Source organism: Gossypium arboreum, chromosome 7 (assembly GCF_025698485.1).
Source record: "Gossypium arboreum isolate Shixiya-1 chromosome 7, ASM2569848v2, whole genome shotgun sequence".
Lineage (NCBI taxonomy): Eukaryota > Viridiplantae > Streptophyta > Magnoliopsida > Malvales > Malvaceae > Gossypium > Gossypium arboreum.
In genome coordinates, this window is record NC_069076.1 from 8513526 (window position 1) to 8580974 (window position 67449).

Consider the following 67449-nt stretch of genomic DNA (forward strand, 5'->3'; position numbering starts at 1 on the left):
GAAGTTTCTTTGCAAAAGTAACCCATAAAACAAGGAAAGTCCAACCAAATCTCTTAACCCTTTGGAACAAGAAAAAAACCCACAAGGAAAATGTACAACCATTTGTAGCTAAAATATTTGAAAACAATGAGTAGAGGAGATTCCGTGATGGATCACTTGAAGCTGAGAGAGTGGTTAGGGAAATATGTCATGTTGTATAGGGCATTTTGATTTAGAACCCCTTGCTGGATGTAATTTCATTGTTTGTTTTTTCCAGGTCCTCTTCTGTTTACCTTTCATCTCCTTGTTTGTTTTCTTTTACATTGTTTTCCATTGTTTAAATTTTCCTCTATGGATTCAATGCAATGATCCAACTTAACATATACTTGCTACTTAATATTTAAACCTATTGACCTTGCTTATTACTTTAAACAATTCAACATTTAATGGCATTAATGCAAAGGGGGGGCTTCCTGCAGAAACTACAGAAAGAACCTGGCCATGTAGATACCTTCAAACAAATAAATTTGGCTTGTTTTTTTTTTTTTTTAACTCTGCTTGAAAAGTTCTGATTTTTTTTTTCTTTTATGGGAATTGTTACCCAAACCAAACCCAACGCCAAAGTTGAAAACAATATATGCAAGTTACAAAAGTAATTAAAGAAAAAGGGCACAGCATCGGTTCCAGTTCTTTTTGCCTTGGCTCTTTTCTCTTGGCATCTTCCTTCCCTTTCGATTCTCTCTCCCTCTCTCTCTCTCTCTCTCTCTCGCGTTAACCCCAAATCTTTACTCCCTCTAATTCATCCATGCTGTAAATAAAATTTTAATAAGATTTCATGTTTTCTCGTCGTTGATAATAAATTTATTATATCCATAACCATTACAAATACAGTAAAGGATTCTAATTTAAATATTTGTTCAACGTGCAACTCATATTCTAGTATAAATTCTACCAACTCTTACCAAATTCTTTATGTACAGAAATGAAAATTGAAAAAGAAAATCTTAAGTTGTGTCAAAAACCCAGAAAGAAAAAAGAAAAATCTCTTTTGTTTGTCTTTAAGTCTGTCTCTATGTCTCTTTCCCAAATACAAACACAATCTTTTTTCTTTTCCCTCTGAAGTCAAATCCCTTAAACTTTACGTTACACCTATAGCAGTGATAGCATTTCTCCTCCATATTAACCCATCATTGTTTTTCCTTTGCCTCTCAACTTCCCAACGCTATCTCTTTCTTTTCTTATCTTTTACAATGGTGCAAAACCACCACTGTGAAGACCACGAGACAGTCGGAGAGAACAAGGAAAAAAGACCCAAGTTCTTTATCAATGACCACGTAGACATCCTCATAGAAATCCTCAAACGCCTCGACGGCCGTTCCCTTTGCGTCGCCGCCAGCGTCTGCCGTCTCTGGTGCACGATTGCTCGCAATGACTCCCTCTGGGAAAACCTCTGCTTCCGCCACGTGTCTCCTCCACCTTCCAGCGTCCGTTCCGTGGTTCTTGCCCTGGGCGGCTACAAACGCCTCTACACGGGTTGCGTGAGACCGGTGCGGAGCCGACTTGGACGAATGAGGAAAGCCTCCTGGTCTCGCGACGAGGTCCAGCTCTCGTTGTCTTTGTTTTGCGTTGATTATTACGAAAGGCTTGGTGGAAGTAATAGCAGCGGGAGGCTCGTCGGGGAATCGTCACCATCCTCGCTAATGTTCCTTTGCAAGCCTGTTAACGTTTGATTTTTCATCGTCTTATCTTACTTTTGTTTTCAATTTATTATACCTTGAAAGTAAAAACTATCATAAAATTCTTTATAGTTTTTTTTTTTGTTATAATTAATTATCTATGAATTGTTACTAGATTTGTCACTAATGAAAATTCAATAGGTTCCTTTTTGCTTTTGGGTTTTGTTTTTCCTTTTTTTTCTTTTCTATTATGGTTATATTACCTAAAATGTAATTTTAATTTTATAAATCATTAAAATAAATATAATAATTATAGTTTAAGGGATAATATCACTTTAGCTACCTTTTATAAATGTTCAATGTAGTACATGTTCTTTGAAAATATCTAATGTGGTATCTGAACCATCAATTTGTATATTATTTAGTACATGTACTTCTATAAAATATTTAATGTAGTATTTATACTTTGAAAATGTTCAATGTAGTATATAAACTATAAATTTGTGTATTATTAAAGTATTCGATGTTAACATCCTCAATAGTTGCTAAACCAACCAATAAAAATTTGACACGTGATTTTTTCTTCAAATCATCAATTTCATATGAATAATAAACATTATGTGAAAAGTTAAATAAAACAAAAAATTTGAAATAGAATTAAAATAAAATTAATAACTAAATCTAAACAACATAAATTAAAAATCAATTTCATTGCTTGAGATTTTTCTCAAGAAGATTTGAAGAGCAAAGTGATAATAGGTTTGGGCATGCAATTTTTAAATCAAAATTTCTCTAATTTTTTTGAAAACTCTAAATTTCAAAAAAAAAATTAAAATATATACGAGCCAAAATTTCTCAAAAAACTACGTCTCTTGCTTGATTTATTGAACTTAAACTGGGTTGAATAACTTGATCTCATCTAGCATGACATTCTCAAAATTTTGCTTCTAAACTGTAATTTTAATTGGTTGAATTAGCATTCACTAATGATGTTAACTTTAGGTATCATAATAATACATAAATTAATAGTTTGGATGCCACATTGAACAATTTCAAAGTATAAATACCAAATGTGATATTATTTTTTAATAAATGATAGGTGCACTTATAATTTATGAATAAAATATAAACCCTTTATAGTATAATATGTCTATTTCTTTAACTAAATTGAAATAAATGACGCTCTTGATAAAAAAACATTTATACAATTAATATGGAAATCAAATATGATTTTGATTGAAATAGTAAAATTAATATAATAAAATATTCTATATTTTGATTTTAAATATCATGATTTTTATTATATGTATGTATTTTCTAAATTTATTAAAATATAAAAATACATAAATATTCTCAATTTAATATTTATTTTTATAAAAGAACTAAACTTTTAAAATAATTTTACAGTTAATTTAAGATAGGATTAATAAGTGAGATTAATTCAATCAAATAAATTATTATAATAATATATATAGATATAGATATTTGATATATATATTATTAGGAAAAATAATGCAAACTTATAAAATAAAATAATAATTTTAAGCATTTGGGTTTTATAGGGAAGGTTGAGAGGACGACATAAATGTAATTTGGAATTTTTTAGCTACATAAAAAGAATTTGTGTCTTTTTCTCGAGAAAAGATACAAGCCCCTTGCCTCAATTTGCTATCCCTTTTTCCTTACGATGAAGAGTTTAAAATAATTTAACTATAAAAACAAAGGTAATTTTTTCCTTAGTATAGAACTCGAATCTTGAACAAATATAAGGTTTCATCGACTCGTTATGTCATTTTGGGATAATGATAATTAGATAAACAAAAGTTGTACACATTTATGAAGAAGACCAAACAAGAATAAATATGGTCATGATTGTGACTGGCATTATGCTATTAATATAGATAGATTGTGACTACTCAAAACCTTCTCATTTCATTCAATCTTATTTCTTTTTCTAGGTAAAACTATATCTATAACACTATATAAAAGTTGTCCCTAGTGAATGAGATGCTTGGATTGAGGATAATTAAAAGGGTGATTTATTGACAACAAAGCAATAGTTCATTAAAAATTTAAAACTGTAAACGAACGTGGAATACGGTCTAAATAGGAATAAATAAATATATTTCAACTTAATTATGTTTTTCATGTATTTAAAGGATTAACTTATGTAGTTAGGATATTTGTTAAAATAATAAACACTTCACGTGATTTTTATTAGAGTAATTTTGTTTGAAATATGGTTTTTAAAGGATAATGAACAAGTTAATTTCATTGTATCTTTTGAGCCATTCTATCCAACCTATTATGAATTTCATTTGAGCCTATTTTATTAGAATAAATTCATGTGCTTGATTAGCTGAAAAGCTCTCCTTAAGGTTTTAAATTATAGTGGATATGATTCATATTTTGTAAGTTATTGAATATCTTTAGTAATAAAGCATGAGAAATTGTCATCTGTTTTTGCATCAAAAGGTTTGATGTTTCCTAATATGTTTCATTGATATAGATATGAGTAAAACGAAAGGCTATTTAAGTCTGATTAATCGAGTAATTCAAGGTAGGTGTTGGGTTGTCATCTACACACTATAGTAAGACTAGTTTTTAGCGGCCTTTTTTGGCTCCACTAAAATTTGCAGCGTTTATGTGGAAAAAAGTCGCAAGAGACTCGAGCATGTTGTGGCGTTTGTAGCTAGAAGCGTCACAAAAGATCATGTTATTTAGCGTATTTGTGGGAAAATGCCACTAACATTAACAGATTTTACCAAGCCATTTTATTTCATATAGAACCCGAATTTTCAATATATTTTCCTATAAACTTCAAATCCAACGACAAACTTCAAATCTAAATGATACTATCACGAAAGAAATATGTAAATGATCTAAATTAATAACTGAAATAACAAAATATATTCAAAAGTTATATTGTTAAGATATTATCACAATAGAAAAAAAAAACAAAAGTCTAAGTTGGCGGATTCTGCGATTGATTCCGCTAAAACATCTTCATCATATTTTGAAGTTGTAGCTGGAGTTCGTCATATTTTCTTGTTGCTTCTGTTTCCCTCGCTGCTACCTCCGCTTTAAGTTGTAGCTAAAGTTCATCATATTTTCTTTTAGCCTCTGTTTCTCTCGATGCTACATCCGCTTTAAGTTGTAGATGGAGTTCATCATATTTTCTTTTTAGCCTCTATTTCTTTCGATGCTACCTCCGCTTTAAGTTAAGCAATTTGTTCAATTGTGCTCGCTTGTATCCGAGCCATCTAGTTTTTTAACCTCTAAACTTCAGCTTGAGCCTGATTCACCGAAGGCATGTATTGCTATGAGCTGGACCTAAAATATTGGGTTGGGCTAACGAAATATCCTTGAAATCGAACCTGACCATACCTTTCAGGATCCAAAACTTCAGTAATAACTCAGTTATCAATGTCGTCTAGATTAACAGAACTATCACTTGAAGCCGTAGCTTCATACTTCGCCCTTTTATCCATTAGTTTCTCCTAGTAAATCAATTAAGGAGTTAGAAACAAAATATATAATCAAGCAAATGCAACATAACTTGGCATTATTTGCATTACAAACGACAAATTAAACCATTATAATTAAACATGATAAATATTTAAAATAATTCAAAATTTATTAAGTAAATATAACATTATTTCCGCAGCTTCAGTAGTCATAGGAGATCCATCTTCCTTTCAATGCTCATGATTTTAAATAGATTAAATCCATCAGATGCTAGCCCAAGCCTCACATTCTGAGGATCGCTTGCAAAGCTTGGAAATTTCTTATCAAATGATTTCCAAGCTAAAGTATCAGTAGGATGCCTTAATAACCCATCATCAGTTCGTTCATTATGGTGCCACCTCATAGACTCAGCTGTCTTTGACGACATGAAAAGCCTTTGAATCCTTGGTATTAGTGTAAAATATCGCAAAATCTTTATTAGCTTCTTTCTTAACTGTGTCTCACCTTCATACTCATTCACATCTTTTGCATTCCTATTCATCCAACGAGATTTACCGCAAACATGACAAGATTGTTGGTTTTTCGGATCACCCCAATACAACATGCAGTCATTTGGGCAACTATGAATTTTGTAGTACCCAAGGCCTAAATCCTTTATCAGTTTCTTCATATCTTTGCATGAATGAGGGATTTTTGCAAACAGGAACATATCTCTCAAAAACTTTAACAACAGCATAAAAGAGTTTCCGGTCCACCCTTCCAAACATTTTAAGTGAAAAAGACGAATGCAGAAGGATAGTTTTGAAATTTTTGATCCTTCATAAAGTTCTTCATTCATTTCATTAAATAACTTGTAGAACTTCACCGCTTCTCCATTTGGCTCTTGATCAAGTGCACTTCTTCCCGTTTTGGTAAAAGTATTTCCACTAATATTTCAATCATTAGATGCAATAATTTCAAATGGAAACGATTGCAAACCATGACTGTGCATATTAAATGCATCCCGCAACAAACCTTCCATTTCATCTTCTCTAACAGACTAATGGTGAGCATTATGAGGATAAGCCAGATTAATGGTTGAAGAGGTTCTACGAGGTGTACACTCTACATAGAAAATCCATTTTTTGTACCCCCGAATAAAGCTATCAACAATTAGATGTTCATAAACAACTTCATGAATATGCCAATTGATGTTGCCACACTTCTTACACGAGCAAAGAATTTGAAATGAAAAATTTAGAAAAGTTTGTACTCCATTTCGATAGTAGTTGCTTACCCTTGACAAATCCATCCAACTCTTATCCATTTTGTAGTTCATAAAGTCTAAAGTTGACAATAAATTACAGTTATTTAAGTGTTCTAAATAAATTTAAATCATGTCATTGCACTAAAATATATAATATATATCAAGTATCTAATTCGGTTGTTTTCTAATTCTCTATTTCTAATTAAAACATATAAGTAATAAATTTACCACAACCAAATCAAATAAACAAGCAATTTCAAATTTTAATTCAATTCAATTAAAACATTTAAGTAATAAAAGGCACTTACAAATGCAATTAAGGAGAGCTTAAAATGGAGTTGTTTGATTAGGCAGTTCAAATGAGCCTATCGAATACTTCTTTTGTAGGGATCCAATTCACTGTTTCAATAAGAAAACATAATAAATAAATGGAGTTGTCTTTAAGTCTCTGCCTCTGTGTCTCTTTCCCAAATACATTAAGTCTTTGCCTTTGTGTCTCTTTCCCAAATACAAACACAATATTTATATGAAATTAAGACAGACTAGAAACACTAATAAAGATCCTCATTATAAGTTGAAAATGCATGTTTAATCGAGGAGAATCTCACCCAAAATTAATGGAAGCTTTGCTAATCAAATAAAAACTCTCACAAAGGAAATGCTAATTATGATTAAATAACAAATAAAATAAAATCAGCAAATTACAGTCCAAATCTCAAACATAAATTATAAAGCAAATCACCACAAAAAATGCCAACGAACCAGGTTATGTTTGCGTTTAAAAGCTCTAACACTAATCAGTCATACAATAAAACAACGGTATACACCACCGCCAAAATAGCAAAGAAAACAACTACTAACAAACGCTAAAGCAACAACACAATCGACTCCAAACAACACTAAAACAATAACCCAAAAACATGAAAAACAGTTGCTAAACCGACGTCCAGCATAGCAGGAAACCAAAGATACATGGATATTGCTAATATTTTTCAATTAAATTATAGAGTTAAAATTTAAAGGTGTTAAAAGAACTGATCTGATTTGTTAAAACCCGAACGGATCGAGCAGCGATGGACGGAACAGAGGACTGACAAGCTTCGAAATAAGAGTTAGATGAGCAGAGGACTGTCGAGCAGCAATGGACGGAGCAGCGTCAATGAAGGAGACGAAGATTGATGGCAAATGCATTATCGACGGTGATACAGCAGACGGATGACCAGACAGATGACCAGCAGTAGACAGATGGGAAAGAAAAAACTAAGTTAGGGATTTGGGAAAAAAACTAAGTTAGGGATTTAGGGAAAAAAAACTAAGTTAGAGATTTGGGAAAAATGATTTGAGGGAATAAGGGTTGGAAGGGTCAACTATGAAAACGGTGTCGTTTCAATAAATATTAAAAAATATTCGCGGTGTTTATGGGCAAAACGCCGCTATTGCTTTACCTTTAGTGGCATTTATGAGAAAAACACCGCCATCATTTTTAACCTTTTACGGTGTTTAGGGAAAAATGCCTCTATTTCTTTACCTTTTGCGGCGTGTATAGGAAAAACTCCACTAACGCTGCTCCTATTCGGTGTACCTTTACTGCGCGTAGCATAAAACGCCGCTAAATATATACTATTTGCAGCACTATTTCTACAACCGCCATTATAGAAAGACTTGTTACGGTTTTTCAGTTAGCGCCAATAATGGTGTATATTTGTGGCATTTTTCAATACAAACGCCGTTAAAAGTTCAACCTTTTCGGCATATTCGATCCAAACGCCACTAAAAAGGCCGCTAAAAGTTTAATTTGCTATAGTGACACCAGTGTTCAAAGGTAATCATCCTAAATTCGAAGAAGTGAAAAAACATAAAGTGCCAAAAAAAAAGTTAAGTGCTTAATTGTGTTTTTTGCTAAATTTTTAGAAATGTGCTTCTCTAAAAAATGCATGCTTTGTTAAAAGGGTCTTTGTGAAATGGGTTATGGTAAAATTGCATTCAAACTTTGGGGAAGAAGGGAATTTGAGAGTTTAATGCTCAAGAAAATTCAAACGTGACTAGGTGCTTAGGGTTTGTGAGCCTAAATTTCTTATTATCATACTTGACCCATTTACCTTAAAGTCTTAAGTGACCATAAAAAAATTATTAAGATTTGATCACATACTCTTGATTTTTCTAACACTTCTTATGCATTACACATTGCTAGGAAGGATGATCATGCACGAGCACAAATATCTATTGTTTCTAATTAATCCTAATTGTATGTATTATTGTTGATGTGTTTTGCTTAGCATACAAGATTTTGATTGTGTTCATAAAAGCTTGTTTACTTGTTTCATTAGTACAAAATGATATTTTCAATTTCCGATTTGGGTTAAGTATTTATTTAGCTTACATTTACATTTGGATTTGCATATGCATTAATGTTTTGTTATACTTGAGGACAAGCACGGTTCAAGTGTGGTCGAATTTGATAAGTGCATAAATTCCAATTTATTTGTGATAATTTTTCTTTTGAATTGTGAAATTGAAGTTGTTAATTATTTTATTTGAACTCATATTTTATTTTTAATGGTTTGGGAGAAAGATTTGGAGAAAAATGAGCTTAAAGATTAACTTTGGCAAGTTTTTTTCATATTGAACTTTTAACTTACATTGCTTCAGAATTTTGGTTATGTCCTAAGCTACAAATCTCCTATTTAGGCTTATAATATATCGTTTCGAAGAGAGTTAAAATTCTAACTGAACTTATTTCATGACTTGAGGCCATAAAACATCATAAAGGTTCCCAAAAATGGCTTACAAGTTCGTGATTTGGCACAATTTTTTGTGGCAAATTAAGTTCTTTCCGACACTTAACAAACTTGTTTTCTAGTGTTTTTATATGTTTTTATTTCGTTTTTGGTTTTTTTTTTTTTTGCTTAGGTTTAATTTTGGTAAAATAAGCATTTTTATGTAGTTTTTAGTGTTTTGATGACCCATAAGGCCAACTCGAGCCTCGGGTATGACTAATGGGTTATTTGAGTGTGTAGGGCATCAATTGGGCTTAAGTATGCAAGGAACAACGACCGTGTCACATCATCAATATATGGCGTCACGACACTGAACTTCGAAGCATCAAGGGTTAAAAACATGGTTAACGTGCAACATGGGGATCTTAGTGTGGCGAAGCTGTGACATCATCATGCTAAATTACTGACGTCAACGGACTCGTGATCCAAATTTTAAAAATGCAATTTGTTTATTAAATCAGGGGCATTTTAAAAATATATTACCTTAATTTTGCCTTAGGTTTTGCCTATATTATACACCCTTATAACCTTATTGTGGTGGTAGTTGACAGCTAGATAATTAAATAGTTTTATTTTTTCGTGTAATTTATTTATGTTCACTTAGTCGGGATTATTTCTGTTTCGATGCGAAGATGATTGCAAACAGGGAATTGCTCAAGCATTGCACCTCAATTAATTATCAATGAGCAATTTCTCTATTTATATTTTATTCTTTTATTTATATTTCATTTCTCTGGCCAATTAACGTTTATAGAATATTAGAATAAATCTTGTGCTTATTTCATATCTAGCATGTTTCGGTTATAAAACTGTGTAATTGATTAAGTAGTTTAATAAGTGGATGTGTGCATAGTTAACAAATTCACAAGGATTTCTCTTACGAATGAGTTGGTATAAATTCATATGTGCATAAACCCTAGGATTGATGACCATAAGAAGTAACATAGGTAAACGGTTTGAGAGACAGGATTACCAAGTAAATCGTAGATTTATTTCAGTTAGGAAAGTAAGGTTGAGAGGTAAGCATGTACTAGTTGATTAGTTAGGCTAAGAGGTAATATTGTTTATTTAATAATTAATTTATAACAACCTATTTTTCAGTGGTGTCATAAATAGTGGTTCCGGGACCACAATTCTGACGTGTGAGCCCGTAAATATTATTTATTTAATATTTACAAGGTCATTATAGTATCATATTGAAACTTGGTCCAGTAATTTTGACGTTTAGATAGTTAATTAAGGAAAATGATTAAATCATAAAAGTTGCAAAAATCAATTATTATTAGGGATGTTGTGCAAATTGGTTATGAAGGTATAAGTGGATGGTTTTAAATAGCAATTAGGCCATTGTTAATATTAATGGACGGTTGAACATTAATTTTAGTATATTTTTATATGTTATATATTTCAATTTAATTATTAAAGCTATTATAATAATAAAACATAAAGAAAACCACTACCATCTTTTTCATTTCTTGTTTTGTTTAATCGAAAACTCCATTGTTGTTTAAGGGAAGTTTGGCCAAGCTATTTCTCCTTGCATGTAAGTGTATTTTCCAACCATTTTTCATGAATTTTGTGTTTTTAAGATAGTTGTTTTGAAATCTAGTTAGTTTAAGGACTATTTGTGAAGTTATCAAAGTTTAGAAAACTTGCCATTGATATTCTAGAAGTTTTCTTGATTTTTATTCTTGAACTTGAAGTTTGATGATGGTTTTGATTTAGATTGTAAAGTGATTTTGATTAGTTTTCATGTTTAGGGATTAAATTGGAAAAAAATTTAAATTAGACATGGTTTTCTTGGAAAATTTCAGCATGTAAGGACTGTTTTTGGGTGTTAATAAACTCGGCACATGGGTATAGGGATTAATTGTGAAAACAATTTTGTTTTGGTCTTAAGGACCATATTGATTAAAGTGTAAAGTTTAGGGCAATTGTGAAAAAATTGTAAATAGGAAGGCATTTGTATTAAATTGAATATTACATGAAGTTGAAGCAAATAAATTTAAATAAACTACTTTATAGGTCAAGAACCAATAGATAATCGTGGAAAAGGGAAAGTTGCTAAATAGTCCCTAAATTTTGTTATTTCTACAGTTTAGCCTGATAAGTTCATACAATTTTGTTTAATATAAATTGAAATGTTATATTGCTTTGTGAGTTGTGGTTGTTGGATACTTTAGGTATAGTTGGATTGTTATAAATTGTTATGAGGTGAGAAAGTAATTAACTTGAACAATGTTAATACAATGATATGTATTGAGCCCGAATGAACATAGGATAGGATACAATTGGCATGGCAATATGTTATTTTGCGTGCTTTACGGGATTGACTTGTGGTGTGATGATGATTCCTGACTTTTTGTTATTACACTGGGTATACTAGAATCCAGCATTTGTTGCAGATTACCAAGCTATATTTACAGTGATTTTGGCATGTTATTGGAGATAGATGTAAAGCCTATGGGCTTGGCACTTAGTGCCCAGACGTGTTTTCGGAGGGATGCTAGCCTACGGGCTAGGCACTTGGTGCCTAATCGTGTACTCAGTTGGTTTGGCTCATTTGAGCTTTCTAGAATGTCATGGGTGGATAACCGCGTATTCGTATCTGTTTATATCGTTCATTGGGCAAATTTTAAACGGTTAAATGACTTGTTATTAAATTATACAAATGTTTTCATGATTTTCCAATATTATATCGTGACTTAGTATCGAGTGGTTTTGAACGATTGAATAGATTATGCAACTCATATATATATAACTCACATGTTGAATAGTTGTGGTTGGCAGAAGTAATGTTTATTAACATTGTTATTATACAAATTTGCTATGTTTATTTGGTAAATTTTAACATTTCAACCTGTGAACTGACTAAGCTCTATTGAAGCTTACTCTTGTTGTTTAACTATTTTCCTGTAGATATCATTTTGTAGAATCGAGTGATCGGATCAACTCGAAGATCACACTATCTAGCTACCTTTCGGTAGATTTTGAAAACCTTTATTTTTTGCTGCACAATAAAACTGTTTTTAAACTAAATTTTTCCAATAACAGCTAACCCATTTTGATATGTGCGGTCCATAAGCAACTCCTTCGTTGAATTGCAGCAAATATTTCATTATCTTTATTGATGATTTTTCTAGAATGTGATGGATTTACTTCATGAAGCAAAAATTTGAGGTTGTTGAAGTGTTTTTAAAGTATAAGAGATAGGTTGAGAATCAAAAAAGTTGTAATATTCAGGTTGCTAGATATAATAACGGGACTGAATATACCTCACAAAGGTTTAGTATTTTCTGTGAGGAGGTTAGGATAGAGCATCAACTCATTGCTTCTTACTCTTTACAAAAAAAAATAGAGTTAGTGGGAGAAAAACAAGACCATTATGGAGATGACTAGGTGCACGCTGTATGAGAAGTCCCTAACTAAGGAGTTTTGGGCTGAAGCAACAACACAGTTGTATTTTTGCTGAATAGACTGTCTATGAGGATATTAGAGAAGAAAACACCTTATGAAGCTTGAATATGTTTGGTTGTTTATGATTTTGTCATGTTACACAGGTTAAGAAGGACAAGTTAGGAGAGAAATCTAAGCATGAAATATTTTTGAGATGAAACCAACTCTGAAAATTTTGAATATGTTTGGTTGTTTATGATTCTGTCATGTTACACAGGTTAAGAGGGACAAGTTAGGAGAGACATCTGAGCATGAAATATTTGTTAGTTATAACTTGGTGTTAAAAGCCTACAAAATCCATTAACCTCAGGCAAGGAAAATGATTGGAAGTAGAGATTTCTAGTTCCCAGAAGATGAGCAGTGGGATCGGATAAGTGACACTGAAGTAAAGAAGCAAGAGTTATCTCTCAGTACTAATAAATTGGTGGATGATACATCAACTAGAGGTACAAGATCATTGAATGAAGTTTATCAAAGGTGTAGTGTGGTTGTTCTTGAACTTGTTGGGTATGAGGAAGCCAAAGATGATCAAGAATGGATGGAGGCAATGAAGGAAGAGCTAGGTATGATAAAGAAAAATCAGATATGGGAGCTAGTTGGGTGACCTGTAAACAGAAAGGTGATTGGAGTGAAGTGTGTTTTTAAGACCAAACTTAATCCTGATGGTTGAGTTAACAAGTACAAGGCTAGGTTAGTAGTGAATGGAGAAGCACATATTTGGGAGTCGATTGTTCTTAAACTTTTGCTTCTATAGCAAGGATGGACACTATCAGAATGTTTCTAACTACGTTAGCTTAACAAAGTTGGAAGGTGTATCAGTTGGTTGTGAAGTAAGCATTCTTGAATGGAGTATTGGAGGAAGAAATCTATGTTGAGCAACCAGAAGGCTTCATCACACGAGGTCAAAAAGAAAAGGTTTATTTGTTAGATAAAGCTCTCTACGAGTTGAAACAAGCTCAAGAACATGGCATAACAAGATGGATGAGCATTTTCTGAAATTAGGCTTTATGAAAAGCTTGAGTGAATCCACTTTCTATGTGAAGAAGCCAAGAGTAAATCTAGTCATTGTTTCTCTTTATGTAGATGACATGTTGGTGACAAGAAGTGATGCAACTCAAATTGAAACATTCAAGAAATATATGATGGAGGTGTTTGAGATAGCTGATATTGGTGAGATGTATTACTTTCTGATAATGGAGATCAAGCAGGGTCAGAATAAGGTGTTTCTCTGCCATAAGAAGTATGTAAAGGAGATTATGAAGAGGTTCAATATGGAAGAGTGCAAAAGTGTGAGCACCCTAATAAATCAGAAAGAAAAACTTTAAAAATGGATGGGATAGATTCTGCAAATGAGAAGGTGTACAGGAGTCTTATTGGGTGTCTCATGTACCTCACATCCAGTAGGCCAAACATAATGTACACTGTAAGTCTTTTGTCCAGATTTATCTATTATGCAAGTGAAATTTATATGATTGCTGCGAAAAAGGTATTAAGATACTTAAAGCGGACACTTGCATATAGAATCAATTTTAGCAAAGTTAAGAAGTTCAAGTTGCAGGGCTATTCCAATAGTGTTTGGATTGGATCACTAGATGATATGAGAAGCACTCCAGGCTATTGCTTCACATCTGGGTCAGGTTGCTTCTCTTGGTGTTTAAGAAAGCAAGAGATGGTGGCTCAATCAACTGCAGAAGTTGAATTCATTGTAGCTACAACTGCTGTGCATCAAACCTTATGGTTGAAGCAGCTAAAGGATGATTTGTATTTGAAACAAGAGGGAAGTATAGAGGTGTTTGTGGATAATCAAACTATTCTAGCTATTTCACTTAATCTTGCATTTCATGAAAGAACAAAGTATTTTAAAGTCAAGTATTATGTGTCGAGGGAAGTGCAAAAGACAAGTGAAGTGAAGCTAGTTTATTGCAGATCATAGGACCAAATGGAAGATATTTTTACCAAGTATTTTCATGTTAGTCGATTTGAGTTTCTTAGAAACAAACTTGGTGTCTGCAATAGTTGAGTTAAGAGGAGAATGTTAGTGTCTCAAGGGCCGCAAAGTATTTTTCTATCATTAAGTTAGTCTTAGTTGAAGTTCTGGTTTGTAAGGAGTTTGTTTTTATATTTTTAGGTTCAGTTGCGGTAAAACAAGCTGTTATTTTTCTGTGTTAGTGAGATGTTTTAGTGGGAGTAGGAAGCTGAGCTTGTTAGTTTGTTTTAGACTCATGTATATAATCATTGCAGTTGGTTAATGAATTTTGATCTTTCCCCACTTTTACTTCCTGTGTATCTATTAGCTCTCTGCCAAAACAACACAATGACTAATAAATTGACTTTATTTGGTAACTTTAGTCATTTACATGATTTGATTTAAGCGAAAGGAAAAAAAATTACCTATTTTTAGTAGAATTTTACTATTTTTCTAATTTCAAACTTAAATGTATATTAATTATTCAATAAGTAACTAAACTCAACTTATTCGACATTTCCTATGCCACTAACAAGGATGCTTTGGACTCTTTCTGGGGGTCTTTGTAGTTAAGATAATCCTAGTGAATCATGAAAATCCAATGCTTCCAGCTAATTTGCTTCATATTTGCTTATATGTAAACATGTCAAAAATGGATGCTCCATTTTCATACACCGAATCATAGCAAAGGTACTTTCCCTTGCATTCTCTTCTTGTAACAAGCTAATTATATCTTTGCAGTCACTTTTACTATCAATCTTTGACACCTCATATAGCAAGAGGTTGTAACTAATAGCCCATATCTCAACCTATATAGCTGAGCCAGCACCAATATTCCTGTAATAACCCATCCACCAACTAACTTTTTCATCCCTTAAGATACCACCAACTGGCATTTTGAACTCCCCCAATACACGAGCACCATCACATTCGTTTGGAGTTTGTGTTTCCCCCTTGTCAAATTCACTATTAATGTTGGTAACTTATATAAGCTATTATAAAACTAATGATTTCTAATTGTAACTCCTATCAAAGATTTGGAAAAATAGCAACACAAGTTAATAAAAAATATATATAGAAAGTTGGTTTAATTTACCTGTCAATTTCACATTCTATTGGAATTAGAAAATTAAAAATGTATATGGAAGTTGGTTATGCAATTTAAAAAAAAAAAAGTTATTATATCTCTAGGGTTTTGTCAAAAAAGTAATTCATTATCAATTTGCAATATAAGAAATGATTTAAGTTCAATTCACTTATCAATGAGACAACCACCTCACGCCTATACATCAACTAAGGCATTGTTTGATAAAGTTTTGAAAAAGTTCAATCAATTGAAAATTAATACTTTCAATAATTTAATTTTTAAACAACTAACCCATATTGATATATGTGGTAAATAAACAATTCATTCGTTGAATTGCAACAAATATTTCATTATCTTTATTGATGATTTTACCAGAATGTGATGGATTTACTTCATGAAACAAAAATTTGAGGTTGTTGAAGTGTTTTTAAAGTATAAGAGATAGCTTGAGAATCAAAATAGTTGTAATATTCAGGTTTTTAGATATGATAACGAGACTGAATATACCTCACAAAGGTTCAGTGCTTTCTGCAAGGAGGTTAGGATAGAGCATCAACTTATTGCTTCTTACTCTCTACAACAAAAAAGATTTAGTTGGAGGAAAAAGAAGACTATTATGGAGATGACTAGGTGCACGTTGCATGAGAAGTCTCTATCTAGGGAGTTTTGGGTTGAGCCAACTAACACAGTTGTATTTTTGCTAAATAGATTGTCTATGAGGAAATTAGAGAAGAAAACACCTTATGAAGCTTAGTTTGAGATGAAGCCAACTTTGAAGAATTTGAATATGTTTGGTTGTTTATGATTCTATCACGTTACACAGGTTAAAAGGGACAAGTTAAGAGGGAAATCTAAGCATGAAATATTTGTTAGTTATAACTTGGTGTTAAAAGCCTATAGAATCTATCAAACTCGAGCAAGGAAGATAATTGGAAGTAGAGATTTCTAGTTCCCAGAAGATGAGCACTGGAATTAGACAAGTGACACTGAATCAAAGAAGTAAAAGTCATCTCTTAATCCTAATGAATTAGTGGATGATACATCAATTAGAGGTACAAGATCATTGAGTGAAGTTTATCAGTGGTGTAGTGTTGTTGTTCTTGAACTTGCTAGGTATGATAAAGCCAAAGATGATCAAGAATGGATGGAGGCAATGAAAGAAGAGCTAGGTATGATAAAGAAAAACCAGATATGGGAGCTAGTTGGGTGACCTGCAAACAGAAAGGTGATTAGAGTGAAGTGTGTTTTTAAGACCAAACTTAATCCTGATGGTTGAGTTAACAAGTACAAGGCTAGGTTAGTAGTGAATGGAGATGCACATATTTGGGAGTCGATTTTTCTTAAACTTTTGCTTCTATAGCAAGGATGGACACAATCAGAATACTTCTAACTACGTTAGCTTAACAAAGTTGGAAGGTGTATCAGTTGGTTGTGAAGTAAGCATTCTTGAATGGAGTATTAGAGGAAGAAATCTATGTTGAGCAACTAGAAGGCTTCATCACACTAGGTCAAAAGGAAAAAGTTTATTTGTTAAATAAGGCTCTCTACGAGTTGAAACAAGCTCAAGATTTATTTGTTAAATAAGGCTCTCTACGAGTTGAAACAAGCTCAAGAACATGGTACAATAAGATGGATGAGCATTTTCTGAAATTAGGCTTTATGAAGAGCCTGAGCGAATCCACTTTTTATGTGAAGAAGCCAAGAGTAGATCTAGTCATTATTTCTCTTTATGTAGATGACATGTTGATGACAAAAAGTGATGCAACTCAAATTGAAACATTCAAGAAAGATATGATTGAAGTGTTTGAGATAGCTGATATTGGTGAGATGTATTACTTTCTGATAATGGAGATCAAGCAGGGTCAGAATAAAGTGTTTCTCTGCCATAAAAAGTATGTGAAGGAGATTATGAAGAGGTTCAATATGGAAGAGTGCAAGAGTGTGAGCACCCTAATGAATCAAAAAAAAAACTTCAAAAGACGGATGAGGTAGATTCTGCAAATGAGAAGGTGTACAAGAGTCTTATTGGGTGTCTCATGTACCTCACATCCATTAGGCCAGACATAATATACACTGTAAGTGTTTTGTCCAGATTTCTCTATTATGCAAGTGAAATTTATATGATTGCTGCAAAAAAGGTATTAAGATACTTAAAGGGGACACTTGTATATGGAATCAATTTTAGCAAAGTTGAGAAGTTCAAGTTGCAGGGCTATTCTGATAGTGTTTGGGTTGGATCACTAGATGATATGAGAAGCACTTTAGGCTATTGTTTCACATCTGGGTCAGGTTGCTTCTCTTAGTGTTCAAAAAAGCAAGAGATGGAGGCTCAATCAACTGCAAAAGTTGAATTCATTGTAGCTACAACTGCTGTGAATCAAACCTTATGGTTGAAGAAGCTAAAGGATGATTTGTATTTGAAACAAGAGGGAAGTATAGAGGTGTTTGTGGATAATCAAACTATTCTAGCTATTTCACTTAATCTTGCATTTCATGAAAGAACAAAGCATTTTAAAGTCAAGTATTTTGTGTCGAGGAAAGTGCAAAAGACAAGTGAAGTGAAGCTGGTTTATTGCAGATCAGAGGACCAAATGGAAGATATTTTTACCAGGTATTTTCATGTTAGTCGATTTGAGTTTCTTAGAAACAAACTTAGTGTCTACAACAGTTGAGTTAGAAGGAGAATGTTAGTGTCTCAAGGGCTGCAAAGTATTTTTCTATCATTAAGTTAGTCTTAGTTGAAGTTCTAGTTTGTAGGGAGTTTGTTTTTTATATTTTTAGGTTCAGTTGCAGTAAACGAGCTGTTATTTTTCTGTGTTAGTGAGATGTGTTAATGGGAGTAGGAAGCTGAGCTTGTTAGTTTGTTTTAGACTCATGTATATAATCATTGCAGTTGGTTAATGAACTTTGATCCTTCCCCATTTTTACTTCCTGTGTTTCTATTAGCTCTCTGCCAAAACAACACAATGACTAATAAATTAAGTTCATTTGGTGATTTTAGCCATTTACATGATTTGATTTAAGCGAAAGGAAAAAAAATAATTTTACCTATTTTTACTAGAATTTTACTATTTTTCTAATTTCAAACTTAAATGTATATTAATTATTCAATAAGTAACTAAACTCAACCTATATTCAACCACTAACAATGATGCTTTGGACTCTTTCTGGCGGTCTTTGTAGTTAAGATAATCCTAGGGAATCATGAAAACCCAATGCTTCCAGCTAATTTGTGTCATATTTGCTTATATGTAAACATGTCAAAAATGGATGCTCCATTTTCATACACCGAATCATAGCAGAGGTACTTTCCCTTGCATACTCTTCTTGTAACAAGCTAATTATCTCTTTGCAGTCACTTTCTAATATCAATCTTCGACACTGCATGATAGCAAGAGGTCGTCAATAATAGCCCATATCTCAACCTGTATAGCTGAGCCAGCACCAATATTCCTGTAATAACCCATCCACCAACTACCTTTTTTATCCCTTAAGATACCACCAGCTGGTATTTTGAACTCCCCCAATACGCGAGCACCATCCACATTCGTTTGGAGTTTGTGTTTCCCTCTTGTCAAATCCACTATTAATGGTGGTAACTTATATAAGCTATTATAAAAATAATGATTTCTAATTGTAACTCCTATCAAAGATTTGGAAAAATAGCAACACAAGTTAATAAGAAATATATATAGAAAGTTGGTTTAATTTACCTGTCAATTTCACATTCAATTGCAATTAGAGAATTAAAGATTTACATGGAAGTTCGTTATGCAATTTAAAAAAAAGTTATTATATCTCAAGGGTTTTGTCAAGAAAGTAATTCATTATCAATTTTCAATACAAGAAATAATTTAAGTTCAACTCATTTATCAATGAGACAACCACCTCACGCCTATACATCAATTACGGCATTGTTTGATAAAGTGTTGACAAAGTTCAATCAATTGAAAATTAATATTTTCATTAATTTAATTTTTAAACACTTTTGATAACTTACAATAAAATTACTAAATACATTTTTTCATAAAAAAATGTAGAAAATGATAAGTAGATAGGAACCTACTTATTACTTAATAGAGAATAAATTTAATTATTTTTTATTTTATTTTATTTCATTTAATATTATATTATCACTTATCAAACAAATTTAATTATATTCAATATTTAAATTTAAATAATACATCAAGCATACTTTATAACTTAAATTTTTTATACTTATTTTTTCAACATTTAATTTTTCAATTTATCAAACACAACCTAAATTTCTCTCCACTAAAAATTTTCCCATGCAAAGTTACAAACTAAACATAAACAACATTTTGTTTGCAATTAATTGGATAGATCTCCCACAATATATAATAAAATGCTAATATGACCCCACTGTGGACCACCTTGTGAAACATACATCAATGAATGAATTCAAATCTAAGTTGAGAGACAAAAAAAAATGTAGTTCAATATCAGTTGATTTGGATCCAATTTTGGTCTTTGATCCCAATGGATTCAAGCCAACCTTCATCTGGTTTGTAGAGCTAGATGTTTTCTTTTGAATACATCAAGAATCACACCATTTGGATCTTTATAGCCCAAGTAATGATCAATTTATTGATGCGTGTGGGGCAAGAAAACTCATGCTAGTCCAAAAATGTGAATTGTTATTTAAAGGCTTATTTGAAGGCAAAATTATCAACATTCTAAGCCCAACTATAATGGGTTAAGCCTTTAGATTTTTTATTTATTTAGTAAAGGCATATGATTAGTATGCTACCCATTACAAATCTGAGTATTCCTTTGTTTTTATTGTAGAATTTTTAAAATTTTAGTGTTGGAATTAGCCTTCAGTCACACTATTTTTACTCTTGTAATTGGTAAAACTCACCATGTATATCTTGAATTTTGAGAAATATTTATTTCTCTTTCATTGTTGTACGATAATTTTTCAATGATTCCAAATGTTTATTTTGTGGTCACTAGACCTAATTATGGGTCGAGCCACCTGCTCAGGCTTGAATATCCATCTAAAAAGTAAGGAGTTTAAATAAAAATATAGTCTCGAAAAATAAACTTAAACAAAAAAAATAAACCCATTTTTTAAATGAGTCAAGTCTTGGGCACAATTTTTTACACCACCCAATCCGAATCACATGCTTATACCTTTTTTTTTGTATTTTTAATTTATTGGGAAATATTTATTTTAATATTTTAGTGTATTTGATGTGTTATATTTTTTAAATTTATTTTTATATAAAAATAATCTAAAAATTTATGACAATCCAATCCGGTCGGGCCCAAATTTTGCATTTTTAATATGGATCAAACTTGAGCAAAATTTTAGACTTATTTTTCGAGCCAAACAAGATGTGAACCTAAAAAATAAATCTAAAATTTTGTATATGCTCGGTCCAAACTTGACCTAACTAATGATCAAGTGTTTATAATCTTTTGAAATATTGATTTTAGCTCTTTTATAATTGCTATGCCAATATTATTATCCTTTATAATATTGGTTTCTAGTTTTCTAACATTACTTTTTTGAAACCTTATTCTAGAACAATCCAAGATTTAAGTATCTAAAGTATTTATTATTTGAGTCTTAGTTTAATTAGTATAAAAATATTATTAATGTAGAAGGACGTGAGTTCGAATATACTATTATAAATAGTTTCAAATCGGACTTATCTTTCAACATTCATTTTATCCATTTCCCATTTTACTTGTTTCCTTGTTTAGTTTTTCAGCCGTTTTTCGACAATTATAGTAATACATATTTTAATATTATTTATAATAATAGATATTCATAAAATTTATTTTCTAAAATACGTTTTTAAGATTTCTTTGATATTTACATGTGTCAAGTTTAATAGACGCATCAAATTTTAACACTCTCCTAAAATCGAATAATTATTATGAAATGATTAAATGATTTCAATCAAACTTTAAGTGAAAATATTTGAAAATTTAATGGGCAATGTAAATTAATTTAAACAACTTTAAACTCGATAACCTTGATTGTGGATTTTCTCTAAATAGTAAGCTTTGTTGGTTTTCAAATTCAAAGGCATTTGGTATGATAAAAATAGAGGTGTTTATTAGGCATCATATTAATATACTTTATACTTGTTTTGATCTGAAATATGGATATAAAATTTTGCCTAAAATCATTCATATTTGTAAATAGCTAATCCAAATCTATTTTAGGTCTGTCGATATTATTTTAAAAATAATAAAAATATATTTATATTATTTTTAATTTAATATTTAATAATTATATATATTTTATTTATTAAAATTTTATATATGTTCATCTTAACATTTTTAATGTTCACATTATAATAGCATTATATATTATTTATTACTATAATTTAATTTTTGTGTTATTAACTACATAATAAATAAAAATAACATAATATAAAATTTAAAAAATTTTAAAAAAAAAAGTTGAGTCTGGCCGAGCCAGGCTCAGGCCTTAAATGTTCAAGTCTAACCCGACCCATATTTAAAATGTGCTTGATTTTTTTGTCCAAACCTTTCCAAATTTCAGGTGGGCCTTCGGGTTTGGGTGAATAATTCAGCCCATAAACAAGTTTAGAAACTTTTCAAGAAATTTAATTGGTTGGAATGTGATTCAAACGTTTAGTACAAAGCATTGGTTTCTTGTTTTGTGGTTCTTTTAAAGTAATTTTTTTATTTTATTCTCAACCTCTAAATTTTAATATGTATATTAATACTTTTTGTAAATTATAAAAAGAGAGCAAAGCTCTAACAATAACGCGACTAATGTAACTCGAACTCAAACCATACCTAACGTGATGAATACCCTAACTATCGTACCGATTTATAATATACAAACGAGTTTGCGATTTATAGTTGTCCACTTGCTTTTGTATATAGTGTTGTAAAACTAAGTAATAATTTTCTTTACTTTAAGATTTAAGATTTGCTTTTAGGTTTGTAAAATTAGCAAAATTAATATTTTTGAGACTTCATATCAATACTCTTTCTTTGCTTCCCATTTATATTCTTCTTCCTTTTTTCTTTAGAAATAAAAAATAATATTTGAACACATTGATCACCCAACATCATACATATTATTTGAAATACTAATCCCTCTAATAAGGGTAAATTATAAAAATAGTCACTGTTATTTATTTCAAATTATATTTTAGTCACTTATGTTGAAAATGTTACGTTTTAGTTACTTATGTTATCGTTTTGTTACAAAGTGATTACTCTATAGTTAAACTCCATTACTTCCCTAACGGTAATCCTACGTTGCAATTCAAATAGATTTTAAGTGCCAACTTGGATGTCCAAATGAAATGAAAATAAATTTTTAATTAAATAAATTTAATTAATTAAAAATTTTAAACCCTAAACCTTAGACGAAAAAAACTGTTAGTCTCATTTTTTTTTTCATTTGACTGAAAACTATTATCATTTTTATTAAATCAAAACAGTAAAAATCAAATTCAATGTTTCATCAATCAATTAAATATTTTTGGGGGCTTTTCTTTTCTAATATTTTGATTCAATAAAGATGATATTGTATTTAAAATGGGCCTAAATCATGAGAAAAATCACCTTCTCCCCTTTAACATTTCAATCTCTGCTCATCAAAACTTAGAAACATTAGAAAGATTTTTCTAAAATCTTCTCTCTTTTTCCTTCATTTGGTCTTTTACTTTCTCCAGATTTTATAAAATCATACAATTTCTTTTCTTCTACCAAAAAATAGTATAGAAAAAAAAAAGGATAAAATTCTTTTTTTCTTCTCGGGAAACTGAAATTCATCGTTCAATTTCAGGTCTTTTTTCCTTCACGTTTTCTATATTTTTTTTTCTATTAGTAAGGTAATCAAGAAGTTCGTTCTCTCAATTCTCGAGAGAGAAGCATAAACTTATTTCTTACATATTTTCAATTAAAGAGGAGAAGGTAATTTTTCTCGTGGTTTAGAGCCATTTTGAATACAGTTTTAGTTTCCATTAGATCCTTTGCAGTTTTCATTAATGGATTGATTGATTTCTACTATTTTAATTCAATAAAGATAACGGTTTTTTTCCAGTCAAATGAAAAAGAAAACTAAAGGAAAAAATGTTTTTCGGTCTAAGATTTAAGGTTTAAAATTTTTAATTAATTAAATTTATTTAATTAATGTAGCGACGAAAAATTTTTTGCTTTGGTCGCTAGTTGTGGCGATTTATTAGAAATTTAAAAACCGACTTTCGATTTTATTAAAAAAGGGAGTTACCACCGAACCTTTTTCTTAGGCGTGATCGGACACCTAATAAATCCTCTTTTTTAAAAGAAAATTTATTTTTTTAAACAAAAAGAAGGCCGAGTTTAGGTCTACGTCAAAAGCCAGAGAAAAAATAGGGTTCGGGAGTCGGTCAGGCACGAGGAAGGTATTAGCACCCTCGCGACGCCCAAAATTGGTATCTCGTTAAATATGTATTGTCTTAATTTTCAAAAATGCGAGTTCAATGTAACATTTAATCATGATCAGATCAAAACACGAGAATTTTTATAATTTCGATTTCTTTTGAGAAAGACGTTCCGTTTTTAACACAAGCCGATTGATATTCACCCAACATAGCGATGAAATCGACGACTTAATGTTAAATCGGTGTGTTGCCTTATTTAATGAAATAAAAAAAATGAATGAAAATATTTTTAAATAAAAAATAAAAAAAAACTAATATCGATGTTGAAATAAGATGTGATCTTATAGGCTAAATTCGAACAGTCAAATAATAATAAAAGTTAAGAATATCTGAAGCAAATATGTAAAACATTAACAATGTATATGTGATAATAATAAAACAATAGTAGTGCATATGGTATTAAACATGATAATAATAGTAATAATGTAAACATGAAATAGTAGTGAACATATATATATAAAACATATAATACTAGATTAAATATATATATATATATACAATATATATTGAAAACAATAATAATATAATAACTAATAATAACGATATATAAATATACATATATGTATTAAAATATATACCTAATAATAAAAATAAAAATAAAAAGTGTATACATAGCATTAAAAATATGTACGTAAAATTAATATAATATAAAGTGGAAAAATAATGATAATAATATATTAATAAAAGAAATATATATATACATACATACATATACCAAAAATATATTTATAATAATAGTGTTGAGTATTAAAAGTATATATATAATATAGACAAAAATATATGCATAATATAATATTGAAAGTATTTACATGGGATAATATAAAAATGTATGAATAATGTGATATTAAAATATATACATAACATATATAAAAAATATTATTAAAAATATATATACATAATATATATAAAATATATACATAATATAGTATTAAAATATGTATATAATATAGCGTTAAAAATACATACATAATATAATTATTAAAAAATATATACGAAGATAATATGTAAAAAAAGTAATATAGTATTAGAAACATATACATGACATATATAAAATACAATATTAAAAGGATATATATATGTAATATATAAAAAATGTATACATCTAAGAAATAATAATAATGTTAAAAATAAATATTAATAATATTACGTAAATATATACATACATATGTTAAAAATAAATACATATTAATATTGAGATGATGATAATATTAAAATAACCATTGATAACTTTACATATAAATATATATACATATAGGTGTAATAATAGTAATTATAATACTAATACTAATAATAAATATAATAGTAGTAAAAATAAATACAATAATAATCATAAAAATAATATAAATAATATGTACGTGAAAAATAATAATAATATAATAATGATAATAAAAATAAAAAATAAAAGACAATATGATATAATAATAACGTAAGGAAAATAAAGTAATAAATAATAATATATTAAAAATAACTAATTTAATAATAAAGAAATGAAAGTAAACAAAAAGGACTAAAATTGAACTAAAGAACGAGTTTTGAGGCCAATTTTAAAAAGAAATAAAGGGAAAAGGACTAAAATACAATGCGCGTTTAACCTGGAAGGACCAAAACAGAAATTATTCCTTCCATCAAAACGCAGCGTATCAGCGGGGACTATGTAACACCCCCTTAACCCTAAACCGTCACCGGAATAAGGTTACAAGGCATTACCAGACATGTCAAACAACTTACAAAATAATTCACAAATAAATAATAATATTCATAGTATAATATAATAGTTAAGTCCTAATAATAGACGCTCGAAACCAAAACGTAAATTAAAAGTGAAACGAAACTTGTTCAAATTCTCCGGAATTTTTTTTTTGTAATTTAATTTATATATATATATATATTTTTTTAAATTTCGATAGTATTTCTGCTTATTTTTACATAAAACCCCCTGCAAACTTTAAAATCAAAAACAAACCAATATCAATACTCCAACCAATGATTAAGTATACTCAATTACATCCAATTTATATTAAAATAATAATTTAATACCTTAGTTTAAACAATATAACATGTTAGTATATATGTATAATTAATAATATTTATTTCATTTCAATTATTTAATACCAAACCTACCATTTCACAATTTTATATCATATTCATAATCCAAAACATTATAATGATTTATATACAACCAAAATCATTTAACTTAATGTATACACATAATTTATATGCAACTACCTAGTACATGCCACTTAACAAAAGGAAGAAATACTTCACCAAAATCTTTTTATTGGAGTCGGGTTTGTTTTGGATGCTAGACCGGATCTGAAACTCTAATAACCTGCGCACGGAAACAACCGTACGCTGAGTATTTCATACTTAGTGGTATTACTATAAATCAAGACTATTTAACATTAATAAATTACAAACATCAACCATAAATTTATTATTTATTTAAACTAATTATATATAATTATATTACTTCATAAATCTTAAATTCATAATTTTTTTTTTCATACCAACTCAATTCATAATTTAGTTCATATATTCTTTCTCATACTTTTCAATAGTGCTAAAACAAATAATCTCATTTTCAAAATTTCATTTCAATTATTTACCCTATTAACAAGGCTCGGACTTTGACAGATACGCGGATTCCATCCAAACACACCAGAATATCCAACCCAAACACACCCTGAATATTGTAAATCCTCCATAACACACCGGTATAATATATCCTCCCAAACACACCAATAAGGCATTAAATGCCTCTTCGGATAAACCGAAGTATATAATAACAGAAACATCTTCTCGGCCGAACTACAAATCTCCTCATCACATCACAAATCCAATGGCATGCCATTTGTATCAAATCTAGTCCGACATGTTACGAGGGTATTATTTTACTTTTCTAATTTCAATTTCATTTCCACAAAAATTTTCAATACTCAAACAATTCAAACATCTATTATCTTAATTCATATACAAATTAATTTTCACACATACTCATATTTAATTTCAAATATAATACTTACCTTATCTTAATTATTTCATAACTATAATTTCAATATACATTTAATAAATAGTTTGAGTTATAGTAATACAAACCTAAAACACGAGTTTACTCCTCAACGATCTTTTCTTTTCCTTTGGATGCCGATGCCTCGCTTTTCCTTGTTAGCTACTGAAAAAATAATAATAACAATTTACATTATTAATTACAGCATTAATTTAATAATTAAATTTCTAAACAATTCTTACCTTCTTCCCAATTTAATCCTAACTAAACTTAATTATTTTCTTAATCCAATTCACTCTCTTTTCTATTCAAATTTTGTCTAAACTTATATTTAACTATAAAATTTCCTGCATATTTCCCTAATTTTAAAATTTCTTCAATTTAGTCCCTACAACATAAAACTTATAGCCTAGTTTACAATTTAATCCCTTAATCAATTCTAACTTAGAATTCATTCAATTAAATCCCTAATTCCATAATTTGTCCAACATGAACCATATTTGGAAACATATGAACTCTTGAACTATCAACTTAGTTTTATCAAAATCTTGTTTTAAAGCTTCTAAAACATCAAAATTAACTAAAAAGGACTTAATTGACTTACCAAATTAACTCCAAGCTTCAAAAACCCTATTTTCCTTTTTCTTTCTTTTTCTTCTCTTCTTTCCCTGTTTCGAATGCTCTCTGTAACTTTCTTTCTTTTTTTTTTTTGCGTTTCATTTGTTTTATTTCTTTTATGTTATATTTTATATTTAATTAATTTAATAAATATCTATTTTCATAACAAATACTAATATTACAATTGGATACATATTTATTTTTACATTTCTACCAATGATTTTATTACCATTGTCATTATTTAATTTGTTTCTCAAACAAAAATCTCATAATTTTAATAATTTAATTATTTATTTAACAAATATCTTTTACTTAAATTATAAGTAATTAAGTATTTAAATTACAAATGTACCAATGTATTTTTTACAAATGTATATTTTATTACCATACAATTATCTACTATTTAATTTATTTAATAATAATGCTAATAATAATAATCTAATATAAAACCATAATGTTAATTAATAATTATAATAATTTAATATAAAACCATAATAATAATCATTATAATATATAAAACCTAAATAAAATCTTTGATTTTATTTCTCCAATATGCCGCGTCATTTGTAGTCAATGGCTTAATTGCCATTTTAATCCTTTTTATTTTCTATTGCTTTAGAATTAAACTTTTACCCCTTTTTCAATTTAGTTTTTTTTTTTGCTAATTTTTCTAAATTAAGCTAATTTACCTAATTAAATCCTAATTAGACACACCACTAGGCTCATAAATATTTTTAATAATTATTTTTGAACTTATTTCACTAAGACGGAGGCCCTATAACTCACTTTTTCGGTGCCCGTGAATTTCGGGTCATTACAGACTAAATTGAAAAGCGCGAAAATTTATGGGGCCAAATTGAAAATAAATTGAAACTTAATTGCAAAGTAATAAAAAGCGGAAGGACCATGCGCATAAATAACCCATTAAACAAAACACGCGGATCCTCTAGCGGGTCGGGTCGGGTCGGATCGGGTTGGATGGGCATGAAACGACGTCGTTTTTGGGGTTTAAGGCCAGCCCCAAAACGACATCGTTTTAGGGGCCTAGAAAAGGCCAAATTTTAAAAAAAAAATCATTTGTAGAATTTGAAAGAAAAAAAGGAGAGAGAGAGGGAGAGAATTCTCTCTGGCCAAGCCCAAGCTCCGACCTGCGATTGAGTGTTTTTTGTTGTGGTTTTAGTTATTTTGATTGTATTTCTACTCTGTTTCTCTTTGTTTGGAAGTCTATTTTTTATTTTCCACCAAAAAAACCCTGTTTACATTGTTTTTGTTCGTTTTATATAGCCTTATACAACTTGTTTTTTCATTGATGTCTTCTCTGTGTTTGCAGGTACAAGTTGGACAGTGACAAGGGCAATGGCATGCTGCAGGCGTGGCCAGTGGAGTTGGTGGTGGCAGAGGCTAGGAGCGGCGGCTAGGGGGGGCTAGGGTTTAGTTGAGAAAAGTTTATGTTGTGGGCTAGGGTTTTTTTTTAATTTTGGGTTTGGGTAGTTGGGTTTAGGTTATTTATTTGGGCTGGAGTCTGATTTTGTAATTGGGGTTTTAGTTGTAAATGGGTTTAATTGGTTGGGTTTTGAGGATGGGTTAATGGGTTTAAATTGTGTGTGGGTTATAAAATAGGTTTGATGTTTGGGCTGTTAGTTTTGGGTTTGGATGTAAACGGGCCAAAATTGACCTACAACAATTAAAAATCTAATCTCATCCCATTTGGACATCCAAGTTAGCACTTAAAATCTATTTAGATTGCCACATAAGATTACCGTTGGGGAGGTAACGGAGCTTAACAGAAAAGTAATCACTTCGTAACAAAACAATGACTAAAACGTAATATTTCAAACATAAGTAATTAAAATATAATTGAAACTGTAACGACCCATATTTCACGGGCACCGAAAAAGTGAATTTAGGGCCTCCGTCTTTTGAAAACGAGCTCGTAAATATTTATTAAAAATATTTACGAAATTAGTTATGGGTTGAATTAGATTTTGATTAGGTGAATTTAGTTTAATTAGAAGTAATTATTAAAAAGGACTAAATTGAATAGAGCGTAAAAGATTAATTTTAAAATAGAGAAAATGATAAGGGACTAAATTAGTAATTAAACCAAATTAGTGACATGTGTAAGATAGAGAATAAATACATGTGTATTTAAATTATTAGTACAAATGTATGTTATATATATTTACTTATTTATTAAGTAAAAGATATTTACTTATTATTATTATTATTATTATTATTATTATTATTATATTTTATCTATTAATTGAGATAATGACAAATGTATGGTGTGGGATTAATACATGTGTAGGTGTGGGATTAATACACATGTAATATTTTTATTTGTATTAATTAGATATTTTATTAATTATTAATTTAGTAAATGAAAGTAATAATAAACAAATCATAAAAAAATAGAATAGAAAAGTTACAGAGAAAGTCATGAAAATTGGGGAAAGAAAGAAGAAAAGAAAAGAAAAGAAAAATGAGAAATTAGGGTTTGAAAGCTTGGAAGTTAAATTGGTAAGTCAATTAAGTCCCTTTCTTTATGATTTTGATGTTTTTGGAGTCTTAGAGGAAAGTACTTTTGAATTTGTGTAGAAATATTGAAAGTTGATAGACTTTTGAGTAGGGTTTATGTTGAATAAATGATGAAATTAAGGATTAAATTGATAGAATCATTGATTAGAATTGATTAGAGGACTAAATTGTAAACTAGGCTATAAGTTTTGAGTTTATGGGCTAAATTGAAAGAAGTTTGAAATTATGGTAAAATGATGAAAATTTAATGGTTATATTGAAGTTTTGATGGAAATTGAATAAGAAAATGATGTGAATTGTAAAAAGGAAGAAGATGAAAATGGTTAGGACAAATTTGGGACTTAGGTAAAAGTTGCATGAAAAGTTATTATTTTATATAAAATATGTGTGTTATTAATTAATTGTACTTATGCTAATTTTCGTAGCAAACAAAGAAACCGAGACGTTGAATACGAAGGGAAAAGAAAAAGTGATCGAGGAATAGCTCGAGAAAAATATCGGTTTGTATTATCATAATTCAAGTTATTTCTTATTAAATGTTTTATTTTAATATATGTGTATGGAATTTGAATGTGAGGTAAATATTGATATTTAAGTTGAATGTGAATTAGATTTATTTGATGAATAGATATATGTATGTGAAATTGAATTGTATGATTGAATTGAGTAATGTTGGTATGCACATGAATTTGAATTGACAAATATGTGAAAAAATGTGGTCAAAGTGCAATTGATGTGAATTGACTAAAATAAAAGAAGTAATCCGATACCCTATTAACTAGTCGGGCTTAGTGGATATAGTTGGCATGCCATAGGATTGGAAAGGTTCAGGGATACTTTGACTTCGAGTCGATGAGACACTTGATGTGTCATTATTGCTTCGGATAGATTCGATGAGGCGTTGGTAGCCACTTTGCTTCGGCTTAGTCGATGAGACGTTGGTCGTCACTTATTTGCTTCAAACTATCTGATGAGGTGTTGGTCACCATTCTGGTGTGTTTGGTTGGATCCGTGTATCTGCTAAAGCCCGAGTCATGTTAATAGGGGAAAATAAGTGAAATAATAAAATCAAATGAATTTGATTAGTCGAGCTATCGAATAAAATGAGAAAGTGATATTGTAAGATGGAATGTGAGATGAAATTTGTAAAGAGATTGAAGGCATGAACCAAAGGTTTATGAAGTGTTTATATTTGAAATGTGAATTGAATAATTATATGTGGTTGAGAGATGAATCAAAGGTTCATGAGTTATTTGAAATCTCATTGATGATTTATTGGATCTATCATTGGAAATGATATAATGGAAATATGATAGTTTGGTATGAATTTATATATATGATTTGTATGTATGATTTGCTAATTATCTATGTATGTTATGATATTTTATTGTTGTTATAATTTGAATTATGATAATACCACTGAGTATTTCCAATACTCAAAGATACTGATTGTTTCCGTGCATAATTTAGGTAAAGTTGAAGTTCAGTCAAGCATCTGAGTCAGTCCCGACTTCAGCTCAATTTTGGTGATGCATCTATCTTTTAGAAATGTGGCATGTACTAGGTTTGGTGTTTGTCACTTGTAAATGTTTTATATTTTGAATGTAAATGTGGTGCATAATCCTTAAGAGGTAATGAAATGAATGAATGAAAATTTGCTAAGTTTGAAAGGTTTGATGAATGTTATTTGATCAAGATTTATAAGTAAATGTCTTGGGCATGAATTAGGTGTGTTTAATATGTGAAAATAGATTAAAAATGGTGAAAAATCATGTTTTCACACGGCCAAGTCACATGGGCGTATGCCCAGGCCGTGTGGCAAAGTCAAACTTGCCCATAGGTTAGTCCCACGGCCGTGTGAGTAAGTCAGATCTGCCTACGGGCAGGCCACACGGGCATGTTCCAGGCCACACGGGCATGTCTCAGGCCACATGGGCGTGTGCCCCTATTCTCAAGGAAAAGTTTCCAAAGTTCCCGGTTTAATCCCAAAACACTTCCTAAGTATATTGTGGGCATATTAGGGTCTTAAAGATGGAATTTAAGAAATTTTAAATTGAAATATAGATTTATGACTCGGTGTTGTTCGTTATTAGTGTTTAATTCCAGTAATGCCTCGTAACCCTGTTCCGGTGACGGGTTGGAGTTAAGGGGTGTTACAGAGACAAACAAAAGTGACTATTTTTATAGTTTACCCCTCTAATAATAACATTGCCATCATCTATTGTCAAATTCAAATTTTAATTTTATTACCTAATTATCTCACCAACAAAGATATATGACATATCATATTAAAGTTTACATAAAATTTCTTTGTGTAAAAATGAAAATCAAGCTGCTATTGAAAAATGTCACATTTATATCAAACTAGTAATTTAAAATTTGGTTTTAAGATAATTTGAATGTAATATATGAATATATTTGAACTTATACGATGAGAAAAAATTTGTAAGTTGTTTTTTAAATGTATTTATGTAATGGATTCGATGAAAATGTGAGAAAATTATATCTTGTGGATTGATTCAAATATTTATTAATAATTAAAAATATTATTAAATATTTAATTTAATTATTTATTAATAATAAAAATATTGAAAATTGTTACATGAATATCTTTTATTTAGTAATGGTAATTTTGTAAAATAATCTTACATTCTAGGAAAGTGTTGAGTGTACCAAATGTATTAATGTAACTTTCCCAATAGCAACACTTCTCGTATATACCAAACATTGTAGAGTAATTTTTCCATTAATGACATTCTCAAAAATTACATTATAAGGAATCACATTTCAATGGAATCTTAAAATGGAAAAGCACCAAATGCCTTCATGTTATTTTTATTGGTCAAAGTCTACCGTGAATCTCCCTACTATTATGTAAAGTTATTTTTAGTCCCTCTACTAAAAATTGCTCCAAATTAGTTTTTGTACACTAAAAATTTATTCAAAGCATGGCCCTATTACAATCTGTCGTTAAGTTATTGATAATTTGGATAAATATGACATACCCAACTAATTTACTTGTGTCTCGACCTGATCCATAAAAAAAAACCCAACCATTCCCCCTAAAACATCTATGCATTTTTTAAATATCGTGTAATTGAATAATATGTCATGAGTAAATTAGTTAGGTATGATATACTTTGTCTAATTATCAATAATTTAAAGGAAAATTGTAATGATGTCATAATTTGAACAAATTTTTAATGTACAATAACTAATTTGGAGCAATTTTTAATAAATAGACTAAAATTAACTTTACATTGTAATATAAAGGTTCCTAGTAACTTTGATGAGTTTATTTATGAAAAATTAGAGTAATTTAATGTGGTATATGGAATGAATGTACCTAAAAATCTAACCAAACTTTTTTCTAAAATATTAAAGTGACAATTAAATTAGGGATGACAATGAGGCGGGGCAGATATTGTTAAATTCACTATCGCTCTGCAATAGACATAGTTTGCTTCACCACCCACCCCAATTTACTATGGATGTATAAACTTGAAATCCATTACTACTTTAATGTATGTTTTACGCATTCATCTCCACCCCATCTGCTCCGCTTCAATTTAATTATTGCTACTTATTTTTAATTTTTTCAATCTTTTCAAAGTCGAGTAAATATTTAAAGATAAAATTTTAAAAATATTTAAATGTAAAATATCAAAAGTGAAGGTAGAAATTTTTTAGGAGGTTGAAATTAAATTTTAATTTTTATGATAAAAATATAATTTCACCATTTAAAATAATCTATATCTTTATAATTTTAAAATATTAAATTAAATTTTTATCATTTTTAGAAAGGGCCAAAATATGATTTTACTTTTATTAATTTTAAAAAATTAAAGAAGATATATGAAAAATTTACCTATTTTAGGGCCAACGCCCTGCCCCCATCGGCTACGCCTCTGTATATATATGGACTTTAAACATTAAAATTTCTCTTTTCTTAAAAAAAATTACAAAGCTTTTCAACTTTTTTATTTTCTATTTTCACTTATTTTTATTTTAAAAAAATCAATTTTAATTGTTTAACTAAATATGTTTTATTAATATTTTTAAATTTTCAAGACAATTTCTATTTTACCAAACTAAATACACCATTAATTTTTAATATATATCAAAGAAATTGTGATGAAATTAAGCAAGTGAAGTAACGGGAAGCAAATTTTATTTTTAATGAGTCAAAATTAAATTGTAAATTTTATGATAATAAAAGTACAATTTTATCATTTTAATAACTTATATTTTTATAAAATTTAAAAGATTAAATAAAAATTTATAAAATTTATAGTTTTAAAGACATCAAAATATAATTTTATATTTATTAATTTAAAATTTTATAAGATTTAAATAATATTTTTTTTATTTTATGGCACGGGCGCTGCCAGCCCCCGTTAGCAAGCGCACATAACGTCTTGGAAAGGTTAGCTACAATCGCTTTGCTTCTCTCCTAATTCAATTTCTTTATATATGAAATAGTTTGTTTGTATATGTTTAATACGTAATGTATATATTATAGATATATTAATTAACTAATTCTTGAAATATCTAATCTTATAATTTAAAACAATCCCATCTACTACATGTTTCATTCATGCCATTACTATATTTCATTTCACTTTTATTTTAAGTTAACTTTTATTGAATTCCTTCTATCAATGGTATAAATAAATAAATTGTTAATTTCTGTTTTAATTTAAATTTCAACACTTGTAATTGATTGTCGAATTGGATTCACTGATGCAATTAAGTTAGACATATTTTTAGAGATGATAATAAGTGTGCGGGTTATCTCACACTTATCGTCTCCTCCACCAAGTATTATTCCTCCTCGACAAGCAAACACTTGTGGCAATGGGAAACTCCATTTGAGCTAGATAATTTTTCTTTCTAATTTTTTTTTTATGAATTATAAAATGAGGATAAAGCTCTAATAATAACACGACTAGCAAAACTTAAATTCAGACCACACCTAAGACGGTGAATACTTTAACCATCATGTCAATACATGAGATTCAGATTTAAATTAATTTAGCATTCCTAAATTACTAATATATAATTTTTACTAGATAATAAAGGAGGGTACAACACTATCAATTAAAGATAATCAAACAATAAATTAAAGATCATCAAACAATAGAAAACTAATTTCATAATTATAACATATTCATGCAATGCTAGGTTAATTAATTAATTTATTTTTAAATTATATATTTAATTTTTTAATTTTAATATTTAAACTAATTTCATCATAAAATGGTCCAAAAGGCACTTAATTCCACATTACTTTAATGGTATGTTTGATTGACTATAATAATCAACCCATTCCAATCTTTATTCGATAAGTTCTGATTGGACGTAATTTTAATTTTGCAAAATACTATTACATGTTTGTTCTTTAAAATTATTTAAAAGTATAAAGATTAAACTTTTAGTTTTAGACAATTATAGGGATTATAGGCAAAATTTAACCATTTCTCAAAATCCGAATCACCTGTGATTATTTTCCGGCAACATTACTACGATCTAAGCATCAACGGTCAGGGGCAAGTCAGAAAACTTTTGAAGATCGAAATTAAATTATATTCTTTTATGCTAGTAAACATACAACTTTACTATTTTAATAATTTATATCTTTATAATTTAAAAATCAAATCAAAATTTTTATCATTTTTGAAAGTTTAATTTTATCATTATAAATTTAAAATTTAAATAGTTTTAAAGAGAAAATTTGTATTTTAGGGATACTAAATTCGCCACATAAAATATATAATTTTTTTATATTACATTATTACATGTTCTTAATAGTTTATATATTTAAAGATAAATTAATACCCTACTTTAAAAAAAAAAAGAATGGCTCTATTCAAAACAGATGAATTTGATATGGGATTCGAATTTTGCTATTTCTATATAAACCATTTTAGAACACCGATAAAATTAGAGATTTTAAATGCCTAAGGTAATTAAATCTAGACAATAAAGAGTTGGTTTGACATTTGACGTGGCAAAGGAAGGGGTATTTACGGATCGGACGGTTCAAATCAAACCCATGAATCATAACACTATGAAGCAGACCTCATGCGATCACTCCTCCCTCTAGTAACCTAGTCCCTGAAAGCAATTCAAAATTCTCCCACTTCATACACTCTTTCAAGTTGAAAGCGCTCACATTCTTTTTACCAAAGACAGGGGAAAAAACCCTCATAAACCCTAAATTAAACCTCTCCATTAAAGGAAAAAGCTGAACTAAAACAGTGGAAGAAAACAGAGAAAATGTTCTCCCCAGGATTGAAGCGAAGCAAATTAAGCTCGCAGAAGGAGAGAAATGTAGGGGCAAATCTAAGGGCACCAGATTCTCCTTCAACTCCACTTACAGAGAACAATAAACCAGCGCACCAAGCTTCGATTCCAGATCGCCCAAGTACCGGCACTCCCGCTCCTTGGGCTCCTCGCTTGTCTGTTCTTGCCAGGTACTATTTCCGCTTTCCATTTTGAGGCTTTATTGATTGAGCAAGAGCCTTATGATTTTGAGATAGTTGGAGTTGAATTTGAATTTTGGGATCGTAATTTTGTCTTTTGCATTTTTGCTTCAAAAAAGGGATTCCTGTGTGAGTAATGTTTTGAAATTAGGCTTCTTGAATTAAGATGAAGAAATGTGGGAATGTGGCAAGCAAAGATGGTAAGTGAATTGTTGAGTGTTAAGAAAAGAAGAATCTGATGCTGGACAGTCTTAAGAGTAGAGGGTAGAATTTGTTTCACGGTTAAGGTTATTGCTTCTTGTGGGTGGTGATGTCTTATGGATGCGGACATGGCATGAAAATTGTAATCATGCTTTGTAATCCTAGGAAGTTTGAGCCTTATACTGAAAAAGAAAGAAAATGGTGGCTGGTGATTGGCCTTGCTTCCATGTGTTTTATTGAAAATGTCTAGGACTCTTAAAATAATGTTTCAACCTGCTATGATTTGTTGGTTAAACTTACTTTAGTTTTGCTGATTGATGCCTTAAACGGAAAACTTATACTATAATTTATACCACGTATAGGTCTGATTGGGATTATTGTTGAAACTAACGAAAAAGCAGTAGAGGAAAGAACATGTGGCTAGATGAGTAGGGGATTTGAGCAAAAGAATGCCTAACCCGTTAGAGTTAGTTTTAGTCTAGAAACATTCAAAGGGGATTTGAGCAAAAGAATGCCTAACCCGTTAGAGTTAGTTTTAGTCTAGAAACATTCAAACTTAAAGAGAAACAATTCTGAACTTTAACCTGTTATTAACTGAATCAACCTAAAAAATAACTAGAAAGTTATATAGGACCACTGCTTAATTTCAAAGTTACCTGATAAAAACCTGAATTGACCTATAAAAAATTCCTTCCTAAAAAAAAAAATGAAAAACTCTAAATCTGGAAAAAGGAAAGGAGCTCTATGCCTTAGTATAGCTCCTGCAAGTATCTGCCTCATAATCCTTTTTATAGACCTCCAGAGTTTATAGATTCACTTCCTTACTGTGTCTGTGTGTGGCTTAAACTCCTGGCTAGTAAATAGTAATATATTTAACATTTTGTGTGCAATTGTACCCAGAATTCCACCAGCAAACAAGAATGAAAAAGGGGATGGGGTGGATCCAATTAAGCCAGTTTTTGTTGGAGAGTTTCCACAAGTTGTTCATGATGAACAGACCAGCTTTTTGCAGAGGCATGTTCCTGGTTAGTATTGCTGGTTCCTATCATCAACCATGTGCAGATCAATGGAATTCCTTTAGAAAAACTAATTTGTTGCTTCTTTGTGATCTGTTCCAGCTGATGTTTGTATATCAGGCGGAATGGATAAGGGAACATGCCTATCATGGATTATATACGGGAACAAAATTTTTATCTGGAATTATTTGTCATCCACAGCTCCAAAGAAATGTGTTACTCTTGAACTTCCTTCTGATGTTTTAGGAAATGCAGATCTTGGCAGAACTTCCTATATCCGCAATAATTGGTTGCTTTCTGTTGTCAATTGGGATAGCACCTCAAAAGTATCAAATAGAGCTGCAAAACATTGCTATTCTGCTGGTATTGTTTTGTGTAACCAGAAAACTCGAGCTGTTTTATACTGGTCCGACATCTTTGCTGATGTGGGAGCTGCTTCTGTTACCATTTGTTCATCTTCTGATGAATTATTGGTAACTTCTTCACGTATTGACAGCAATGCCACCCCAAACAGGCATGCAACAAATTTTACTGGCTCAAGTTCTTTCAACTCTTTGATTGCTTCTGCAATTCCTGGTACCCAAAATGCCTGTGTTGCCCTTGCATGTTGCTCTAGTGGTGAACTTTGGCAATTTTACTGCAGCCCGAATGGTATTCAAGTAAATAAAGTACACCAGAACATACAAAGTTTATCATCCCAAGGTACTGGTGTTGGTCAACTTGTTGGGAGCAAGGGATATCCGAGGTCAATGATATGGCGTCTTCCATACTTTTCTGTTTCAGACTCCAACCGCCAATTTTTTCTGCTGACAGATCATGAAATACAGTGTTTCAACATCAAGCTCTTTCCTGATTTAGAGGTGTCAAAGCTTTGGTCTCAGGAAATTGTTGGTAATGATGGTGATTTGGGAATTAAGAAGGATCTGGCTGGACAGAAACGAATATGGCCTCTAGACCTGCAGGTGGATGATCATGGTAAAGTTATTACTGTTCTTGTTGCCACCTTTTGCAAGGATCGGGTTAGCAGCTCAAGTTACACTCAATATTCTCTTCTGACCATGCAATATATGTCTGAAGTGAACATCTCCTCTGATTTACATGAAAGAGTTTTAGAGAAAAAGGCTCCAATCCAAGTGATAATACCAAAAGCAAGGGTAGAGGATGAGGACTTCTTATTCTCCATGAGACTTCGAGTAGGGGGCAAGCCCGCAGGATCAACAATCATACTTTCTGGTGAAGGAACTGCAACAGTCTCCCATTATCACAGAAATTCTACTCGACTCTATCAATTTGATTTGCCTCATGATGCTGGGAAAGTTCTTGATGCTTCGGTTCTTCCTCCTACTGATGATGGGGAAGATGGCGCATGGGTTGTGCTTACCGAGAAAGCAGGGATATGGGCAATACCAGAAAAGGCTGTTGTACTTGGTGGGGTTGAACCCCCTGAGCGGAGCTTGTCACGCAAAGGGAGCTCGAATGAAGGCTCTGCACAAGAAGAGAGAAGGAACCTTATGTTTGCAAACAATATTGCTCCTAGAAGGGCTAGTTCAGATGCATGGGATGCTGGTGGTAGACAAGCAACTGGTTTGACTGGTATTACACGCAGAACTGCCCAAGATGAAGAATCAGAAGCTTTGCTAGGTCAATTTTTCCACGAGTTTTTGATAACTGGGAAGGTTGATGGATCACTAGAAAAACTTAAGAGTTCTGGGGCATTTGAAAGGGGTGGAGAAACTAATGTCTTTGTACGGACAAGCAAATCAATCGTTGACACCTTAGCTAAACACTGGACAACTACTAGAGGTGCTGAAATTGTTGCTATGGGTATTATATCGACTCAACTCATGGATAAGCAGCAGAAGCATAACAAATTTCTCCAGTTTCTTGCTTTATCCAAGTGCCATGAGGAGTTATGTTCTGGACAGAGTATGATCTGCGACTTGTTGCCATAGCTTTTGCTCCTGCATTTCATTTTCTTCATTTTCCGTAATTTTTTCTTAGAGTTTGATTGCATAAAACAGTATGTAGTCTCCATCATGGTACATTTAACATAAACTATGACTAGTAATCTGCCTTCAGTTGCTTTTTGAACTGTTATTTAGCACATATGTTGACTGATAACTCTTAGGACTTGACTGAGCATTTCATGTTACAATATGTAGACAAGTTGCAGAGGTGACTTTATGTTCAATTGTTATAAGTGTGGAGGTTACGTTGAACTTTTGGCTGCAGTTTAGATTCTTAGCATTTCCCAGTGGTCATATTTTGATATTTGAGTAGCATCTTAGATCTTTCTGTGGCTAAAATCAAATATTGTTTTCATTGCCAGATATTCTGAGGAGTGAACCTTGTGGGCAGGTTTTTATTCTTGATGCTATATCTGACTGCAATTTCTTCCCTCTTCTTTGTATTTAGTACAGATCTAGGGAAACTATGTCTTACTACTAAAGGGGAATAATTTATTTCTGGTCTTTCTTGCCTTCTAATCAAACAACAGGCAAAAGAGAAAAATTATGCCTAATTTGTTACTTGTTTGGCAGGACATTCTTTGCAAATCATCTTAGAACATGGTGAAAAGCTCTCTGCAATTATTCAACTCAGGGAACTACAGAATATAATTAACCAAAACCGTTCAACTGGAGTTGGCTCCACTCATTCAAGTTTTGAAAATCAAGTTTCAGGTGCTCTTTGGGATCTGATTCAGTTAGTAGGGGAGAGGGCCAGGCGAAATACCGTCCTTCTGATGGACAGAGATAATGCTGAAGTGTTCTATAGTAAGGTCTCTGATCTCGAACAAGTATTTTATTGCTTAGAAAGACATCTAGAATATATAATCAGCATGGAGCAACCAGTTGGATTTCAGATCCATAGAGCTTGCGAACTCTCAAATTCATGTGTTACTATATTTCGGGCTGCCATGGACTACAAGAATGAGAATCACCTATGGTATCCACCACCAGAGGGTTTAACGCCTTGGTATTGTCAACCAGTGGTGCGTAACGGGCTGTGGAGTATTGCGTCTTTCATGCTTCAGCTGTTAAAAGAAACATCTGAAATTGATATGTCAGCAAAATCAGAATTATATTCTCATCTGGAAGCATTGGCTGAAGTTCTTCTTGAGGCGTCTAGTGGTGCTATAAATGCTAAAGTTGAGCGAGGAGAAGAGCACAAAGGTCTTCTGAATGAGTACTGGAGTAGAAGGGATGCAATTCTTGGTTCCCTTTATCAACAAGTTACAGGTTTTGTAGAAGCTGGTTATCAGGTGAATCCTTTTTCTGAGAAGTATTGTATTCATTTCTTCCTGGTTGTGCATTTGCATGCACCCTTGAATTTTTTATTTCTTGCAGGACTTAACTGATAACACAGGAGAGAATAAAGAAGAAATCCTTAAAAATCTGTCTTCAAGCTTGCTGTCAATAGCAAAACGACATGAAGGCTATCAGACCATGTGGAACATATGTTGTGATCTCAGTGATTCGGGGTTGCTAAAAAATCTTATGGTATGATTTGAGTATTTACTTCGACACATTTTTCTTGTTTAGGTTCATTGATTTTCTTGAACATCTGCTATGCTGCGCCCCCAAAAAAAAAACCCTCAGGTATGAAATTGCATGCTCTCACTGTCCCTGCACTATTTGCAACATTTGGACAAATCTATCAACGGTTTCCTAAGCCATTCTTTCTTAAAGTTGCCATTACAAATGGAACAAAGAAGTTATGTTTTGATTTTCGTCCTGCAAGAGTTTGCAAACATATTCACTGAATTCTTAATTCTAAATTGTTGCATGTTCAAGTGTTTTTTTTAGGCATTTACGGGATTATTACGGTATTTGGTTTAGGATACGGCCTATCGGTACCTATGTTACTTCTGTTTCGAGTTGCTTTTAATTATTGAGATATCTTTGAGTGAAGATTGAGTTTCAAGTGTTAAGATGTCTCTCCCTGGTGGTTTTCTTCTCTCCCCTGTTTTCTTTTTTCTCAAAAATTTCCTTAAATTCTCTTCTCCTTACTCTTCTGTCTGAATTTATATTATTCTCTTTCTCCTTCATTCCCTTGTTGTCTCACTGCTTTCTAGAATAACTTTAGATTGTGTATTATGCAGCATGAGAGCATGGGACCTAGATGTGGATTCAGTTACTTTGTGTTTAAACAGCTGTATGGAAAGAAGCAATACTCTAAGCTACTAAGGCTTGGGGAGGAATTCCAGGAAGAGCTATCTATTTTCTTAAATCATTACCAGGATCTCCTATGGCTTCATGAAGTATTCCTTCATCGGTTTTCAGCAGCTTCAGAAACTCTTCATGTTGTGGCTCTTTCTCAAGATGAGGGCTCTATTTCAATCACTGAAGAGGAGATCGATTCTGACCACCCAAATCCAGTACCAACATTGACTGACAGGCGGCGACTTTTGAACCTCTCCAAGATTGCTGCCTTTGCAGGTAATCTGTTTTCTCATTTCTCATTTATTACTTGATTGCATACTAGTTCATTTTTTGTATTGATTTTATTCTTTGTTTCATGGGAAAATTCCATCTTTTTTTATCATAAAATACTGCTTAGTTAGTAGTGGAGAAATCTTGAAAGAAAATTATGGTTGAAAATGGAAAATAAGGAGATTCCATGGAGGGATTATATGAACTGATATCATTGGTAAATGTACTTTTTCTTTCCTCCATCCTTGCCTTTTCTTATCATGTTCCAGTTTTAAAAAAGTTGAAAACATAAATTTAAGAATCTCTTACTAATAGGCCTATAAAACCCCATTTCCATTTCCCATTTCCCACTTATCCTTTTTTCTTCTTTCTCTTAACAATTAGGTAAAGATGCTGACTCTCAGATAAAAGCGAAAAGAATAGAAGCTGATTTGAAGATTTTGAGATTGCAGGTTTGTTGCATTCAATGAGATTTTTCTTTTTATGTTTTTATCTGAAGCACTGTTGTTTCTCATTAATACATGGTTTTATCATATCACAACCTATATTGATTCATATTAGCTGTTATGAACCGTCTGAAATGGGGTGTAATCAAGCTGAGCTGAATCAAGCTTTTTAAAAGCTCAAGCTTGGGATAGAAATTTGATTAATAATTTATTTGTGTATATTACATTATAAAAAATATTGTAAACTGAATCTATCTCACAAGCTGTTTGAGCTAAGCATTAAAATTCAATATTACTGATTGTTTTTTGAAGCCTTCTAGGCACTCTATAATAATGTAATGAATAGCACCAGTGCATGGAAGTATATTAATCTGCTTTATCCATTTATAGTCAAGTCCGTATTTCTTTGTCATCTTCTGCAGGAAGAAATTATGGAAGTTCTACCACTGGATGACACGAACCAACATGTTGAAAAGAAGCTTCTTCGTCCTGAGGAGCTCATAGAGCTGTGTCTCGAAAGTGGAAGCAAAGAGCTAGCTTTGCAGGTTTTTGATGTATTTGCATGGACTAGCTCATCATTTCGCAAGAGCCATAGGAACCTTTTGGAGGAGTGCTGGAAGAAGGCTGCCGATCAAGACCCTTGGAGCGAGCTATATCAAGCATCAGTATCCGAAGGTTGGAGCGACGAGGAAACTTTGCAACAACTTAGCCGAACTATCCTTTTCAAGGCTTCAAACAGGTGTTATGGTCCGAAAGCAGAAACCATTGATGACGGATTCGGTGAAGTGCTGCCATTGAGACAAGAAAATGTAGAAGTAGCCGGTTTGAAAGACACACGATCATCCGTTGAGGCAATATTGATGCAACATAGGGATTTCCCATATGCAGGTAAGCTAATGCTTACTGCCCTCATGCTAGGATGTGTACAAGGTGACGATGTTAAATTAGAAGAGAGCCTTTCCCCAATGGTATGACAGATTAATAGGGCTAATACTGATTACATTCTCGAGATTGCCTTTTCATTAGTGGTATTTGTATAATTTCATATTTTATTTTGGGGGTCTTATTAAATGCATACCCCAAGCATGCATTTACAAGATTTTTCCTTTTTTCAGAAGAAAAAAAAAAAAAACTGAAGATCAAGGCATCAACATGTGAGCCTGGAGATAATTATCCATTTAAACCATTTAAAAACTAATTTTTTTAATTTTAAAAAATTATTTTTCGCTTGACCCTTAGCAGGTGTTTTAAGATCTCTTTTTCAGCAATACTGTTAGTAGTTTATATTCTTTTAGTCGCCAAAGACATCTGTAACAAAATAGAAAATTAAATTTGTTTTTTATGTTAAAAATCAAATTGACGAGAGAGTTTCCCTATTTTTCTGACAATATCATATGACATGAATAATTGAATATAACATTTATCAGTAAAAACAATCATTGTATAATCATCCATGGTAATCGGATCCTTCCTTTTAGGAATCAAAACAATCATTATATCATTCACCATCTCTATATCAGCTACACCATTCAACATGTTTAAACATAAATTCACAGTATCACGACCAAGTACCGACAAAAAATGTTGATAAAACAAACTGTAAGACCATCAATGCCCGGTGCCTTACTTGGATCCATCTGCTTAAAAGCTGACTACCTCAGCCGTGAAAGGGGCACACAAACCTCTATTCATTGGTCCAGTAAGAGATGGCTTAGTAGCATCCAACAACCGATCCACTTTACCTTAAATATCTGACCGGAACAGGTTCACACAATATTCCATAGCCACACCCTGAATCCCATTAATATCCTCTACCCTATTCCTCAACCCATCCTCCAAAAATACAATAAAATTGTTACGCTTCGTGAAGCACGAGTATGGAAAAGAAAACGTGTGTTTTGATCCCCTTCAACTAAACAATTCTAGACTGTTGACGCCAATAGACCTCCTCATCATAAAGCTTACCAATGTAACAGTCCGATTTAGACCCTATTCGAAACGGTGGTTTCGGGACCACGAATTTAAGTCAGAAAAATATTTTAAAAATTATTTTATGTGTTTATTATGTGTGAACTCATATGTGTTAATTTTTCGTGTTTTAATTTTATTGTTTAGATGCCGATTTATTAAAAAGGACTTGATCACGTAAAGTGAAAAATTAATAGTTTAATGTGAGAGTGCTTAATTGAATTTGTCTTTATAATATGATGCATTCATAATGCACTTTGACCATAGTTGAAATGGATGGACGGTTTTGGTATTAAACAGCATGGTTTTATATTATTTTATAAGGTTAAAAATGTAAATGATGAATTAATATGTTATTATAATAAAACAAACAAAAAAATGGCCATGCATTTTAGTTTATAGTTGGCCGAAAATACCAAAAGAGATAAAAAGAAAAAGAAAGCCACATTCGGCGATTAACAAACTTGATTCAAGGTGAGTTTTAGCTCGGTTTTTGATAATTTTTACGTTTTTGAGATCGTTGCTATGTTATCTATCAAACCCATGTCTAAATTTTTGAATTTGATGATGATTTTGTATTTTGCCATTGTCCAAAGCTTGTGATTTTTGTTGTTTGATGCTGGAAAATAAAAGATATGTGATAGATTAACATGTTTTGTATTTGAAGTTTTGATGAATTTGAGTAATTAGGGCTAATTTGTAAAAAATAATAAATTGAGCGACTAAAATGTGAAATAAATGAAATATGTGAACTTGTATGAACATGGGTAGTATTCGGCCTAAGTATGATGTGTCCAAATTTTGCATGCTTTGTGTTTTGTGCAATTTGGACTAAATTGTAAAAAGTGTAAAATGTCAGGGGTAAAATGGTAATTTTCCTATTTATGTGTTTTTGTACTAAATTGAGTGAAATTATGTTTGAATGAGTTTAATTTGAATATGTTTAGATTAGGAACTAAAGAAATCAGATTTGGATCGGGGGAAAACCAAAGTTGTTGATTAGTCGTCCTATTCCGATTATCGTTGTCTGAGGTAAGTTTATAAGTAAATAAATACTGTAAAATTTTGAATATATGTGAATGTAGAATGCTGATTTAAATTTTATGAGCTTGTATATATATGATAGCCGAATGTGTTTATACTGGGGAACTATGTTTACAAGTTCGTTTCGACAGAGTTACGACATTCGAAAGGCCCGTGTGAACCTTAGGAATAGCTAGGATACATATGTCATGACATAGGATTCCGATATGTGATGTGTGAGTAAGATCATGGCATCAATATATGTGTGCGAGTAAGACCACGTTTAATACGTTGTAATACGTTGGCATCGATATGTGACTTCGATATATGTGTGCGAGTAAGCCCACGTTTAATACGTTGGCATCGATATGTGACTCCGATATATGTGTGTGAGTAAGACCCTGTCTAGGACAGTGGCATCAAAATGTGATTACATGTAAGACCACGTCTGGGACATTGGCATTGTATAATATATGTGATTATCCGAGTATCCTATTCAATTCCGAATGGTTCAACGGGCAATGATAAGTTGTGATCAAATGTGTAAAACAAGCTAAAGTGATCAGGTATGTGATAGCTTATTATCTATTTGAAATAAGGTAAGTAGGTTACTTAATATGTGTTGCAAATTATGTATGATATAAATGAAAAATGTATGAGCATATGGAAAGTATATTCGCCTTTTGATTATATAATGTGAATATTTATGTAATGATTCATGAATATATATATATATATATATATATATATATGAGTTTATGTATATTCGGTTATATAATGGTATTATGGTTTTGAAATTAAATGTTACTTTAATAATAGATACATGTATATTCGCCAAGGTAAAACTTGTATATAGAAGTATATGTTATATATGAAATTATGATTTTGAAAATAAATGTGATTATGATAGTATAAATTAGTTTGGTTAAGTTGAATTGATATTAACATTGAGTTATTTATTTGCTTATGACTTACTAAGCTATGATAGCTTACTCTGTGTGTGTTTTTGTTTGCCTCTGTTTTATAGATTTTGGAGTCCAGTTACGAGCTCGGGAATCGTCAGCAAAGTCTATCACACTATCGACTGTTTCGATATTTTTATAAATTGAATTTGAATTTATGGCATGTATAGGCTAGTTTATATATTTGATTTTGGGGTATGTAAATATGAGCCATGCGAAAATGGCTGAATGAATTATAATTATATTTTGGTTGGTGATTTTGGATGTGTGTTTGAGATTCGGTTATGGTTCATGCATAGATAAAAGTTATACGTGAACTGGGTTGTTATGTTTTGTTAAGGTGTTATTGTATGACTCGGTATTAAAGTATATTATGGTTATATTTGATATGGTTGGAGTTTGATTTGGTATGAATATTATATGATAGGTATGAATGATGTTTTGGTGATATGTTTGGATTTGGTTATTTGTGAGAAAAATTGTGATTTGTTAAGGTATGATTATATTCGGTCATATCAAGTAAAAATCTAACTATATGTTTATGACATGTCTATTGTGGATTGATTATTTAGGTACAAATGGTGATGTTAAAGAATGAATGTGATTTATTTGTTAATTGGTTTTGAACATTGGAAGTTATATTAATGAACGAATAGATATAGTTAAATGGCTAGATATAGGTAGTTTGGATTGGTTTGAGCATGCAAATTTGGTATACTATGAATTGTAATTTATGTTTAAAAATGGTATGTTTAATATTAGCTAAAGGCATGAAATAGTATTAAAGAATGTTTTTAATGTAGGTTGGGTATATGAGTTAAATTATGTATAATTATATTCAGGAGTTCGAATGCTATGATGTTTTGGTCTTATGGTTTGAATGTGGAAACTATGATATAGTAAACATGGTTTTGAAGTATGTTGGTTTGGTTTGGAATTCGAATAAATAAAAGATATTGATAAGGTTAAATTTTGAAACATGTTGCGCTTATGTGAGGAAATGTACAAGCATGATTTGACTTTATTGGGTATATTTTTCATATGTGTTGAGTTAAATACTTGTTTTTGATGTGCCTTATATATGTTGCAAAAATAGATTATTATTTTATTAAGTTTGGATTTTTATGCTTTGATCAATTGATGGTTATGTTTGGTTGTGGTATTGATGTTTCGGCCATTTTGTATTTATATGTGAAATATGGTAGATATATTTGCTAATGGTGATGAAGATATGTCAAAATATAGGTGTATGGTATATTTAATATGATTTGAAATTGTGGTTGAATAATTTGTTGAGTGATAGGCATGATATATAAATGGGATGTATTTTGTAAATGACTATGATTTGAAGTATTGGCATTCGGTTATGTAGTGATTTAATAAGTATACATTAGTTGAAATATATTTGTAATATGTCTGACTTAATGTGCAAATTATAGTTGATATATATGTATATTGATTTGTTTCTATGAAAGGTTATGTGTATAAAGTGATAGGTTGAAAATGATGAAAATTTAAGCATTGAATAAAGTTATGTTTTAGCATGATTACATTCGGCTAATATATTGAAAAATGACAAAATGAATAGTGATTTGGGCATTGGTTAAACAAAAGGATTATATGAGTTTTATGTGGTGCACATATGTCCTACTTGGTTCAAATTTGATATTTGAGTAGTGTATAGGTTAGTCGTTAAATGATGAGTATAAGTTGATTTTTAAGCTTATTATTCGGTCAAATAAGAATATCACTTTTATTATTTATATGTGAAATTCGACTTTCCTTATGGAAATGATTTGTGAAATTTTGTATGTATTTTAATGGATAGATTATTTGGTGTTCTTTGAAAATATATTTAAATTGTTATGATATGATTCGTAAGGAATTTAAATTAGTTATATATGTTAACATTTGATTGGTTTAAAAGTTTCAGCAAGTGCGTGCATACGATTGTTCAGAATTTGTGTCTCGTCCGATAATGCCTCATAACCCCAATCCGGCAACGGATACGGGTTAGAGGTGTTACAACCAAGCTTTGAACGAGTGCTACGCAATGTAACGACATTCTCAAACGTATTCGATGCATCCATCAATCGGTCCAACCATGAGGCCAATCGTCTCATCCAACCCCTAATCATATTATACCGCCGTTGTTGCCACACACCCAACCAAGCTTGGGCCTCGTCGAGCTTATCTAAAACTGCCCAACCCTACAATCCTCATCACCTGCCTAGCAAGCCTCGTACAAAAAATACAGCCTTGGATTCCCTACACTCGCCTTAGTCCTCCCCTTATCGTATCCAAATAGATAACACCATGATCTAAATTCACTTGCCGAACAACCTTAACCTGGAATAGAAAATGTTGCCCCAACCATGCAACCAAGGCCACAAAATGATCCAAATGTTCCTTGATCAGCCTGACCCTCTCTCTATTATTATCCTACTTAATATCAACTAGCCCAACCTCATCTAGGGCCTCCCTAAATGCTTCCATTACCACTTAAGGCTTACAACGACCACCCTGTTTTTTCATAATCGACCACAAACTCATTGAAGTCACCCTACAAGCCATGGCAAAGTTGACTTACCACCAATATCTCTTAACAATTGCCACGTTTCCTCCTGCCTACCCCCTTTCAGATGGCCATAGATCCTAGTAATCTATACATTTGACACACCATTAACTAGAACAAGCATGTCGATATGGTTCCTGAAAAACTCTGCAAACTAAAATGATAATCCTCTTTCCAAAGCATAGCCAACCCTTGATGATTCAAATCCACCACAAAACAATCATACTATTGCACCCTATTCGAATGTTATCAAACTCAAGAACACAATCGAGTCTCATAGAGGAATACAATATTAGGATCTTGTGTAACAACCATCCATTGCAGTTTCTGAACTGCCTTTGGGTTCCCAAGCCCACGATAGTTCCAATAGAAGAACCTCATTGATCCTGGCAGGGTTGCTTAACAGCCACCACTAAGTTGTCAGCCAATCCTCCTTTTACCTTATGCCTATAAGAACCTCTCTTTCCATCTTCATTGTACTCACCCATTTCAGCCCTCTTCTTTTTTCCATTCCCATATGGCTTAAAGCTACCAGCACTATCCCTTTGAACCTTAACAAAATGACGGCCCCCACCATGGCTTGAATGGGACTCATCTTCCTCATGAGCTCCCTTAGCTATGTTGGAAAAATTTGGTCTAAAAACAATTCTCTGTTACATTGGAAAATTGAAATTTTAAAAATCGAGTTGGTTTGTGATATTTATGGCAATAAACTTTTCTTAAAAAATACCTGTGCTTTGTGCGAGACAGATCCCAGACATTCTTGACTTTTAATCGAACGACCTTCTCCACTATTCTGATACTACAAATCACTTCAAGTGTGGGCTCAAACAATCACGAATCAAACACAAAACTAGAAATAAATTCTTACTTTCAGTAGGCAAGTAATTCTCTCTCAATAGAAGCTAATAGAATTGTTATTCCTAGAAAATAGAATTTATACTTAGAAATAAATTCTTACAATTTTCGGACAGAATAACAATATCTCAAAGTTGTGTGTTTTTAGCTCTTTTAGTACCATTTATTTATAGGGAGAGATATAAGAATCTTGGTTTAATTAGTAGAACACAAATAATACTTATTTTCTAGAAAAACTAGTCTCCTAGTTTAACTAGGAGAGGGGGGGGACACAACCTAGTTAAATATACTAGGGCTGTCGCGTTTCATCTGTATTATGAGGAGTTTTTGAGTCTCTCTTGTATTAGGTCCAATTATATGTGCTTTCTTGACTTTTAACCCAACACTTTATAATTTAGTCCAACCTAATAAATGTTTTTCTATTTCTCAAAATAAATATTATTTATTAAATTTGTTGGGATCAACAAGTAAAAAATAACGGAAGAAATTGAGAAATTGAACACACAAATTTAACGTGAAAAAACCCCTCTAAAGAAGATAAAAAACCACGGGCAAAGATAATTTTACAATAATAGCAAAAGAACGAAGAGTACAAAGGACGAAGGTAAAAACTAAACAAAAAAAAAAAACCCGAAAACAAAGAACCCTCAAAACGTAAACACAAAATTTTCTAAAAGTGTTATGAGTTCTAATCTCTAATGAGTGTGTTTTCTAATGTTGTAAAAAGGCCTATTTATAGGCTAAATTCGTAGGTCAAACAATAATAAAATAATCTGGATTAATTAGAGTTTGATTGAAACAAATAAACAGAGTTTAACTGGAAGATTATTTATCAAATTTAACTGAAATATGAGTCATACTCAACAAAATTAATTTAATTAGAGAAATTAATTTTTCAATTAAATAAATTTCTCAATCGAATTCTAATTCCTTTCAAGTCATACTGTAACACCCTTAACCCGTATCCGTCGCCGGAATAGGGATTCGGAGTATTACCAAAATTTACAGATCATTTAACAAAAATTTCGCTTCACATAACATTCATATCTGAAATCAATCAAATTTAATCATAGTGTCCTTTATGTGAGCCATCGAGACCCAGAATATAGATATCGGGACTTAATCGAGAACTCGTAAAATTTTTCAAAATATTTAAAATTTTTCAACACCGCAAGGGGTCACAGTCAGTGGTCGATCGTGTGGTTCACACAATATTCACGGTTATCATCAATTCATATGAAATAACACATCATGAAATTCATAAAATTAACAAACAGCCACTAAAATTTAGTTATACAAACTCACAAGTACGGTTTTTGTATTATAACGATAATCATAACTTCATAATAAATATTCCAAATAAAACATTATATCATTTCTAATTCAACATTTATCAATTATAATCGGGCATGTGATCAATTTATACACAAGTCATTCAGATATATACGTATATTTTCCTCCTCCACCTCTTCATCCACATCCTTAGTATAAACAACACACTTGTAGGTAACATTATCCATAATTTTCACTATCTACTTATGTGAATATTCAAGCTGTCCATCTGTGTCATAGTCACTAAATTATTTTTATCTTGAGCTACAGAACTCCAAATTAAGATCCATAAATTTTCTCAGAAACTAGACTCATATATATTCTTACTATAAAAATTTCATAATTTTTGGTTGGGCCAATTAATACAGTTTATTCATTGAAGTCTCCTCTGTTCTGCTGTCTGACAGTTCCGACCCTTTTTCACTAAAAATTAATTATCTTATCGTAAAGGATTCGAATGATGTCCTCGTTTATTTCTCTTGAAAATAGACTCATTCAGGATTATAAACATATAAATTTAAGCCCCTAATTATTTTTATAAAATTTTTGATGATTTTTCAAATTCAAAACAGGAGAACCCGAAATCATTCTGACCTTGTCTCACAAAAGTTATTGTATCTCATGATTTACAATTTCATTGCTTACATAATTTCTTTTATAAGAAACTAGACTCAATAAGCTTTAATTTCATATTTTATTAATCCTCTAATTTGGTGATTTTTCAAAGTTAAACTACTGCTGCTGCACAAAACAGTTTTATTGCAAAATGTTGATTTCCATTTTGCCCCAAATTTCACAATTGATACAATCCAGTCCTTACTCAATTAACCTCTCAATTAAGATAATTTTCTCAATTAATACTTTTTCTAGACATTATAAGTTATTTCATAACTATTGAAATTCAAAATTTTCATATAAAACTCTAACTTCAAACTCTTTTACAATTAGGTCCCAAACATTCACTTTTTATTCAATTCTTTCAATAAAATCAGAATATAAACAATTTAAAGCTCTAATTCCATGCCAAATCATCAAATACTTCCAGCACTCATCCATAACAACTTCAAAAACTATCCATGGAATCAAAAACTAATGAAATAGTAAGTTGGACCCAATTGTAAAGGTCTAAAAACATAAAAATTTCAAGGAGAAAGCAAGAATTAAACTTACATGAAGCTAGAGTATGAAAACCAGCTTGAACCCTCCATATGGCTGTTTTTCAGCTGATGAATATGAAGAGAAATGAAGAGAATTCTAGATATTCCAATTTAGTCCCATTTTCATTTAGCCCATTTTGGCAATTTTCCAATTTTGCCCTTATTTCACCCATTTCTTGATTTTTCTCAGCTATTGCCACCCAAAATATCTCCTTTAGGCTTATTTGCACTTTAGGTCCTTCCTCATTTGACAATTGAGCTATTTAATCCTTTTAGCAACTTTTACACCTTTTTCAATTTAATCCTTTTTATTTAATTAACTACCCAAACGTCAAAATTTTCTGACTAAATTTTATTACTACCTCACCAACACTTCATAAATATTTCTAAAAATATTTATGGCTCGGTTTATGAAGTCGAGGTGTCGATACCTCATTCTCGACCCAATTTACCTAATTAATTCTTTTAAATCACCAAATTCACTAATTCAAAAATGCTTTTATATTCACATTTGACTCATAGGTATTAATTTATTAAATTTTCAACTCACTCGTCGGATTTAGTGATCTTAAATCTCTATTCCCGATACCATTGGAAAATTAGGCTGTTACACATACCAACTTTACCGTAAAAGAATTTATGAGAACATATATTTAATTTCCATATTCAACGGATTCACAATGACCAATTAATTTAATTCTATTTTCAAACTTCAATTATTTTATTAAATAATAATTCAAAAAACTTAAATTAATTCTCAAGTCATTTTCATACTTAGTGAAAAAACATATTCATTTCTGAATGTAGCTTATATTTCTAACTTTATCATTTCCATCGATTTATGTTCATTTGATTTCAAAGTGAAAAAACATATGCAATTCATTTCTGGTTTCAATGAGCTAGCAGAGGGACCGAATGGACATATATAATTAGGGCCCAAATGATTTATAATTAAGTTTGAGCTTTTCGCCTATTAATTATAAACACATTTAGTCTCGAATTCGTTCCACTATAGTATTGTGATTGAGCTCTCCCTAATTACATACCATTACGAAAGCTACTCAGCCAATACTTGTCCAATGACCTTGTCATAAGTGTGTTACCCTCATAGGATATCTTTAATCTCTTTGGATAAATCTATTCTCCCAATATGATCCTATTTTATCTCATGGTAATGACTACATCTTCTTTCATGAAAAGTCAATTACTATAAAGTAGTAATTAAGTCATTTATCACAAAGACAAATGACCCATGACCATATTTAGTTTTCATCTATCATGTAATGCTATGAGAGGATACCATTTACCTATTTCTTAGACTATGAATTCTACTATTGTGAATGATGCTACATATTACTGAATTCGTATACAAAATGCACCAGCTTTCAGTTTCTTTATCTATTTGCACTTAGGCTTTTACTTATATCAAAGTATACGAGTTTGTAACACCCTAAACTCGACCTAGACGTTATGGCCGAATCTGGTGAAGTCACATTAGAATGTATTTAAAACCGTGTTTACCCAAAAACCGTTCCAGTTACCACTTTTTACTTAACTTTGAAAACATATATATTATTAATTTGCTTGAAAAAATTTCTTAGTTCGCTAAAGCTTAAGAACAAAAAAAGTTACAGTTCCAAAATCCATAAATAGTAATTCTGAACTTAAACCAAATAGTTTGAAACCAGAAATTACATAATTACTCCCAACTATAGCAAATAAAATAATAAAAGCATTAAAAACCTTTAAAACTAGAGTGTATGTAGTAGCAGTCACCGTCGAGCTCTCCGCTGCACCGATCCACTTACTGCTAGGGATTATTTGATAGACAAATAAAAATAAGGGGTGAGTTTTCTCAAACTCAATCTGTACCTCTTCACAGTAAAGCATGCATGTAAATGGATAACAGTTCAACAGTCATAATCGAGCCTGAGCTTTACAGAATTAGTGTAGGCCTTAGCCCACTCAGAACAGTATCAGATACATTCGGGCCTTAGCCCATACAGACATACATGCATATCAATCAGAACAGTAATGTCCACCAACCCTGCACACTATCTCCGTCCAACCCAACACACTATGTGGGGATAAAATCAACCCACCCAGCCCTACACACCAAGTATGGGGAGACAATCAACCCATCCAACCCTACACACCAAGTGGTACCGTATGCGGCACGTATCAGATATATGCAGCATAACTGCCAGATGACATGCTAATAGCCTTTCGGTCTTCCTTCTCTTCAACAACAACCTAATCCAATGCAATGCAACATAAATAATATGGCATGCTCATGTGTAGATATCAGATCATAACATCATCATCAAATCATAAATGATACACATGCTTTAATTATCATGCTTTTACATACATCTTAGTATCAGATCAGAGTATAGGAGTCTAAGTAACGCTTACCGACCCTACAAACAGGTTGCAGTCGACATGGGCGACTCGTGTAACCTTGCAGAACATTTCAAAACAAATCGGGCTCACACGCCTGTGTGCCTTACTCGTGTGGGTCCACACGCCCGTGTGGCTCACACGGCCCAGATTGACCTTGCCTGTGCGGATCACACGGCCTGGTCCAAGATCCCACACGCTTGTGTGGTCAACACGGCCCAATTGGTCAAGCCTGTGCCTCACATACGGCCTCGCCAGCCTAACACACCCGTGTTCGTCGTGCCCGTGTGGCGCACGCACGTCCTACTTCGTCGACCACACGGCCGTGTCTCGCCATACGGCTTCCATACGGGCAGTCCACACCCCCGTGTGGCGTTGACAACAGCATTTTCAGCTTTCGTCGAAACGCGATTTCAGATCGATTAGAGTACACACCTGGTTTTGATTGAAGCCTAATGCAATCTCGAGCATTCCAGAACCTATATCCGACAATGTCAAGACCCATTTCAATCACTTAAACAATTTTCGATTGAAACTAAATGAGGTATTTCGCCCCGAAATCGTTAAATTTCTTACCTTGAGCGAAAACCAGCAAATACTACGCGCTTAACTCGCTGTTCAGGAATGAAGAATAGCCCCTTGATCAGTACCTAAACACACAAAGAAAATTCCCCTTAATCTCTTAATTAAAATGATGTTTACGAACGACAAGTAGAAACTTACCAATAAGGAGAACGTCAATGAAACACAGAAGCCCGTTAATACGAAATCAAAACGAATGGGAGGAAGGCAAGGGAAATGTCGGAAAAAAGAAAAGAAAAAGAATGTGGAGAGGGGAAAAATAGTAGAGAATTTCGGCAGAGAGAGAGTTCTTTTGGGGAAACTACTCAGAAAAATCTGATAAACCCTACCACTTCAATGTTTTAGTTCACCTCTAATTTTATCACGGCCTTAATGGCAAAAATAATGGCCAAGCCAAGATTCGAGCACAGGACCTCTAGCATAAACCATTGCCACTTAACTGCTAGACTAGCAAGCCCATTCTGTTAAGTTTTTACCAATAAATTCTTATAAGCCCATTAACCAAAAGGCAGGCTTTATTTAAAAAAAACCAAAATTTTGCCCAAGTTGAGACTTGAACTTGGGACTTCCCTATCACACCCCCAAAGCACTTAAACACAAAAGCAGACAGATATTATGCAAATTCATGCAAAAACATATTCAGATATTTTCCTATGCTACAATTTCACAAAAGTCAAAATTACAGAAATCTGGGGTGTTACAGAGTCACACATGCATAATCCATCATCCACTCAGGATTGAGGTATGCCACACTTGAATTTCAAAAGTGAATAAATCCATAAATGAATATAAGCTCTATTCTACTTGGGTATTGGCCGATATACTACAAGTTTAGTCAGTTACATCTATGTCTCTATCTTCTAATTGGATTTGATAGATGACATATTAGTCCTTCAATTGGTTTGATTATTTTTTATTAGACTAAGGACATTTTTAGGTTCATATACTAATATAAGTTGTCTTCCCGTTGTAATAACCCATTTTTCAGTTGTAACGGCCCGTTTTTAGTCAAATTCAAACAGTTGTTTCGGGACCACAAATCTAAAGTAGAAATATTTATTTTTTAAGGTCTAAAACATGATAGTATGAAAATTTTGTTAAGAAATTTTATTGTTTGAATGCTCAATTTGATAAAAAAGGACTAAATCGCATAAAATTCAAAAGTTGTGTTCTAATAGCTAAAGGGGTCTAATAGCTTTAAAACTTTAATATGGAGGTCCTTATGTAGTAATTAGACCATTTTTCATATGATTGGACAAATATGAACATGAATTAAGTGTTTTAAGTAGTTAATTAATAAGGTTAATGTTGTAAATTGATAATTGAAGGTATTAAAATATAGAAAACAAAATAACAAAGCATGCATGTTCATCTTCTTGCCAAAATTTGAAGAAGAAAAAGCCATGGAATAGTTTTAAACATTTGACCATTGATACGTTGTGCATGTAAGTGATTTTTGACTTGGTTTTTTAATGATTTCTATGTTTTAGGAGTCGTTGTAGCTTAATCTAGCTAGCCCAGGGACTAATTTACAAAATTTTTAAAGGTATAAGGTTTTACCATTGATGAATATGTGTGTATTTTGATGTTTGATGATAGAAAATGAATGGTTGTTGTTAGATAAACAACATTTGTTAAGTGATTTTGGTTGAAATTGCAAATTAGGGATTAAATTGAAAAATGTGATAAATTGTGTGGTAAATGTGTGAATATGTGAAAATTATGGGCTTATGTAAGTATATTTAATATTCAGCTAGGCTTGGGTAGGGATAAAATTGAACGAATTTCATTTTATGAGCCTAGGGACTAAATTGTAAAGAAGTTTAAATATTAGGGGTAAAGTATAAATTTGCAAAAATATGTAGTTTGGGCTATTGAATAGAATGAATAATAAATGGATTGAATTTGATTATATAGATTAAGAAAAGCCTCGTATGAAACTAGATTAAGGGAAAGATAAAGTTTTAGACTAGTCGATCCTATTACGTCGTTTTTGTGATCGAGGTAAGTTCATATGTTAATAAGCATTAATATAATTATGTTTTAAATGCTTTATAATTGTATTATTAATGAATACAACCTTACGAAAATGTTTGATGAAGATTTGGTGACATGTGAAATCCCAGTTGAACCTTAGGAATAGATAGGATACGAATGACATGTCATTAGAGATTATTGTGTTTTGGGTGCTGGTCCATACGTTCTACCAGTGGCTGAGTTTTCGACATGTGTTGTGGTTATTCGTCAGCTTGTGTGAGCAGCACCGTGTAGTTATGTCTTGACTGTCAACTTGTGTGAGCAGACCCGTTGATCTCTCGAGAGTAAGCATTATATGATATATGAGATTGAGATGGCTTTGGCCATGTATTGACACTTAGGGTGTGAATTTTTGAGTATCCGATATTATTGCAAATGGTTCAACGAGTATATTGATGATATGAAAAAGTAAGAGATTGTTATGTATCGGTACAAGTATGTTCATGAATTGTATAAGTATTGAATATATGAGAATTATGAGTTCATGTCTACCCTTTTGATGGAATATATGTTAGGTTTTTGGGATTCAAATTATATTGCATTATGCTATGTATATGTCCTTAAATTATGATTAAATGGTAAGTTGTGCTTTAGTCATACGAGCTTATTAAGCTTTATAGCTTACTCTTTTTACTTTTTCGTGTTTTATAGTAATTTCGAGGCTTGCTCGAATTGGAAGTTGTCGGAGATCTTATCACACTATCCAACTGTCATTTTGGTACATTTGAATTTGTGTACTTAGTTATATGGCATGTATAGGTGTTGTGGTTAATATGGCCTATATGTTGGTAATGTATTTAGCCAATTGATTTGGCTTGTAATTGATGAATGTTTGGTTGTGTATAGCCATGTGATTTGGCTTATTTTCATATACTTGGTTATGTATATATATGTGCAAATGGCCTTTTGATATGTTGTGTATAGTTGATTTGTTGTGTATAGTTGATTTGTGAATGTCTTATTGTGGATTGGTATCTCGTATAGAAAATGGTTAGAATTGAGAGTAGCATTTATGCTAAGTTAGCCATAAAGTATAAAATAGGTAATTGATCAGTTAGGTATACTTTGGAAGTATTTTTAGTATGTTTAAAAGTGGTCAAATGATTGTGCTGGTGGATATCATGTTGTATGTTTAGTGCATGAGGTAAACTTTTTATTGGTTGGTTTTAAAGTCCTATTTATGCCTTGGTTATATGCATATTGAGGTGTGCAGGTTGGAACCTCTTTGGGCGAGAAAATTGGCTTGGAAAATAGCCTATTTTTGCCCACACGGGAAGAGATACGGGCGTGTGTCTTAGCCTTGTGTGACACACAGTTAGGTGACACGGCCTTGTGTCCCCTGATACTTAATTAGGAAACAAGTTAGTAGTTCCACACGGCCCATCACACAGGCGTATGATTTGGCTGTGTGGCATAAGTCAGTATACCTTCCAGTTTTCACACGGCCTAGCACACAGTCTGACACATAGGCGTGTGAGGCCATTTCGAAAGGTACACGAGCTAGTCACACGGGCATGTGGTTGGCCGTGTGACCCAAGTTAGAGAGTTACATAGGGTAGGACACGGGCTGGGACACGGCCATGTGATCCCATTTTAAATGTCCACACGACTTGTGACACAGATGTGTCTTTCGCCGTGTGAGACACACAGCCGGGCAACACGGGCGTATGTCCCCTGTATTTTGAAAAGTTTCTATGTTTTCCTAAAAATTTCCTGAATTCTCGGTTTAGTCCCGAACCACTTTTAATGCATGATTTGGGCCTCGAGAGATCGTATTAGAGACAATATGATTGGATTGTGAATGAATTTTATTTGGTTATGAAAAATGTATAAGAAATGTATGTTTGTTTAAGTAATAAGTCTAATAATGCTCCGTAACCCTATTCCGGCGACGGATACGGGTTAGGAGTGTTACATCAATGGTGTTGGAAATAGTGGTTATGAGGCCACAAATCCAACGAGTAAGTTTGTAAATGTTATTATTTAATATTTACGAGTCAATTATGGTGTTAAAATAAATTTTGAATTGGTAATTTATACTATTTGAAAGAATAATTAGGTTTAAGTGGTATGATTCGAAAGTCAATTAGCTTTAGAAAATGAGGTATCGAGACCTCATTTCTAAAAACTGAGCCATAAATATTTTAATAAATATTTACGGAGTATTATTAAGGCTGTATTAAAGTTTTGTTAACAAATTTTAATGTTTAAATAGTTAATTAATTAAAAAGGAGTAAATTGAAAAATGTGCAAAACTGGTTAATTAATGCATTTAGGTAATTAGATGGCTTAATTAGTAATTAAGGAAGGATCTATGTGGTAATTAAGCCTCAGTTAATATAGTTGGACGGCAATGGAAGTAAAAATAGTAAAAGAACACATGTTTTAATGGCAAAATGGTAATTAATCTAAAAATTAAAACAAATTAATTAGAAAAAGACATCATCTTCTTCTTCATTTGTTTTAATGGTTAGCCAATATACCATGAGAGAAAAGCTTGACATTTGGCTAGTTTGAACCTTGCATGGGTAAGTTTGAGTCCCGATTTTGATAACTTTTATGTTTTTGAGATCGTTGCAATTAGGTTCAGTGAGCTTGTACCTTTGTTTTTGAATCTGTTAAAAATTTGGAAGTTACCATTAATGAATTTTTGTTGTTTTTAATGATAATTATATGTTTGGAGCTTTGATTATGATTTTTGATGGTTTTATAAAGTGATTTTTGTTGGTTTTTGATTTAAGGATTTAATTGCTAAGGTGTCAAAGTTTCAAGAATTAAAGGTGAATATGAGGTCTTTTATGGATTTTTTAGAATCATTAGATATTCGGTTATAATGTTGATTTTAGGAAAAATGGTTAATTTGATGATTTTTGGTTAGGGGACTAAATTGCAAAATTTGTAAAAGTTTAGGGTAATTATGTAAATTCAAAAAATAAAAGGGTATTAATTTTAAAATGGATTGGAATGTGAAAGGTAAGCTGATAATTCAAAAAATTTACATTTTAGATTAAGATCTCGTAGATACCCGTGGAAAAAGAAAAATTACAAAATAGCCCCTGAACTTCTACAACTACTACAATTCAGTCTAGGTAAGTTTGTACGGTTTAGAATTTAACATTTATATGAATTTTTGAATAGTATAACATGGTACAATATATATATAATCAATTGTTGATAATGAATGATTATTTGAAATATGTTATTGAATTTGATGTTCGAATTGGATTGAACGTGGAATAAAGTACAGTCGTGATTGGTGTGTTACGGGGGATTGGAGTGGAGATGATTATGGAGTGATGTATATACATATTACTCAAGTAAATCGAGGTTCAGTATTTTTTGCGAACTCTTGTGTTATAATTTCTGTTTGGTGTGTTTCGGAGGGACTAGTTGTTATGAGCATTGATGTGTTTCGGTTGGACTAGCTCTTGTGAGCATCTGGTGTGATTTGGAGGGATTGGCTCGTATGAGCATCTGGTGTGATATGGTTGGACTGACAATGTGCTCTTATCCATAAGTCGTTCTTCGAATTGGAAATCTCAGTAAAGTGTCTTGTTTCATGATTTTGATGAATTTGTTATATATTTGAGTTTTGAATTGAGTGTTACAATTCACCGATTGAGATTGTGGATGATAGGAAAAAATATGGTTGATTTTTATGTTTATACTTTGTACTATGCAAATGAAAAGAGTAAGAAAAGGAATAGACAGTAAGTGACTTATTGGAAAGGTTTCATAATTATAATAAAAGGTTAATGCTTATGTAATGTATTCTATAAAAATTATTTATGTTATAATTGAGTTTAATATGATTGTCAATGAATCTACTAACATGCGAGTTTGATGATGTTTGAATAAACTTATATTAAACTCATGGTATTGGAAACAGTAAGTAAGCAAATGGATTGAAACATGATCTACGGTAACAATGATGAATTAAATGTTATGTTTATATATATATATGTTTGGTTTCATATGTATCATGAACAAGTATGCTAACTTGAGAGTTTGATGGTATTATATAGGCTTTATTAATCCTATAGCATTGGTAAAGGTTTATATAATTTTGTAAAGTTCATTATTGAAATGGAATATTATGTTTAAATTTTATACGAGCTTACTAAGCTTACATCCTCCTCAAAGTCAAGAACTATGAAATCGACCGGTAAGATGAAATGTCAAAATTTCACCAAAACATTCTCCAAAACTTCTTTTAGGGTGAACAAGGGACCTATCAGCTAGTTGGAAGGTTACTGAAGTTTCCCTAAGGTCACCTAGGCCTAGCCTATGGTAGATGGATAAAAACATTAAGTTGATACTCGCTCTAAGGTCGCAAAGTGATTTTCCAAAGTTAACTCCCCCAATATCTATAGGAATGGTAAAACTACCGGGTCCTTAAGTTTTGGTGGGACTCTCCAAGACACAACAGTGCTACATTCGGCATTAAGATCGAACCTTTCGTCTCTCCTGATTCTCTTTCTCTTAAACATAACTTCCCTAAAAAATTTGTCATAGTTAGGCTTTTCTTAAGGAATTCTAACAATAGGATATTCACATTTAAGGATTTAAACATTTTGAGGAAGCATAGAAACTCCTCGTTATCACACTTCATTTTCTCTTCTGGACTATTCAAAAAGGGTATGGGTTTTGGGCTTGGTGATGGTGGAACGGTTCAATCCTTAGGTTCAACATGTGTGGGTTTACTCTCAAGTCCTCACTTCTCTACTTCCCCATCTCCAACACTAGGATTGCGAGTGCTCTTTTCCGTCTCACTCAATTCCTTTTCCCTACAATTTGGTTGGATAGGTTCCTTAACCTTAGCTCCTGATCTAAGGGTGATCGCCTTGGCATGCTACTTTCCTTCCTTCTTCGGATTAATTTTGATATTACTGGGTGTGCTAGAGGTTAAATTGTTTTGCAAAAATTGAAAAACTTGGTCTAATTGACCACAAATTTGGCATACATCCGCTTGCACTATATGTAAACCTTCCTCTACTTTGCTCATTCTAATAAAAAATAAAGGGTCACTACTATATGCAGGTTTTCTCTCTTGATCTTGGAGTGCCCTAAAAGGTAACGGAGGTTGGTACGGTGTGTTGGGTTTCAGAGGATTAAGGTTTTGGTTCCCTTAATTTGAAGGTCCCATTTGATTCGCTCTCCACCGAAGGTTAGGGTGGTTACGCCATCCGAGATTATAGGTGTTGGAGTTAGGGTTATATCTTCTATTCTATACGTAATTAACCTTTATATGGTTGCTCTCATCATCGTGTCCTACATTAAAATAGGTTAGATTAGGCTGGTTTGGGACTTGCGCCTTGGATGCACTCATCTCCAATTGATTTAACTTTTTAAGAAGTTGTTGGTACTTATCCTCACTACCAATAGTGTTCACTGCCAATTACTTGGCTCAATATGTGTATCGCTCAACCGGCCACATGTAAGACTTCATTGTCATGTCCTCGATGAGTTAACAGGCCTCGTCATAGGTCATTGACATAAATGCTCCCATGGATGCTCCATCAAGACTAGAGCATAAATTTTCATAAAGTCCATTGTAGAAGGCTTGAAGTTGCAGCCAATCTTGTAAACCATGGTATAAACACTTGCGCAGCATCAACTTAAAGCGCTCTCATGCCTTATATAATGACTTTATTTCCAATTGTTGAAATTTGTAATATCTACATGAAGTTTTATGGTCTTGCACAGGGGAAATACTTTGCAAAAAATTTACTCACTAGCTCGTCCCAAGTGTTGATGGAATCCACCGACTGTGAATCTAACCACATAAAAGCATTGCCAGTAAGAAAGAAAAGGAATAGCTGAAGATGAATAGTGTTATTAAATACCCCATTATATCTAAAAGTATAAAAAATGGTTACAAACTGCTTAAGATGTTGATTTGGATCCTCATTCGTTTACCCTTAGAATTGAAGGTTCGATTGTATCATTTGGATCATGATCGATTTGATTTTAAAGTTGTTAGAATTAATCACCAAGAAATTAATGCTACCTTTAATAGAATCTAAATTGGTCATCGCATAGTCGCACAAAGTTTGTTGCTCCATGGGTAGGTGTGGTGGTTGTCGAATTTCTCCTTGCAGATTTTCAATAGGCTGCTCTCTTAGTTGTGGTGGTGCGTCTCTAGGACGTTGCACCCTCCTCGCGTCTATGATGATACGTTCTAGTTCTGGCTCAAATGGTAAGACACCGTTACCAGTTCGAGTTATACAACGCCTCTTACAAGAAGAAGAGACTGAAGAAAATTAACTAAAAATTGCAAGAAAATAAAAACAAATAGAAAAGAATGTTGTATTTATAAATCCTACTTTGGCTACTTATCTCTACCTAAGAGTATACATTAAAAATTACTCAATCTTACACCGTCTTCCTTGATAACAATGCCAACAACTTGACCAAATGTACACGTGCGAGTTAAAACAAAAATTTTATATAACAATTTTGAAAGCTCGGCTTTACTAAAAGCGTATAGTATTAGTTGTAATATTTATAGTACCAATGGAACACAAAGTATTCCAAGAGGTCGAACCCAAAGGAAGAGGTGATTGAGCAATAGCTAGCATGCACAATAGAGCCTAAGCGGCTACTAATACGATTTTATAGTATGAAAAATCATAACAAGATAAGTTTGTAAGAAAATTAAATATTCTATTCTAGGGACTAAATTGCAAGAAATATAAAATTAAAGGACTAGCTAGAAAATAACTAATGGGGTTGGTTGACCTCGATGTGGTTCACCAAACCTCGGACAAGGGACATAAATTAGATAAATTACCAAGTGGTTCCATTTCATCTTCCGATCTCAATTTCACCGAATAAGAGGATTTAGATTTGATTTATCTTTCAATCTCATCAGTTAATCCGGGACTAATGAGCCGGTGCACGACAAGATTACCTTTCAGTCTCACTTTATCTTGATATTCCCTTAGGGGTGTCACTACCTAAGTTATTAGTTATATTTGACTTAGTCCAATTTTTTACTATTTAGTCCTTTGTCCAAAGATTTAGTTTACCCATATCTCCATCAACCAACGGCCTTCAAGGTTTAGCTACTTATGCTCAAAGTGAAGAAAATAAACATGAAAATGTAAAACAAGGCAACCATGAAAGTAAAGTTTAATAAAAGTGTAAATGTTGAGATTTTTATGCAAGAAAACTTAAATAGCATCAAACTAAAAGCATTTAACAGGAAAAGCTAAAGCAAGAAAATGAACAAGCTTTAATAGATTCAAAAGCAAATAAACTGAAGTACATTAAACTAAAGCTTAAAAGGTTTTGAAAGCAAGGTATAGGGACTAGAAATACAAATAAACCTTAGCTACAGTAATTACTAATTTAACTAACACTAAGAATAACAAGAACAATAAGTAAATGAAGAAAAATAAACTTTCATATAAGGTAAAATAAGAGAAAAACTAAAGAAAGCCTAGAGAAAAATAAACCTAAAACTAAGCTAATGTGTATGTCTCTTCTCCTAAGCAAATTTTGGCTATTTTGAAGTGTATTCTGATGAATTTTTATTGTCAAAAATGCCCCTACATGGCCTCATGTGATTGGTGGATTGGGTAGACAAATACTAACCTTTTTGTCCAAGTTTGTCCCCCTGATGAAAGTAATATCCGATACCCAGAAGAGGATATTTTGATATCTCGGGCAGTTTTGAGCCTTGCGGTCTTCCTTGAAAGGCGGATATCACGATATCCATGAAGGATATTGTGATACCACTAAAGGGGGTCTTCACTCTCCTATAATGTTGGAGGTATCGTGATTCCAAGGGATATCGCGATACCCTTTTCCTTGGTGTGATTCTCACTCGTTTTTGACCTCCAACATGTCTTTACATCACTCAAAAACACGTTAGGCCTCTCAACGACGCTATCAGCCAATTTAGGTTACAAAATAGACAAAAATAAGACATTTTCACTTTTTAACCGAAAATGAAAATAATGAAAAACTATGTTAAATAGGCTATTTTGCTCGAGAAAAAGCTCCTTAAGTGCGTCAAAAAAGCCTAATTTTCTACATTGATTTTTGGCATATCAATATACGAGGTTGGATATCATGATATTGCCAGTAGTCTCCAAATAAGGGTTTCTTTGAGGCTTAGATATCGCGATACCTAAAGAGGGGGTCGCAATACCATTGTAAGTAGTCTTTATTCTCTTCATTTTAGGCTTGTCTAAGGTGTTGCGACTTCCATGCTTCGATATTGCTATACCCCTAGCTTTGGTGATGTTTTAGCTGAAAGTCAGGCCACCAACAAGCTCCTACAAAACTCAATCAACCATTAGGGTCCCCAATGACATAATTGGCCAATTGGGATCACATAAATGAGGAAAAAGAGGTATTTACACTTATTCAATTGCAAAAACTAAAATTAAGCTAAACTACTGAAAAGACAATTAAATTGCTTAAAAATAAGCTCGTTAAGTGACATAAGAGCCTAATTTGAGACGTCAAATTTTGGCAAATCAAATCCCCTGTCACTTAAGTCTTTGCTTGTCCTCAAGCAAACACAGAGAACATGTAAAAAGATGACTTTTGGAATATATTAAACAATAAGGAGCATGGTAATCAAATATTGAATTTATACAAGACATATCTCACATGCACTTTAAGATTGATGTTTAGCTAACTTAAGCAGTCCTAAAAAAAAAAAAACCTAGTTCACTAAGTTAAAGAGCTAACAAGTCTAGAGGTATTTTAAATAAATACATGTATAATTGTGTTACCTACCCCATACAAACTCTATAGATACGTAATAAATGTAACACACTAGTTCTCACAGGTACAAAGTTTGGCATATAATCCTAAGGTAGTATGATTGGAGGGTTGGCTTCTCCCAAGTGCATCTTTCAGCGTATAAAGCGAGGGTGTATAGTTATGTGGCTAAGTTAATAAAGGTTCCTTGTCAGATGGCTATGTTAGTTGGAATAAGACCAGTGGCCAAGTAAAATGGTATCGAGAGCATGAGTTCACATCAAGGATATAGTGTGCTCGTTAACTATGGTATTGTGCAAGTTAAGTTACAAGGTAAGCTAGTAAGGAACCAACTGACCGTGAACCATGATAGTTAAAAGATAAAGGGATACTCAATGAGGTTTCTCGAAAGCTGTAGACTTTTGGATAAGACAATTCAGTAAGGATATGACATTTTTCAAAATCCAATAAGGACTTAGATTATTATAATAGATATTCAAGCTTGGGAAAATGGGAGTTCTCTTTTTCTTTCTTCTAGATAAGGTTAGCTGAGGCTTTAAGAATCGAAGGTATTTTTTTAAGCTGAAGTTGAAAACTCGAATTTTATTAGTGATTACTCCATGATAAGGTAAGTTTTATGACTCTGCATGTTATGCTATGGAAAAGTAGGTTCGAATGAGTACATGAACAGTAAAATGAATGAGTAGGGTTTGTATCGGGTTCATATAGGTTTGAGATCATAGTATGGTTAATTGAATAAGCTTTAATGGTGTTTTTCTATTTTATAAGTAGTGGTTGCTGTAGTATCTTGATGAAGGTGGGATCTGGAGCTCAAACTACTATCTGTGGTTGTCAGATGAGTCTCTGTATCGATTCTTTGCATGTATAGTATCCATACAAGATTCTTTTATGGTAGTTGATCGAACTATGAAATAAAAACTAGAAATGCATAGTCTGAATGTTTGTTAAGGTTGTATGTATAGTTTGTATGAGA

General features: G+C 31.8%; 2 protein-coding genes and 1 long non-coding RNA gene across 3 annotated transcripts; all 3 read left to right on the forward strand.

The window, feature by feature from the left end:
• The first annotated feature begins 932 nt into the window (after positions 1-932).
• Positions 933-1857, forward strand: LOC108469353 (F-box protein SNE). The gene has a single exon (XM_017770244.2). The coding sequence runs from the start codon at positions 1230-1232 to the stop codon at positions 1707-1709; it is 480 nt and encodes a 159-aa protein (XP_017625733.1). The 5' UTR covers positions 933-1229; the 3' UTR covers positions 1710-1857.
• Positions 1858-36287: 34430 nt separating this feature from the next.
• Positions 36288-43940, forward strand: LOC108470005 (nuclear pore complex protein NUP133). Its single transcript, XM_017771177.2, has 8 exons — positions 36288-36738; positions 37849-37973; positions 38067-39890; positions 40505-41226; positions 41312-41464; positions 42067-42403; positions 42782-42849; positions 43266-43940. Exons 1-8 carry the CDS (start codon positions 36542-36544, stop codon positions 43815-43817), a joined length of 3978 nt encoding a protein of 1325 aa, XP_017626666.1. The 5' UTR covers positions 36288-36541; the 3' UTR covers positions 43818-43940.
• A 1249-nt stretch (positions 43941-45189) lies between these two features.
• On the forward strand, positions 45190-47210 carry LOC108469548 (uncharacterized). The gene is made up of 3 exons (XR_001869143.2): positions 45190-45285; positions 45759-45843; positions 46862-47210. It is a non-coding gene; the product is annotated as an uncharacterized LOC108469548 (long non-coding RNA).
• The last annotated feature ends 20239 nt before the right edge of the window (positions 47211-67449 follow it).

What these genes read in the sequence shown, in the direction of transcription:
- LOC108469353 (XM_017770244.2), top strand. Translation starts at nt 1,230, where the DNA reads ATGGTGCAAAACCACCACTGTGAAGACCACGAGACAGTCGGAGAGAAC.
- LOC108470005 (XM_017771177.2), top strand. Translation starts at nt 36,542, where the DNA reads ATGTTCTCCCCAGGATTGAAGCGAAGCAAATTAAGCTCGCAGAAGGAG. An exon ending in CGCTTGTCTGTTCTTGCCAG is followed by an intron (nt 36,739 to 37,848) that starts GTACTATTTCCG and finishes AATTGTACCCAG; the next exon opens with AATTCCACCAGCAAACAAGA. An exon ending in TGAAGATTTTGAGATTGCAG is followed by an intron (nt 42,850 to 43,265) that starts GTTTGTTGCATT and finishes CATCTTCTGCAG; the next exon opens with GAAGAAATTATGGAAGTTCT.